General features: G+C 42.2%; 5 protein-coding genes and 1 long non-coding RNA gene across 9 annotated transcripts in view; 4 read left to right on the top strand and 2 right to left on the bottom strand.

Moving 5' to 3' along the window:
* LOC127292087 (probable LRR receptor-like serine/threonine-protein kinase At3g47570) overlaps positions 1-1,590 on the top strand; it is a 3,709-nt gene extending 2,119 nt beyond the window's left edge. For 2 of the 3 annotated variants that reach the window (XM_051321437.2, XM_051321436.2), the window contains 2 exons: positions 1-853; positions 991-1,590. The exon at positions 1-853 is cut by the window's left edge. In XM_051321437.2, coding sequence (XP_051177397.1) covers positions 1-853; positions 991-1,364 — 1,227 coding nt within the window. In that variant the 3' untranslated portion in view covers positions 1,365-1,590. The remainder of the gene's footprint in view (positions 854-990) is intronic. The other variant, XM_051321438.2, reaches the window with a different exon arrangement.
* A 24,982-nt stretch (positions 1,591-26,572) lies between these two features.
* On the top strand, positions 26,573-28,396 carry LOC127292086 (uncharacterized). The gene is made up of 4 exons (XM_051321435.1): positions 26,573-26,961; positions 27,097-27,265; positions 27,600-27,694; positions 27,854-28,396. Exons 1-4 carry the CDS (start codon positions 26,656-26,658, stop codon positions 28,067-28,069), a joined length of 786 nt encoding a protein of 261 aa, XP_051177395.1. The 5' UTR covers positions 26,573-26,655; the 3' UTR covers positions 28,070-28,396.
* Positions 28,397-29,149: 753 nt separating this feature from the next.
* On the top strand, positions 29,150-32,455 carry LOC127292085 (uncharacterized). Its single transcript, XM_051321433.2, has 5 exons — positions 29,150-29,287; positions 29,401-31,355; positions 31,565-31,769; positions 31,873-32,063; positions 32,134-32,455. The coding sequence occupies exons 2-5, from the start codon at positions 29,423-29,425 to the stop codon at positions 32,229-32,231; spliced, it is 2,427 nt and encodes an 808-aa protein (XP_051177393.1). The 5' UTR covers positions 29,150-29,287; positions 29,401-29,422; the 3' UTR covers positions 32,232-32,455.
* Positions 32,456-32,660: 205 nt separating this feature from the next.
* Positions 32,661-38,926, bottom strand: LOC127292084 (protein KTI12 homolog). The gene is made up of 10 exons (XM_051321432.2): positions 38,674-38,926; positions 37,189-37,357; positions 36,978-37,081; positions 36,233-36,289; positions 35,541-35,626; positions 35,110-35,195; positions 34,539-34,654; positions 33,757-33,807; positions 33,596-33,679; positions 32,661-33,132 (listed from the first exon to the last, which is right to left on the bottom strand). Exons 2-10 carry the CDS (start codon positions 37,340-37,342, stop codon positions 32,968-32,970), a joined length of 903 nt encoding a protein of 300 aa, XP_051177392.1. The 5' UTR covers positions 37,343-37,357; positions 38,674-38,926; the 3' UTR covers positions 32,661-32,967.
* Positions 38,927-39,175: 249 nt separating this feature from the next.
* On the top strand, positions 39,176-44,742 carry LOC127292083 (short integuments 2, mitochondrial). Of its 2 annotated transcripts, XM_051321430.2 has the most exons (8): positions 39,176-39,571; positions 39,905-40,009; positions 40,145-40,222; positions 40,810-40,951; positions 41,023-41,093; positions 42,414-42,510; positions 42,699-42,910; positions 44,266-44,742. In XM_051321430.2, exons 1-8 carry the CDS (start codon positions 39,410-39,412, stop codon positions 44,509-44,511), a joined length of 1,113 nt encoding a protein of 370 aa, XP_051177390.1. In that variant the 5' UTR covers positions 39,176-39,409; the 3' UTR covers positions 44,512-44,742. The 2 variants fall into 2 exon arrangements, with proteins under 2 accessions (XP_051177390.1, XP_051177391.1); XM_051321431.1 differs by lacking the exon at positions 39,176-39,571 and having other exon boundaries at positions 39,905-40,024.
* A 7,044-nt stretch (positions 44,743-51,786) lies between these two features.
* Positions 51,787-54,593, bottom strand: LOC127292081 (uncharacterized). The gene is made up of 9 exons (XR_007844939.2): positions 54,469-54,593; positions 53,793-53,984; positions 53,591-53,682; positions 53,264-53,463; positions 53,088-53,163; positions 52,723-52,885; positions 52,489-52,552; positions 52,309-52,372; positions 51,787-52,079 (listed from the first exon to the last, which is right to left on the bottom strand). It is a non-coding gene; the product is annotated as an uncharacterized lncRNA (long non-coding RNA).
* Between the last annotated feature and the right edge of the window lie 16,939 nt (positions 54,594-71,532).

The following is a 71,532-nucleotide window of genomic DNA, read 5'->3' as shown; positions in this document are numbered from 1 at the left end:
TTGAACCTCTCATTCAATAGGCTAGAAGGCCAAATACCCGAGGGAGGAGTTTTCTCAAATCTCACATTGCAATCTTTGGTTGGGAATGCTGGTCTATGTGGCTCTCCACGGCTAGGATTTCCACCATGCCTTGATAGATCTCACTCAACTAATCTACACTTGGTTCAGTTTCTACTCCCAACAGTCATATTAGCTTTTGGTGCCATTGCCATTTGCTTATATGTATGGTCTGGAAAGAAACTTGGGAACAGAGAGGACAAAGCTTCTGTTGAGCCAACCGATGGTACAGGCCATCAGATAGTGTCATATCATGAGCTTGCCCGTGCCACCAATAATTTTAGTGATCAAAACATCTTGGGATCTGGATGCTTTGGGAGAGTCTATAAGGGCCAGCTGACTAGTGGACTGGTGGTTGCGATAAAAGTTCTTGACATGCAGCTAGAGCAGGCCATCAGAAGTTTCGATGCAGAGTGTCGAGTGCTTCGTATGGCGCGACACCGCAACCTGATAAGGATTCTTAACACATGTTCCAACCTTGACTTCAGAGCACTAGTGCTTCATTACATGCCAAATGGAAGCTTAGAAATGCACCTACATGGTTCTGAGAGTACAACAACGCGCCTGGGTTTCCTTGAGAGACTTGGCACCATGTTAGATGTGTCGATGGCATTGAATTATCTACACCATGAGCACTACGAGGTGATCTTGCATTGTGACTTGAAGCCTAGCAATGTATTGTTTGACGAGGAGATGACGGCGCATGTGGCAGACTTTGGCATTGCAAGGTTGCTCCTGAATGACAACTCCATTATAAGTGCGAGTATGCCTGGGACGGTTGGGTACATGGCACCAGGTACTTAATTTGCTAGCTTTTGCCATTTTATTCAACATATTATTGCTTAAACTGTTGATAAATTACGGTAACAGTACCACTCAAAACATCATGGTTAAGCAACGGTGCTTTAATTCGTTTTATGTTTTCTTGACCAGAGTACGGGTTATTTGGAAAAGCATCACGAAAAAGTGACGTGTTCGGTTTCGGAATCATGCTCCTTGAAGTCTTCACCAGAAAAAGACCCACTGACGCTATGTTCAGTGAGCAATTAACACTTAGAAAGTGGGTCCATGAGGCATTTCCCGAAGGGCTTTTGAAGGTCGTTGATGGCCAGCTACTACAAGACAACTCTCTTTCTTGCATCTTAGACGATGGCTTTCTTGCTTCCGTATTTGAGCTGGGTTTGATTTGTTCCAGCGACTCACCTGACCAGAGGATGACGATGCATGATGTGGTCGTGACGCTGAAAAAGATCGCAGGCGAGTATACTAAACGGACATCAATGACATTGTGCAACTCAGAAAAGTGATCAGTCTACCCTGGTGCTTACATCTCACCTATGACTAGCTATGAATGGGTGTATGCGTTTTTTTACACTTATAGCAGCCACGTGCCTTCTGAAATAGGCACGGCTGGCATTAGGCTGCATGCGTGTGTCTTATTACTTGACCTCTATACCTAGTGGACGTGCAAAATTGAACATTATGGGTTGGTTTCTCGCTATGAATATATAAATTTTCCGAGAGGGGCCGCTACATCTGGCTTTCCCGAATTGATCAATAAAGCGGTACAAATTCCCTAAAAGAGTAAATATAGGGTGGAGAGCTAGCGGAAAAACATGTGTCTTCTATATGGGGCTGCTTGCAGATGTTTGTCCACGGCGGTGTTGACCTGGCAAGGAAAATGTTACTTGTACTTCACTGATGTTAGAACATCATGCGTATAGATGTAACCGTTACCTCTCCAAATAAATAAGAGGTTCTACGTCAGTTCCTTGAAAAAGATCGCCAATAGATGAGACAGCTAAACATCTATTTTAGCCCTGAATTTCCTTTGCTTTTCCTGAAGCTTGATTTAGCCAAAGCGTCTAATTCGATAACTGAGACTACTTGCTTGAGGCTTTATAAGCTTGGGGAGCAATGATGAAGAATTATTTTTCTGCGGCTCTCATCTGCTTCTTCAAGAGTGCTTCTGAATGGCTCTCATGGTCAGCCTCTCACCCATCGTCGTGGATCAAGGCAGGGCGATCCCTTAGCTCCCATTGGAGCCTTTGCACAGAATCCTTGTGAATGCTGCAAACGCTAGAATCATGTCCAGTATCTCCGAGCAAACCGACATAATGTTCACGAGCTTCTACGTCGATGATCGATACAGCCTTATTTTTTTTAACCCTGTCAAAGAGAAAGTTAAAAGTGTTTTTGACATCCTGGCTTTCTCTGGACAAGCCTCGGGGCTGCATATAAATATCAACAAATGCACCATATTTCCCATTCGTTGTGAGATACTGTACCAGAATGACCTGATCGCTGATTTTTGGCTGCACTATTGGCTCCCTCTTCTGCACTTATCTGGACCTCCCTCTCAGCTGCAGAAAGCCAATGAAGATATACTATCAGAAATACATTGACCAGATTGCAAGCAAGATTAAGCCATATAAAGGGAAATTAATGTCTAGAAAAGGAAGGCTGACCCTTGTGAACTCTGTAATCACCTCCTCCATGACCTATTTCCTGTCAAAACAATTTTTTTTTTGCATACCACGCTTATCACGTGGTATTTCCTGACAATGTTTGACCCTGCAGAATGGATGACAAAGAAGATAGGCAGAATAAGGAAGAAATTTCTATGGTGCGGAGAAGAAAATGCTTCAAGGAAAAAATGTATGATTAACAAGTGTGCTCTCCCAAATACCTTGGAGGATTGGGAATCAAAGACCTCAATTCTTTTAGCAGAGCCCTTCGACTGCGCTAGGTCTGGTTTGACTGGCACAATGACGACCGGCCATGGCATGGCCTTCCACTTCGTGTATTGCATTAATCTCAAGCAAAAAAAACTCTTCCGGAATGATCCTTGGCATCAGGGTATTGCATTGCAACACAGTTCCCTGGCCTCTTCAAGCTTGCTTGGAGGAAAAAATTTGACTGTCAAAGATGGGCTAACCAATGTCACATGGATGAAAGGATTGCAGCGTATAAACTCTCAAAAGTTGATTGATCTTTTTGTTTCTCTCTAGAACTCCTTACAAGTGATCACCATTTCCCCTGATGAAGATACGATTTCGTGCACATAAGCATCAGACAACACTTACACAACTGCTTATGCTTACTCTGCTTGCTTTTTTGTGCGGATACCACAACCTCTTCTCAGAGATGCTTGGTGAAAGAGGACGTCTCCCCGTAAGTGTTTTGTGTTTTTGTTGACAACACTAGAATATAACATAACGTTTGTGTAGTCCCTCATATGCTTGTAGGTACACGGTATACTCGGAAGACTAAGATCATAGCTAGTTTAGTGTGATAGGTTTCGCTGTTACTTGTGTGTGTGTTGGGTTGTAACAGCTGTAGGAGTTATCGTGGAGATGAGGAGAACACATGGAATCCGCTTGACCGGTTGTACCAGTGCTGGGAGCGGTAGTACTGCTACCGCCTCCAGCAATAGGTACACGTCAGCTGGAACTGCAGCTGTGGTACTACCGGCTCTCCCGCAGTGCTGGTACTACCGCTTGTAGTACCGCTTCCGATACCGCACGTAAGATAACCCCCCTGGAACCCTCACGGTATTTGTGTGGTACTTGCACCGAAAGTACCGCTCGAATTCACTTGTCGAGTGACTCGCGGTACTACCGGTTGAGGTACCGGTCAAGTACCGCTTATATTCTCAAGTTGCGGTAGTTCCGCCCCTAGTACCGCTTGGGTACCGCGAGGTATCCAGTAAGCATTTTCATGATGCCGGTACCTCAAGCGGTACTGGGACCGGAAGTACCAGTCGTGTGGGATTTACCCAGTTTGGTGGGGTAACGGTAATACAGACGCAATAGTACCACCCGTACCGGTCATGCGGGATGAGCTGATCTGCTGCTTTTTGAATGACCCTATATAAGAGGTGTCTTCTTCCTTAGCTCGCCCAAGCATCTTGACACTCTCTCTCCTCCATTGCAGCAGAGCTCAAACCTTGAGTATCTCCCTCCCCATCCAACCAATCAAATTCATACTTTGAGGAGTGGTGGAGGAGGCCCCGATCTTGTAGGGATTCGTAGCATAGAAAACAAAAAATTCCTACCGCAAGAACAAATAACAAGCCAAGATCTAATATAGTAGATGGTAGCAACGAGGTGAAGATCATCATACCCTTGAAGATATCTAAGCGTTAACGAGATAGATCTCGTGGTTGATGTAGTCGACCACTCTTCGCTTGCAAAAGCGCGTAGAAGATCTTGACGGTGCTACAGTCGGGCAGCACCTCCGCACTCAGTCACACGTACGGTGTTGATGACGACGTCCTTCTCCCCGTTCCAGCGGGCAGCGGATATAGTAGATCCTCCTCGGAATCCCGCCAGCACGACGGTGTGGTGACGGTGGTGGTGGAGATCTCCGGCAGCGCTTCGCCGTAAGCAACTCGAGAGAATTAGGAGGAGGGAGTAGCAAGGGTTTGGGAGAGGGATGGCTCTTGGGCGCCGGCCTTGGGAGCCCTTGGGTGGTGCGGTTATTGGTGTAGCCAGCCCCCTCCCCTCTCCCTCTCTTTATATAGGTGGAAACCCCTAGGGTTACCCCAAAACCAATCTGAAGTCCAACTCCAAAAACTGCCAGAATAGGGAAACCTAGGTGGAGTGGGATTGCTCCCTTTCCCGTCCCTTGGCCAGCCAAGGTGGTGCAGTCCACCATCGACTCCACCTCCCCTCTTGGTTGGCCGGCTAGGGTTGGTGGAGTCCATCCGGGACTCCACCTTCCATGGTGATTTATTCCGTATGCTTCTAGAACCTTCTAGTACCTTTCATAAATGCAACGGATCATTTCCAAACTTGGAAAGTGACTTCCTATATATGAATCTTATTCTCCAGACCATTCCGGAACTCCTCCTGATATCCTGGATCCCATCTGAGACTCCGAACAATATTCGAACTCCATTCCATATTCCATATCTACTTAAAATAATATCGAACCTTAAGTGTGTCACCCTACGGTTCGTGAACTATGCAGACATATAATCGAGACTCTTCTCCGATTAATAACTAACAGCGGGACCTGAAGATCCATGATAGCTCCCACATATTCAACGATGACTTCGTGATCGAAAGAACCATTTACATACGATATCGATTCCCTTTGTCTCGCGATATTTTACTTATCCGAAGTTTGATCGTCGGTATCTTCATACCTAGTTGAACCTCGTTACCGATAAGTACTCTTTACTCGTACCGTGATGTGATATCCGTTGTGAGCCAGTCACATGCTTGCCAGCTAGTTGGATGTCATTTCACCGAGAGGGTCTAGAGTATATTTATCCGTCATTAGGATGGACAAATCCCACTATTGATCCACGTGCTTCAACCCTATACTTTTCGAACACTTAATGCCACCTTTATAAGAACCGATTTTCGAAGTAGTGTTTGGTGTCATCAAAGCATCCATCCGGTGTAGGTGATTAACATGATCTCATGGTCAAAGGATTAGGTTACTATGTATCTTAAATCTTGAAGCACAACGAACTAAATAACTTGATCATATGCTACGCTTACTATGGGTGTATGTCCATCACATTATTTACCAAATGATATGACCTTATTATTAATAACATCCAATGTTCATGATCAGAAAACTATGATCATCTATCAATCAACAAGCTAGTTTAACAAGAGGCTTACTAGGGACTACTTTATGTTTACAAAACACACAAGTATTAATGTTTTCGGTTAATACAATTATAGCATGGGATGCAAACATTTATCATAAACACAAATATATTAATAATAACTATTTTATTATTGCCTCTTGGGTATATCTCCAACAGATCTATCATCCCACCAAGGAAGTTTACACCAATCACCACCTATCTTGTGTGGATCTTGTAGTTAGGATTCCTTTTGTGGAACCCCTTGGAGATGAGCTCCTATGGAGGCTTTTGGGTTGTGCTGGTCCCATAGGGTGTTGGGAGCCTCTGTTGTTGTGGAGCTCGCCCCAACCTTGTGTGAAGGAATAGCCGCCTCAATCGGCCTTGTTAGTGGAGGAAAGGCAACTCGTTTGTGGGGTTCCCTTGAGGAAGAAGGTGGGGCATTTAACCTGCAATAAGCTGAACATCGGCTTCACAAAAGTTAGTTACCCAATGATACAAAACTGCCGGTTGAATATCTTATTTATATGATTATGAGTGGTATTTTGAAAACATGTATCCATACGTCTGGCGGGTCTTCATCTTTGCATCATATAATTTTTTTAGTGCCCCAAGTATATATTGGGGAGGGGTGAGGGGGGGGGGGGCATTGGACCCTCCTCGTTTATTATACTACCATGTTCTTTACTCGTAAGAGAACTATCACACTTTTTTTGGAATAAAAATATTAAAGAGGCAACTTGGAATGCGTTTATGAATTCAAGTTAGACATTTGATATACCTTCTCGATGGACCTTCCACTGACAATGGAAGTCAATACCAACTATGCGGCCTTTTGATGGCCTCTCCCATCTGATGAATAAAATTTAAAATAAGCAAGTTTACGACATTTCAACTAACATGGTTATATTGGACGATCACTATATTTATCTAAAATGGTATGAACACCCTATCAGGATCTTTCAGTATGGGTCCATCATAGTCCAGAGAGGGTAAACTATTTTTGCCTTGTGTCACTGCTATGATGTCATCAAACTAAGTAATGGCAGAAGCACATTTTACCAACAATAAACTAAACATCAAATAAATGTTTCATAAAAGTCGGCTACTTGGTGATATAACCTGAGGATCAAATATATCCTTTATCTATTTAAAACAGTATTTCGAGTTCATATCTACCTATACATATATCATGAGTCTTCTTCTTTGCATAATTTATAAACTTTTGGACTTAATGTTTGAAAATATGCCGATCTTGCTTAAAATAGGAGGCATGCATATGAAATTTGGTGATATCTGATTTATGCCAGCACAATAAGGAATCATGTCAAACATTCATGTGTACAGAAACCCCAAAAATTACATAAACATATACTCTATTTCTAAGACAACTGGCAAATTTTTTCAAAAGCCAACATGGAGTGCATTTAGGCATTAATTCAACGGTTAAAAGTCCGTTGCCATCAGGATTTTCACCTAGTGACTACCAACATAGTGCATCCCATCTAGCTTTACAAAGTCCTTTAACTACACGTCTAGTCATCTATGAGATTGTTATTGAGGAAAAAAAATCCAAAATTCAAAGCTAGACACCTGTTATTCCTTCTCGATGGACCTTCCGCTCACAATGCAGAAGGGAACAACTCTGCATCCTTTGTAATGGACGATGTAATCATTATTGCTTATAATAATAAAGATTACACAGTTGTTCAAAAGAATACTATATTTACACATTGGACACTGACATATAGATGTGCAGTTTCACCCGGGAAGATATGCTCTTTGGGTGAGGGGGGGGGGGGGGGCATTGGCCCCTCCCTCGTTTATTATACTACCATGTTCTTTACTCGTAAGAGAACTATCACACTTTTTTGGAATAAAAATATTAAAGAGGCAACTTGGAATGCGTTTATGAATTCAAGTTAGACAATTGATATACCTTCTTGATGGACCTTCCACTGACAATGGAAGTCAATACCAACTATGCGGGACTTTTGATGGCCTCTCCCATCTGATGAATAAATTTTAAAATAAGCAATTTTACGACATTTCAACTAACATGGTTATATTGGACGATCACTATATTTAGCTAAAGTGGTATGAACACCCTATCAGGATCTTTCAGTATGGGTCCATCATAGTCCAGAGAGGGTAAACTATTTTTGCCTTGTGCCACTGCTATGATATCGTCAAACTAAGTAATGGCAGAAGCACATCTATACTTCTTATAAAACAAAATTCCACTAAGTGTAATTAATATTTGTCTATCTCAACATGCAAGCTATTCACATCACCTACTTCCTTAGCCAATTATTTGTCCACCTCATCCCACTAATAGTAGTCCTTATTTATTATCTATCTCTACATGCAAGATATTTGTTTAGATTATTTTTACGGTTTTGCTATGTCTCAGTCAACTGAGATTTTCTTAAGTCTAAGTCACTTACAAAAATGTGCTTTGAGTTGCACTTCTCTGTTAAAAAAATGCAATTACACTTTTCTGACAGAAATATGCAACTGAACCGAGTTGCACTTTTCTTTGAACTGTAGTTGCACTTTTCTGAGTTGACTGAGACTTAAGAAAATCTCAGTCAACTGAGACATAGGCTCACCCTTATTTTTAACCACTAAACTAGAAATGCCATTCTTTTTATTTTCCGCTTGATTGATAATATCGCGCCCTCATGCTATATCATTACATAGTTAAGTCATGTGCAACTTAAACACCAAATTATTTTGGCAACCAAATAAACTCTTTGCGAATTAAACTCAGTGTTAATTATGAGCTCTTATATATGTAACCATACATGATATTTTTAAAAACGTAATGCCGCGATGTGCATGCATTTTTCATGCAAGACATCCATATCATATGGTTCTATAGTCGGTTGATTTCACCTTATCTAAATCAATCACGTGCACTTCTGAAATATAACAATCTTGAAATTTTCAAATACTTATCTATTTTATGGCTATTAAATTTAGTATCTTAGCTACTATGGCCAACTAAATATTGCATATTCTATAAACCAAGTTTTATGTGTTTTATTAGATTTCTTAAAGAGATATCCGCTGCAACGCGCGTGGTATCGTTCTAGTTTTACCAACAATAAACTAAACATCAAATAAATGTTTCATAAAAGTCGTCTACTTGGTGATATAACCTGAGGATCAAATATATCATTTATCTATTTAAACAGTATTTCGAGTTCATATCTACCTATACCTATATCATGAGTCTTCTTCTTTGCATAATTTATAAATGGACTTAATGTTTTAAAATGGGCCGATCTTGCTTAAAATAGGAGGCATGTATATGAAATTTGGTGATATCTGATTTATGCCAGCACAATAAGGAATCATGACAAACATTCATGTGTACAGAATGAAGGAGATATGCCCTAGAGGCAATAATAAAGTGGTTATTATTTATATCTTTATGTTTATGATAAATGTTTATATATCATGCTAGAATTGTATTAACCGAAACATTAGTACATGTGTGATATGTAGACAAACAAGAAGTCCCTAGTATGCCTCTTAAACTAGCTTGTTGATTAATGGATGATTAGTTTCATAATCATGAACATTGGATGTTATTAATAACAAGGTTATGTCATTGTGTGAATGATATAATGGACACACCCAATTAAGCGTAGCATAAGATCTCGTCATTAAGTTATTTGCTATAAGCTTTCGATACATAGTTACCTAGTCCTTATGACCATGAGATCATGTAAATCACTTATACCGGAAAGGTACTTTGATTACACCAAACACCACTGCGTAAATGGGTGGCTATAAAGGTGGGATTAAGTATCCGGAAAGTATGAGTTGAGGCATATGGATCAACAGTGGGATTTGTCCATCCCGATGACGGATAGATATACTCTGGGCCCTCTCGGTGGAATGTCGTCTAATGTCTTGCAAGCATATGAATGAGTTCATAAGAGACCACATACCACGGTACGAGTAAAGAGTACTTGTCAGGAGACGAGGTTGAACAAGGTATAGAGTGATACCGAAGATCAAACCTCGGACAAGTAAAATATCGCGAGACAAAGGGAATTGGTAATATATGTGTATGGTTCATTCGATCACTAAAGTCATCGTTGAATATGTGGGAGCCATTATGGATCTCCAGATCCCGCTATTGGTTATTGGTCGGAGTGAGTACTCAACCATGTCCGCATAGTTCTCGAACCGTAGGGTGACACACTTAAAGTTGGATGTTGAAATGGTAGCACTTGAATTATGGAATGGAGTTCGAATATTTGTTCGGAGTCCCGGATGAGATCCCGGACATCACGAGGAGTTCCGGAATGGTCCGGAGAATAAGATTCATATATAGGATGTCATTTTATGTGAAATAAAATGTCGCGGAAGGTTCTATGGAAGGTTCTAGAAGGTTCTAGAAAAGTCCGGAAGAAACCACCAAGGAAGGTGGAGTCCACAAGGGACTCCACCTCCATGGCCGGCCAGCCCTAGTGGGGGTGGAGTCCCAAGTGGACTCCACCATAGGGGGCCGGCCACCCCCCACATGGGAGGTGGGAATCCCACCTTTGGGTGGGAGTCCTAGTTGGGCTAGGTTTGCCCCCTCCTATGGAAGGTTTTGGTTTCGGGTCTTATTCGAAGACTTGGACACCAACACTTGGGATCCACCTATATAATGAGGGGCCAAGGGAGGGGGCCGGCCACCCAAAGACCACAAGCTGGCCGCCCCCCTTGAAGTGGCCGGCCACCCCCTCCCAAACCCTAGCCGCCCCCCTCTCCTCCATATCTCCCGCGTAGCTTAGCGAAGCTCCGCCGGACTTCTCCACCGCCACCGACACCACGCCGTCGTGCTGTCAGATTCAAGAGGAGCTACTACTTCCGCTGCCCGCTGGAACGGGGAGGTGGACGTCGTCTTCATCAACAACCGAACGTGTGACCGAGTACGGAGGTGCTGCCTGCTCGTGGCGCCGGAACCGATCGTGATCAAGATCTTCTACGCGCTTGCAAGCGGCAAGTGATCGTCTACCGCAGCAACAAGAGCCTCATCTTGTAGGCTTTGGAATCTCTTCAAGGGTGAGACTCGATACCCCCTCGTTGCTACCGTCTTCTAGATTGCATCTTGGCTTGGATTGCGTGTTCGCCGTAGGAAAATTTTTGTTTTCTATGCAACGTTATCCTACAGTGGTATCAGAGCCGTGTCTATGCATAGATGGTTGCACGAGTAGAACACAATGGTTTGTGGGCGTTGATGCTCTTGTTATCTTTAGTTTGAGTACTTTGCATCTTTATGGCATAGTGGGATGAAGCGGCTCGGACTAACTTTACATGACCGCGTTCATGAGACTTGTTCCTCGTTCGACATGCAACTTGTATTGCATAAGAGGCTTTGCGGGTGTCTGTCTCTCCTACTATAGTAAAGATTCAATTTACTCTTCTATTGAAAACATTAGTATCAACGTTGTGGTTCATGTTCGTAGGTAGATTAGATCTCTCTCGAAAACCCTAAACCACGTAAAATATGCAAACCAAATTAGAGACGTCTAACTTGTTTTTGCAGGGTTTGGTGATGTGATATGGCCATAATGTGATGATGAATATGTATGAGATGATCATTATTGTATTGTGGCAACCGGCAGGAGCCTTATGGTTGTCTTTAAATTTCATGTTGAGTAGTATTTCAAAGTAGTTGTAATAGTTGCTACGTGGAGGACAATCATGAAGACGGCGCCATTGACCTTGACGCTACGCCGACGATGATGGAGATCATGCCCGAAGATGATGGAGATCATATCCGTGCTTTGGAGATGAAGATCAAAGGCGCAAGAACAAAAGGGCCATATCATATCACATATGAACTGCATGTGATGTTAATCCTTTTTATGCATCTTATTTTGCTTAGATCGCGACGGTAGCATTATAAGATGATCCTCACTAAAATCTCAAGATAATAAAGTGTTCATCCTTAGTAGCACCGTTGCCAAGTCTTGTCGTTTCAAGCACCTCGTGATGATCGGGTGTGATAGATTCAATAAGTACATATAACGGGTGCAAGACAGTTTTGCACATGCGGATACTAAGGTGGCCTTGACGAGCCTAGCATGTACAGACATGGTCTCGGAACACGTGATACCGAAAGGTAGAGCATGAATCATATGGTTGATATGATGAACACTTTGAGTGTTCGCCATTGAAATCACACCTTTTCTCGTGATGATCGGGTTTAGGTGCGGTGGATTTGGTTCGTGTGATCACTAAGACAATGCGAGGGATATTGTTTTGAGTGGGAGTTCACTTAGGTTTTTAATTATGTTGAATTAAAATTTGAACTCAATTTGTCATAAACTTAGTCTAAACTATTGCAAATATATGTTGTAGAGATGGCGTCCCCAATCAATTTTAATCAGTTCCTAGAGAAAGAGAAACTTAAGAGCAACGGTAGCAACTTCACCGACTGGTTCCGTCATGTGAGGATCTTCCTCTCTGGCGGAAATCTGCAATTTGTGCTTGATGCACCGCTAGGTGACCCTCCTGCAGAAGATGAATCCGATGAAGTAAAAGCTGTTTACGCGACTCGGAAAACTCGGTACTCTCAAGTTCAGTGTGCCATCCTGTGCAGTCTGGAATCCGATCTTCAAAAACGTTTTGAGCACCATGATCCTCATGAGTTGATGAATGAGCTGAAAGCTATATTCGAGACTCATGCGGCAGTGGAATGCTATGAAGCATCGAAACATTTCTTCAGCTGTATGATGGAAGAAGGCAGCTCCGTTAGTGAGCACATGCTCGCCATGACCGGGCATGCGAAGAAACTCGTTGACTTGGGAATAGTGATTCCTAACAGATCGGGATTAATCGTGTCCTTCAATCATCGCCACCAAGTTACAAGAACTTTGTGATGAACTACAATATGCAGAACATGAACAAGGAGTTACCTGAACTTTTTGGCATGCTAAAAGCTGCTGAGATTGAGATCAAGAAAGAGCACCAAGTGTTGATGGTCAACAAGACCACCAGTTTCAAGAAACAGGGCAAGTCTAAAGGAAAATTCAAGAAGGGTGGCAAGAAAGCTGCCACGCCTCCTATGAAACCTAAGAACGGCCCTAAGCCTGATGCTGAGTGCTATTATCGCAAGGAGAAGGGACACTGGAAGCGTAATTGCTCCAAGTATCCGGCTGATCCGAAGAGCGGCCTTGTCAAGAAGAAGAAAGAAGGTATATTTGATATACATGTTATAGATGTTCATTTCAATCGGTTCTCGTTCTAGTACACTGGTATTTGATAATCGGTTCGGTTGCTCATATTTGTAACTCGAAACAGAACTAAAGAATAAACGACAACCGCTGAAAGATGAAGTGACGATGCGGGTTGGAAAGGGTTCCAGGGTCAATGTGTTCGCGGTCGGCACACTTCCTCTACATCTACCTTCGGGATTAGTTTTAAGCCTAAATAATTGCTATTATGTACTGCGTTGAGCATGAACATTATATCTGGATCTTGTTTAATGCAAGACGGTTATTCATTCAAGTCTGAGAATAATGGTTGTTCTATTTTTATGAATAATATCTTTTATGGTCGAGCACCACAAAAGAATGGCTTATTTCTATTAGATCTCGATAGTAGTGATACGCATATACATAACATTGATGCTAAGCGAATTAAACTTAATGATAATTCTACTTATATGTGTCACTGCTGCGTCTTGGTCAAATTGGAGTGAAACGCATGAAGAAACTCCATACCGATGGATTACTTGAATCACTTGACTTTGAGTCACTTGATAGATGCGAAGCATGTCTAATGGGTAAAAAGACAAAGACTCCATTTTCTGGTATGATGGAGTGAGCTACGACTTATTGGAAATCATACATACAGATGTATGTGGACCAATGAGCGTAGCATCGCGCGGTGGTTATCGTTATGTTCTAACCTTCACAGATGATCTGAGTAGATATGGGTATATCTATTTCATGAAACATAAATCCGAAACTTTCGAGAAGTTTAAGGAATTTCAAAGTGAAGTAGAAAATCAACATAACAAGAAGATCAAATTTCTACGATCTGATCGTGGAGGTGAATATCTGAGTTATGAGTTTGGCATGCATTTAAAGAAATGCGGAATACTTTCACAATTGACACCGCCGGGAACACCTCAACGAAACGGTGTGTCCGAACGTCGTAATCGAACTCTCTTAGATATGGTTCGTAGTATGATGTCTCTTACTGATTTGCCGTTATCATTTTGGAGTTATGCATTAGAGACAGCCGCATTCACTTTAAATAGAGCACCATCAAAATCCGTAGAAACGACACCGTATGAATTATGGTTTAACAAGAAACCTAAGCTGTCGTTCCTGAAAGTTTGGGGTTGCGAAGCCTATGTAAAGAAGTTACAACCGGACAAGCTAGAACCCAAAGCGGAGAAATGCGTCTTCATAGGATACCCTAAGGAAACTATAGGGTACACTTTCTATCACAAATCCGAAGGCAAAATCTTTGTTGCTAAGAACGGAACCTTTCTTGAGAAAGAATTTCTCACTAAAGAAGTGGACTGGAAGAAAAGTAGAACTCGATGAGATTGATGAATCTATACTCGTTGATCAGAGTAGCGCAAGATCGAAGTTTTATCTGTACCGCCTACACCGGCAACAGAGGAAGCTAATGATAATGATCATGAAACTTCGAACGAGGAAACTACTGAACCTCGCAGATCGACAAGGGAACGTGCCACTCCTGATTGGTATGATCCTTGTCTAAATGTCATGATTGTAGATAACAATGATGAGGACCCTGCAACGTATGAAGAAGCGATGATGAGCCCAGATTCCAACAAATGGCAAGAAGCCATGAAATCCGAAATGGGATCCATGTATGATAACAAAGTATGGACTTTGGTAGACTTACCTGATAGCCGAAAGGCTGTCGAGAATAAATGGATCTTCAAGAGAAAAACAGATGCTGATGGTAATATTACTGTCTATAAAGCTCGACTTGTCGCAAAGGGTTTCCGACAAATTCAAGGAGTTGACTACGATGAGACTTTCTCACCTGTAGCGAAGCTAAAATCTGTGAGGATTTTGTTAGCAATAGCTGCATTTTTCGATTATGAGATTTGGCAGATGGATGTCAAAACGGCGTTCCTTAATGGAGATATTGAGGAAGAGTTGTATATGGTACAACCCAAAGGTTTTGTCGATCCTAAAAATGCTGACAAAGTATGCAAACTTCAGCGTTCAATCTATGGACTGAAGCAAGCATCAAGAAGTTGGAACCGACGCTTTGATAAGGTGATCAAAGACTTCGGGTTTATACAAAGTGTCATGGAGAGGCCTGTATTTACAAGAAAGTGAGTGGGAGCTACGTAGCATTCCTGATATTATATGTAGATGACATATTATTGATCGGGAATGATATAGAACTATTAAGCAGTGTTAAGGGTTATTTGAATAATAGTTTTTCAATGAAAGACCTTGGTGAAGCATCGTATATATTAGGCATCAAGATTTATAGAGATAGATCAAGACGCCTAATAGGGCTATCACAGAGTACATATCTCGGACAAGATTCTAAAGAAGTTTAGAATGGACGAAAGTAAGAAAGGGTTCTTACCTATGTTACTGTGCAAGGTATTGAGTAAAACTCAAGGACCGGCTACGGCAGAAGAAAGAGAAAGGATGTGTAACATCCCCTATGCCTCGGGCAGTAGGATCTATCATGTATGCCATGCTATGTACTAGACCGGATATAGCACATGCCGTTAGTTTGACTAGCAGATATCAAAGTGATCCAGAATGGAACATCGGACAGCGGTCAAGAATATCCTGAAGTACTTGAAAAGAACTAAGGATATGTTTCTTTGTTATGGAGGTGACCAAGAGCTCGTTGTAAACGGTTACACCGATGCAAGTTGGAACACCGATCCCGATGACTCTAAGTCACAATCTGGGTACGTGTTTATATTGAATGGTGCTGCAGTAAGTCGGGCAAGCTCGAAGCAAAGTGCACGGTGGCGAAGTCTTCAACGTAATCGAGTACATAGCGGCTTCAGAGGCTTCATCAGAAGCGGTATGGATGAAAAGGTTCATTGTAGAGCTCGGTGTGGTTCCTAGTGCATTGGACCCATTAATCATTTACTGTGATAACATGGGTGCCATCGCCAATGCACAAGAGCCAAGGTCACACAAGAGGCTGAAGCATATCAAGCTGCGTTACCACTCGATTCGCGAGTACATCGAAGATGGAGAAGTAAAGATTTGCAAAGTACACACCGATCCGAATGTAGCAGATCCGTTGACTAAAGCTCTCCCTAGGGCAAAGCATGACCAACACCAGAATGCCATGGGTGTTAGGTATATTACAATGTAATCTAGATTATTGACTCTAGTGCAAGTGGGAGACTGAAGGAGATATGCCCTAGAGGCAATAATAAAGTGGTTATTATTTATATCTTTATGTTTATGATAAATGTTTATATATCATGCTAGAATTGTATTAACCGAAACATTAGTACATGTGTGATATGTAGACAAACAAGAAGTCCCTAGTATGCCTCTTAAACTAGCTTGTTGATTAATGGATGATTAGTTTCATAATCATGAACATTGGATGTTATTAATAACAAGGTTATGTCATTGTGTGAATGATATAATGGACACACCCAATTAAGCGTAGCATAAGATCTCGTCATTAAGTTATTTGCTATAAGCTTTCGATACATAGTTACCTAGTCCTTATGACCATGAGATCATGTAAATCACTTATACCGGAAAGGTACTTTGATTACACCAAACACCACTGCGTAAATGGGTGGCTATAAAGGTGGGATTAAGTATCCGGAAAGTATGAGTTGAGGCATATGGATCAACAAAGTGGGATTTGTCCATCCCGATGACGGATAGATATACTGGGCCCTCTCGGTGGAATGTCGTCTAATGTCTTGCAAGCATATGAATGAGTTCATAAGAGACCACATACCACGGTACGAGTAAAGAGTACTTGTCAGGAGACGAGGTTGAACAAGGTATAGAGTGATACCGAAGATCAAACCTCGGACAAGTAAAATATCGCGAGACAAAGGGAATTGGTAATATATGTGTATGGTTCATTCGATCACTAAAGTCATCGTTGAATATGTGGGAGCCATTATGGATCTCCAGATCCCCCTATTGGTTATTGGTCGGAGTGAGTACTCAACCATGTCCGCATAGTTCTCGAACCGTAGGGTGACACACTTAAAGTTGGATGTTGAAATGGTAGCACTTGAATTATGGAATGGAGTTCGAATATTTGTTCGGAGTCCCGGATGAGATCCCGGACATCACGAGGAGTTCCGGAATGGTCCGGAGAATAAGATTCATATATAGGATGTCATTTTATGTGAAATAAAATGTCGCGGAAGGTTCTATGGAAGGTTCTAGAAGGTTCTAGAAAAGTCCGGAAGAAACCACCAAGGAAGGTGGAGTCCACAAGGGACTCCACCTCCATGGCCGGCCAGCCCTAGTGGGGGTGGAGTCCCAAGTGGACTCCAGCATAGGGGGCCGCCACCCCCACATGGGAGGTGGGAATCCCACCTTTGGGTGGGAGTCCTAGTTGGGCTAGGTTTGCCCCCTCCTATGGAAGGTTTTGGTTTCGGGTCTTATTCGAAGACTTGGACACCAACACTTGGGATCCACCTATATAATGAGGGGCCAAGGGAGGGGGCCGGCCACCCAAAGACCACAAGCTGGCCGCCCCCCTTGAAGTGGCCGGCCACCCCCTCCCAAACCCTAGCCGCCCCCCTCTCCTCCATATCTCCCGCGTAGCTTAGCGAAGCTCCGCCGGACTTCTCCACCGCCACCGACACCACGCCGTCGTGCTGTCGGATTCAAGAGGAGCTACTACTTCCGCTGCCCGCTGGAACGGGGAGGTGGACGTCGTCTTCATCAACAACCGAACGTGTGACCGAGTACGGAGGTGCTGCCCGTTCGTGGCGCCGGAACCGATCGTGATCAAGATCTTCTACGCGCTTTTGCAAGCGGCAAGTGATCGTCTACCGCAGCAACAAGAGCCTCATCTTGTAGGCTTTGGAATCTCTTCAAGGGTGAGACTCGATACCCCCTCGTTGCTACCGTCTTCTAGATTGCATCTTGGCTTGGATTGCGTGTTCGCCGTAGGAAAATTTTTGTTTTCTATGCAACGTTATCCTACACAGAACACCCCAAAAATTACAGAAACATATACTCTATTTCTAAGACAAGTGGCACATTTTTTCAAAAGCCAACATGGAGTGCATTTAGGCATTAATTCAACGGTTAAAAGCCCGTTGCCATCAGGATTTTCACCTAGTGACTACCAACATAGTGCATCCCATCTAGCTTTACAAAGCGTCGAAACTACATGTCTAGTCATCTATGAGATTGTTATTGAGGAAAAAATCCGAAATTCAAAGCTAGACACCTGTTATTCCTTCTCGATGGACCTTCCGCTCACAATGCTGAAGGGAACAACTCTGCATCCTTTGTAAAGGACGATGTAATCATTATTGCTTATAATAATAAAGATTACACACTTGTTCAAAAGAATATTACATTTACACATTGGTCACTGACATATAGATGTGCAGTTTCACCCGGGAAGATATGCTCTTTGGATGTGATTTGAGCATCCTATGCATTTCTTGCAATTCTTTTATCAATTAAGCTATCTACCTACGGATGCATTACTCCAACAATCCCTCTAGTTGTTAATCTTCTGTAATATCCCTGGTTTAGAGGCAATAAAATGAGAGAACACCAAAGTGTGCATTGCATTCATGCATAGAAAATCCGGGGAATTTTCGCGCTTTCAAATAGAACTTACAAAAGTAACTGAAGTTTCACTTGACTTGCTAGAATTGAAGTAGATCATCAAGTCAAGCGCTATAAACTTCACTGTGATCTTTGCTAAAACCTTATTTTGGGTAGAGACGATTTGATCTATGGATTAGATCAAATGGAATTAGATTTACAACAACACATTCTTTAAGAATGAAACCCTAACTTATTAGTACTTAAAAGTTAGCAACTACTTTTGTGTGTAAATTAATTCACTTATAAATCAGGCAAACCACAAGGTCTAAAGTGCATAAAAGCCACACATTTTTATTTAAATCATAACTTATTAAATACATGGAATATCATAAAACTAAATCTGTTTACATTACGAATTATAGTCCAAACTATTTGAATAAAACTAACTATGAGTATTTTGAAACTCATATGATCATGCCTTGGTGAAATCAAAACCAACTATCCAAATTTAAGAAATAACCTTCAACCTTGACCTTTGGACCAATATTATAATATAAATCCAATCAAATGTGATATAGTGACTCATCAACCATAATGAAACCATCCACAAGATATTTAGTACCAAATGCCACTTGGCTATCCAAAGATAAATCATATGAGAGGATAATCAGCATACCACATGGGATGAAAATATCTACATGACTTGCTTTCCAAGCTTTGCCACCTCATGCTCAAAGGATTGCTATGGATGAGGGCATGACAACCAAGCACCTTACTCATCTAAACAACACAAGAGTCACCACCTATGTGTCATGATACTAGAGCTTGCCCAAGCCTATAAATAGAGCCACACCCTTCATCCATTTGGACATCTTGTAGCATGATACAAGGAAACCAAACACTTGAGACCTTCCATGTGAATTAGCTAGGATCAAGATGAAGAAGCTAGGAGGTGGAGGCATACCACAAGATGCAGGTTTATCAGATTTCCTGAAGAACAAGCTACAGAAGATTGCAAGGTAGAATCCCTAGGCAAACCATATATTTAGAGGATCATATCATCATCTCCTGAGTAGAACCTTAGGTTATTAAAAGACATTGAAAGTGAGTGAGGTTATAGATGCTAACCATATCCATATCTGTCCTAGAGAATATTAGAGTAGTATTAAATTCTACTTGTTCAAACCAACCATTAGTCTTGGAGGTGAGAGCCATGTTCCATTAGTGAAACGTAACCCAAGCTTATGCCCCTATCCTAATTCTAGTTGTGTATCATATTGGTGATCACTACTTAAACACTACATGTGAATTCCAACCCATGGATTACTTTGGATTATAATTATAACCCTGCCATGCCTCATGCCTATTTTATACTTCAATTAGTAAAGTATCACCAAAGCTCTAAACCTTTCAAATAGAATCCATCCCACATAAAATATTATGTCCTAACTTGTGTATCATGGATCACAAGTATCAACCAAGCCATATATACCTAGGGCCTAAATGCCACTTGGTGAGTAGAATGAAACCAATACCCTATTTTACTTTGCTATCCAAATACCTTGTTTAGTGAACCAAATGAAATAGTATTCAGATAAGTAGTTGAGTTAACCATGATGAGCATAGGATCTATCTCAGATAATTTAAGCTAGAAGTGCTAAGCAAGATTAGTAATTATAGAGTTTGTTCAACCATTTTCTTAAACACTAGAAATAATCACCCACATAAAATCATGAACCAATCCCATTTCCTTTACCATTTGTTAAACCCTAGCCATAATTAAATAATATGTGAGTAATCACTATGGTTAAGCACTAGAAAAATAGAATATGTTCACCATGCACATGTTCTACATTCCAAATCATTTAAACAGATTTGATTCCTAAATTAATTAGAAAATTGAGATGAACCCTAGAATTATAACAATTGGAATTTTAACTTGTGCCTCATAAGAACCCCAAATTAATCATTTATAAAATGGTTGTTTATAAACAAGACAATACAGCAGGTAGCATTATCAAATTGTTTGGATATTAAAATATTTTAGAACCTGCAAAACAAAACAGAAATCAAATTTGAATTCAAACATCAAATACAAAACAGAATAATAAAAACAGAAAATTGAAAAGAAAACAGAAAAGAGAGAAAGAGGCCTTACCTGGCTTACCTGGACCGCAGCAGCCCACGTCGAAGCCCAGACTTGGCCCAGCCCACGAACGAACTCAGCCCAGACCACGAAACGGTATCGAACAGAAGAAAAGGGGCGTCGTCTTCTTCTCCGGCATCGACAGCGCAGAGGAGGAGCTCGACCACGTCCTCGTCGACGATAAGCTCGTCCCGGACGTCGTCAGTACTCTCAGAACCTCGCCCAATCTCTCTCGCGCCCGAGCCTATCCATTAGCGCTAAGATTCGCGCCCCAGAGACCTTCATTGTCGGCGAGGCATCCCGGCCATTGCCGCCGGTGAAATGCCGATACGGCCCTCGCCCAGAGCTATAAATAGGAGCTAAAGAACCGCCGTGATCTCCTTGTTCTTCGCCGCCCTTCCATTCTCTCTCTAGCCCTCTCTAACTCTCACTGGAACCACCACCGTGGCCGGCCAGTTCTCCGGCTAGCCGTCGATAGAAGCCACCCCGGAGTCCACCGCGTAGTCGAGGAGAAGCGCCGTGTCTCAGGGAGCATCCTCGTGGAAGGAATCGAGGAGAGGAGGTCTCAATCGTCGCCAATCGTCCGTTCCCTTTCGCCGGCATCCCGCAGAAATTTGAAGTGTGTCGTCGTCCTCGTCTCCGGCAGACTCCGTCGAGTATCTGGGAAGCATCAAGGTGAGCAGGCGCGTCGATTGAGCTATCCCTTGCTTCCTAAAGTGCATCCTAGCGTTAGTTCAATTGTTGGCCGGACTGCGCCGCCGCAGATGAGTTCGCCGGAGCAACTCCGGTGACCTCCAGGTGGTGGCGTTGACACTATCCTGCTCAGAATCGAGTCGCGGTTCGAACGCAACCATCCGCGCATCTCGGGGGGCCCTGTAGAGGCGGCGCCGTCGTCCACTGGTCGCCGGCGTCTTGCCGTCGTCGTTGCCAACGTGGCAGTGGGGTCCCACATACGTGTTGACTGGTCGTTGCCCGCGTGGCAACTGACCTAGTCAACGGTCCCACTCGTCAGTGTCTGTAGCTAGGTGTGAACCGGTACATTTAGTGTTTTTGCTTTATTTCAAATTCCAGAAAATCACTGAAACTTTGCAAAATCATAGAAATTTCATTTCAACTCAGAAAAATATGAATAATATATCAAAATGCTCACAAAAATAAACTCTATTCAAATAAAATATAAAACAAAAATGTGTGACAAAATAGAAATCCACTTATTTTTAACCTTATTAATTATGCCTTTTCAATTATTTAAAATGCAATTTGAATTCAATAGTTAGTAAAGTTTCAAAATTAAATTTTAACTATTCAGTAACTAATTAAAATGTTAAGATTAATTTTATTTATCATATTTGCATTAACTTAATTATAAGTGGTAATTCATAAACCCTAATTTGCAAATTACTACTTTCAATTTTCTTTAAATAGTAATAACTCAAGAAAATATTATAAGCCAATATTATTTGGTAAATCAAAACTTATTTACTTAAACATTCTTAAGTTAACAAATTAAATATTTTAAAACCTAATAACAATTATTAAACCCTGATTCTTAATTAAACCTAAATAGGAGTTACCCTAAATATTAATTCTTGTGAAAATTAATAATGTGTCAAACCATTATTAATGTTGTTTCAAAGTAATTAGTGACCACATTTCAATTGTCAATTATTAGTTCAAGAATTGTATCAATGTAGAAACCCTAGTTCTAATATTAAGGAGGACCTTGAACTTATTATTTCATGTGATCATTCCATTCTAGTAGTAACTCTAAAACCCTAGTTATGTGTCACATGGAATCATGTGATATTCATCTATACCTATAGAACCCTAATAAGAAACACATGAATGCATGATTATGATCCACTAGCATAAACCAAGTCACATGAGATTATCATTTCATGTTCCTATTCTTAATTAAAACCTATATGATCCACTAGTGCCACTTAATTGAAAACCCTAGCTTGCTAATATCACATTGACACCATTGATCACCATACCACACCATTGAAACCAACCTCAACCATCAAACCCTAGTAGAACCATAATGATGAACCCTAATACCAATCTTGTATAGTTATGCACATCACATCATACTCCTATTCAACTAAACCCTACTTAGGAAATGACAAACCACTTAGCTTGGCAACCATTAGAGATTACTTAGTTAAGTAGATGTGAAGCCATAGTAAACCTAATAGCAAACTTATGGAACCATCTTAATAACCATCTTTTGATATGATGCTTAGAAAAAACCATAGCAATAAACCTACCACTACTTGTTATATAGAAACCATTCCAAGTTAAGAACCAACTATTTCCTATTAGAGAACTAAATGAATCCAATAGTAAACCCTAGAAAGCTATAGCTCCTATGTATAGTAGTTCATATTCTATTTTAACCTGTTCTTCAAAAGTTATTCTTTTGAAGTATAATATAAGTAATCATCAACCATGATCTGTAGAACTTAAAATTGACAACTGTTCTTTACATATTATTCCATCACTATTCCTTATGTGTATGATTGTTATGATGTCTTATATCACTTTATTATGATGCTAATATAACCAAACCCTAATAAGAACCTTGTTTGAGAACCATTCTAAAAGTGCAACCAACCCTAAAGAAATCTTTACAACTCATCAAACTTAAATCATCGAGGTTAGGTTACGCTCGGGACGATTGCATCTCATACTATGCATTATAGCATCTTTGCCAGTTCTTTAAACATTGTCCTTACCGGACGATGATGGTATTTCAGAATTTGGAGTTCTCACGTATCGAAGCTTTTGCCTGCATAATCTTGCAGTCAAGAAAGGCAAGTTCATCGCTTGCTCATGTCATTTGATTATTTGTATCAAACTATATGCAAAGTACTATACTTATCACTCATGCATTGAAAAGCAAAGTCTTATTTTACAATTATGAATATGACTATGTGGTGGGCAATGGAACCATGGTATGTGTTGATATGGTGGAGGTTCCATTGCATGGGTTATATCACCCTAGGATTAATTACCAATGCCGTCCAGTGATTCTAGCGCCGTACAAACCGCGTTGACCATGAGATCTATAATGGCTCTGGGGAAGCCAGCCATATCTTTTCCCTTCTGCACGCCAACGGATTGGTAGAGCCGGTGGGGTGCTGGAGGCACTGCCGCAATAGGTTGGGATATCCTTTTAAATCCCCATCCATTAGTGATGTTAAGCTCTACGATCTATGATGGATTGTCCGGAGTACACCGTGAGTAAAGCCGTATTATCGGGAGAAGTCTACTGGGGGTGTACGGTTGGACAAAAGGGTGGGTTTGCAGTCGCGGAGAAGGCGGTGTGGGCTTGGATTTTCATACCTAGCCTCACACCAAAGGAAGTGTGAACGGGGGCAAGTCCCTGCGGATGGCAAAAGGGGTGGAATCTCTTGTGGGAAAAGTAACGCACCTCTGCAGAGTGTATCAAATTGTGGCTGTCACTCCTTGTTCCGGGAAGGGAACTGCGAACGCGGCAGGAAAGGAACTCCATGAAGTTCTAGTCAACCTGTGAAGACTGACGGGCATAGTTTTCAGAATAAAATAAACCTTTTGAAGAAATGCTTATGAAAACTTGCATTGGCCTATGACTTTCTGGTCTATGGCTGTAGCTAGTGCATGATACACCTATTTCCTAATATGAACTTGCTGAGTACGCTCGTACTCATTCTATCCCATTTGAACCCCCTTCTTAGATCAAGGCATCGAAGGAGAAACTACCGTGGAACTCGAAGACAAAGGAGTCAACTGCAACAAGATGAAGAATCCAATCAAAGAAGTCAATGGAGTCAACTTCTGCACCAACTATAATGGAAACCTAGACTAGTAATAGAAGGGAACCTTTCCCTAATCCTAGCACCTAAGTAGCTAGAATTCTATAGCAAGCCAAGTAGCTCTTAAACTTGAGTTAGCAATAAGATAGACTACGAGTCGTTCTTCTGGAGCTTTATTTGAAGTTTTACCTCAGTGTAAAGTAGGAGGCTGTGTGGATCTTCTGTAAACAGCTCATGTGTACTTCTATAGACATACCTTGGACTCGCATATGTTTTTGTTGTACCACTCTGAGAGATGTAATATGAGTGGAACGGTGTTTCACTTGTGTTATGTCAACGGCTTGTGTACTACACCATGCAGTGGTACGCTGGGTCACCACATCTTCCCTCCGCGGTTCCCCGTAAACTCCTGCGAACCTAGAAGGAGGGAGAGGATCTTTGTACTGAATCACAATCTATGGTCATTGAGGGCCTCTTAAAAGGATCTACTAAATTCATCGAGTTGTTCTAAAGAATCAAAACGGTCGGTTATTAACAGAATTTCTTGTCGTCTTTCTGTGAAATACTCGTTTGGCTGAGGGATTCCAAACACGTCATAAGCTAAACCCATACTGACAAATAACCAACCCGCATCGATATGGTGCATATTAAAGCTCTTCAGGTCTACTGTAATAGCTGAAGTTGAAGACCAAAACAGTCCAATACCACCATTTAACCCCTCGTTGTCCACTGCAAAAGCTCCAGAAAAAGCGAAGATGACAGCTAAAATTTCCACTCTTTTTTCGCCAATCTTCATCTCCATGACAAAGAGTAACATGGGATCCCATTGCTTTCACAAGGTTGCGAAGCTCTTGAACTGCCCCAAGGTTCCCAATCCCCCAACAGTTCGCGCAAAAACAACTCATTGCTCCTGACGTCGGCACACTGATAAATTATTAGATGTTGTAGCTACACGCTGCTTCTTAGCATCCAGAGTTACACTCTCACCGTGTTTCCTCCGATCAGACTCCTCACGCTTTCCATTCCGTCTAGGGTAAAAAATGACCATTCTTCTTTCATGGTTACCTGGCAACTTCACGTCAGTGTCCATCGGTGATGCCGATGTCATCTCTAGCTTTATGTAAACTCCTTTATGGTGAGGGTTGCAACCCCCACGAAAGCTCATCTTCTCTTCCACCCCTTCCACCTAGATTTGCATGGTTAGTGGGTGCCGGATTAGAGTCATTTTTCAGATCACCATTCAACGCCTCCTCCAACCATTCATTTTGATGATAGGAGGATTCATCATATCCGCCTTCTACATATGGAGGCCCCCATTTCTTTCCTCAGGACCACGAAGGAAAGGTCCTCAAGGCAGATTTCCCCTTTCATCTTGGTCGGACGGTGTTTGGAAAAAAGAATCTGAACGCAAGAACTCATATTGTAATGCATACCACAATGTCATGTTCTATTTCTTTGAGTATATACCAACCTAGCGCATCAAAGGTTCTTTAACCTTAATCGACCAGGAAAGCATTCGACCCCACCGAAGATCGAGTAGGAAGAAAGGAGATGATCGTTTTCTCTCAGAGCGACTGATTGATACCTTCCTCGCCTTACCTAAAAATAACTTGGGCGCGCAGATATGCAGCACTAAGAAGACCCCCTTGTCCAATCTTGGTGGCTATCTTCTTCCCTCATATATCATTGAGTTTATTAAACGGTAAATCAATTACCCGAATCCAAATCAGAAATTTGTCAAACCTTAGTTTTGATGGCCGGCTAGGCTATGATGATTAGAATTCTCCGGAACCACAACAAATTTCGAGACTGTCCATGGCTATCTCTCCCAAATTATATCCCGATCTCGCTCAAATTCTAGCTCAATGATGAACATATTTGTTTCACCATCACGAAAGAATAAATACTCCATGGAACTTTTTATTTTGGCTCCGGAGCCAAGATCTTCCCTGCAATCACTCACACGGGTTTGGCTTGAATTGATCGCACATGGTCGACCATTTGATATTTCCTTCAAAATTTAGCTTCACCTAGATACCGATGCAATGCAAGGCAGTCAACCAAAAAAAAAGTGGAGAATATGACTGCCCTGGAGCGCAAATTTTGGTGCGACCTATCAAACACACGCAAAATAAACCCTTTGAGACTTGAGAATATGCTAGTAGTAATCATCGAAAAGCACGGCCGTCCGATCCTCTCCCTGCCTCTGCGCCGGCTGATCTGAACGGCGGGGGACGCTGATCGTCGCGAACCACCGGAAGCGGCCGCGAGTCACCGGAACCCCCATCCGCAATGGCGCTGTCGGTGCAGGCCGCTGCCGCGGCCGCCACTCCGCGCCTCCTCCTCCCTCTCTCACCCAGCCGCGCTGCTCCGGCGCCTCCTCACCTCCTCCACATCCGCGCCGTCGCCTCCTTCCACTCCCCTCGCGCGCTTGCGCCTCGGCGGGCGAGCGTGCGGGTCCGCGCGGGCGCTGGCGGCGGGCGGCGGAGGGAGTCCCCGTACGAGGTGCTCGGCGTGCCGCCGTCGGCCGCGCCCGCCGAGATCAAGCGCGCGTACCGGCGCCTCGCGCTCAAGTACCACCCGGACGTCAACAAGGAGGTGCGCGCGTACCCGCCTCTCCCCATTCATTCAAGCAGCAGGATTCAGCGATTGTAGCTTCGATACTGTTACACTTGTGAGGATTTGTTAGCATTCGGGTATCTGACGACTTACAACTCCTGGTATAAAATGCAGCCGAATGCGCAAGAGAAGTTTCTGCGGATCAAGCACGCGTACAACACGCTGATGAATTCGGAGAGCCGGTCCAAGTACGCAAGCAGCAGCAGCAGCAGCAGCCCTGATTCTTCGTGGGCTACTGGGAGCAGCAAATCAGCAGACTCAGAAGAGCAATTCTATGGGTTTGGTACTAATATCTCCTCTCTTCACCATTCAGAAAAATATATGCCCTCTCTCATTCTCTAACAAGCTGTATTATGGGGTTGTGAATTCTGTGCTAGTCGGTGAAATTGATGTCTAGCGGTGGTACACTTTGATAGTGGCAGTGAGATCCCATTGCAGTTTCCTGTCAAGAAACTAACTCCAGATTTATGACTCAATTTTTTATGACACAAAAGAAATTTTAAGATTCCATTCTTCTTAAAATCTGCATGTACATAGGATTGTGATGCAAATATATGAAGTGTAATCGGTCGCAGTATGTCCATTTTGTTGACACCACTTTGGTTCTGGTTTTGCAGGTGATTTCCTTAAAGATCTGCAAACCGAGTTTCAGAACTGGGAAGCCGGCCTGAATTCAGACCAGAAACCCCAAAGCCTGTGGGAGGAACTATCAGTAAGTTATCAACCACTGTTACTTGTTGTATATATTTTTTCTTGTAGAAAAGGATGGCGAATAGCCATATGGTAGAACAACGCAGATAAAGTTGCAACCTCTGACTACGATCTATGGTAAACACTTATCTGAACTCTCTCTTGCATTCTGCTCAATCAGGCGATTGGCGAGGAATTCGTTGAGTTCCTGGAGAATGAACTGAATATCGATGACTCAAGTACCGAGGAAGATGACGGGAATGACCCATACACACAGTTTGGAGGAAGCGGCAGAAGTTCTCAGCGTGACAATGCAAAAACAAATAGCTCCGATGATGGCGTGTCTGACATAGAGGCAGTTCTTGAGCAGCTGAAGAAGGAGCTTGGGCTGAGCTAAACCGTTTCACTATTTGCCCACTGCCTATTGCAGTTTGCTACTAACTTGTTCATATGAAGGTATTTCCTGAACGGATGTTCTCGCCGATGGCGGTTATAGTTACTGGGTATTGTAACTTAGCTGACAGAGCTCGTCGGTTCACCATCGAGCGTTTTGCAGAATGTATTGTTCCTCGTTTTCTAGGGCAGCACTTTATTACTTTTAGAAAGAAGAGAGGAATTGCTAGTTTGTATTTAAAATTTTGGTGTTGCTCTATTTCTCTCTTGTATTCACGGTATTTGGTATTACTGTTTTTCCGGTAAGAAAACATGTTCAATTTTGATGGAATCGTGGAGCAATACTCAGAACCCATAAACTTTACAGAAAATAGTTTGGTTCGGGCAAGAATTCTTTTGCTGAAAATCAGGTACTCATTTGGATCGGAGGCAGTCGGAGGGAGTAGTACAATTCATCCACAAGAGTCCCTGATTCGCCAAACCAAATGGGACTATAAATACATTCTGAAACTTTTTCTGTGACAACCTACATTATCAAACGATAGTTGCACCGTTCATGAGAAAAAGCAAGATAAAACTAGAGGATCGTAAAACTAGGTGTTCTATCGACCCAACTACATAGGGTTTGTTTCAGAAAACTTGTGCAACATTAAGGGCCTGTTTGGTTCCTAGCCACACTTTGCCAAGCCAAAGTTTGGCAATTTGGCATGTGTTTGGTTCTTGCCACACTTTAGAGCTGCCACATTTCACTAATCATATGACCCACTTGTCATAGAGTGAATTTTTTGCCAACTTTTGCCACACTTTGTGGCTTCCAAAATCCTAGCCACACTTTTGTGGCTGCCACACTTGCCAAAGTTAGGCTTGGCAAACTGTGGCTGGGAACCAAACAGGCCCTAAAATTAGGGAACGGTGGACAGGTACACGCGCCTGAGAGAAAGAGATACAGCATATTAAAAAAAGAAGAGAGAAAGAGATACAGAAAACCGGGACGTTTTGTTCACGAACCGGCCCAACGTAGACAATGTCCGGCAAATCGGCCCACCTAGCCCGGGTAGATCGATGGGCGAACCACCACGAGAACCCTAGCTCCATCGAAACCGAACCGCTCCGACGTCGCCTCCTCCGCCCCTGGTTTTCTTCTCCCCCACATCTCGCCCCGCCCCGCCCACGATTTCTTCCGCCGATTCCGTGGCGGCCGATTCAAAGACAAAAAAAACCGGTGAGTTTTCTCGTCCTCTCCCATCTCCCGCCTGGTTTAATCCGGCTAATTGCGGAGTAATCTTCTCGGATTGAGCTGCCACTCACACCTGCTAGTGGCGATGGTTGATGCAGCGCGGGAGCTAGCGCTAGCGGGATGGCGGCGACCCCGGCGGAGGCCGAGCCGGAGGTGCCGTCCGCGGAGGAGGAGGACGAGGGCGAGGAGGCCGCCGCCGAGGGCCCGGAGGAGATCGTGCCGATCGGGGCGCAGAAGCACGACCCGGCGTGGAAGCACTGCCTCATGGTGCGGTCGGCGGGGCGGGTGCGCCTCAAGTGCGCCTACTGCGGCAAGCACTTCCTCGGCGGCGGCATCCACCGCTTCAAGGAGCACCTCGCGCGCCGCCCCGGGAACGCCTGCTGCTGCCCCACCGTCCCCGCCGACGTCCAGGCCGTCATGCACCGCAGCCTCGACGAGGTCGCCGCCAAGAAGATGCGCAAGAGGTCACTCGCCGCCGCCATGCCGCTGTCGTACACCACCGCGCCTTCCCCCTCCAACGGCGATGTGGCCAGCCCCATCCACATGGTCCCGCTCAACCAGGTGCTCGACCCGCGCGCCGCGCCGCAGCTCGGGGAGACCCCGCCGTCCGAGATGGGGTGGAGTGCTGATACTGCTACTGCTACCAAAAGGAGGAAGAAGGCGCTGGCCGTCAGGCGCGCCCCGGCTACTCCTCCTCTCGCTCCTCAGTTCCAGCAGCAGCCTGCTCCTCAGACGCACCAGACTGGCATGGTGGCGCTCGACGCAGATGCGGCTGGCTCGGACAAGGACAAGGCGTGCATGGCAGTCGGGAGGTTCTTGTACGACGCGGGCGTGCCACTGGAGACAGTGAATTCCGTGCACTTCCAGCCGATGATCGACGCCATCACGGCATCAGCAAAAGGGGGGCCTGAGGCGCTCTCGTACCATGACTTGCGCGGCTCCATTCTGAAGAAGTCGCTGGACGAAGTGACGGCTCAGCTCGAGTTCTACAAGGGGTCATGGACCCGGACGGGGTGCTCTGTGCTGGCCGATGAGTGGACGACTGACAAGGGCAGAACCCTGATGAACTTTTCGGTGTACTGCCCGGAAGGCACCATGTTTCTGAAATCCGTCGATGCAACAGAAACGGTCACGTCATCAGACACGCTGTATGAGCTGCTGAAGAGTGTTGTTGAGGAGGTCGGAGAGGTAAATGTTGTCCAAGTGATCACAAAGAACTCCGAGGTTTATGCAGCGGCAGGGAAAATGCTAGGCGAGACATTTCCTACATTGTTCTGGTCTCCATGCTCTTTCCTGTGCATCGATGGGATGCTCGAGGATTTCAGCAAGGTGAAGGCAGTTAGCGATATCATAGGCCATGCGAAGGCCATCACGGGGTTTATCTACAACAATGCAGTTGCGTTGAGTTTGATGAAGAAATATCTGCATGGGAAGGATCTGATAGTTCCTGCAGAGACCCGTGCTGCTATGAACTTTGCGACACTGAAAAACATGTACAGTCTGAAGGAGGATCTGCAAGCCATGGTCAATTCAGATGAGTGGATTTACAGCCTCTGCGTGCTGCCAAAGAATCCTGGAGGGGTAGAGACGAGCAATACTGTTAATAATTTGCAAGTTTGGTCTTCTTGGGCTGTAGTCGTTCGTGCCACTGAACCACTTGTGCATCTTCTTAAGCTAGTCGACAGCAACAAGAGGCCTGCTATGGGGTATGTTTATGCTGGATTATACCAAGCCAAAGCTGCAATCAAGAAAGAGCTGGTAAGGAAGAGCGACTACATGCCTTATTGGAATATTATTGACCAGAGATGGGACAAGCAAATGCCACGGCCACTTCATTCAGCGGGTTTCTTCCTAAATCCACTCTTTTTTGATGGGATTCGAGGTGATATCTCGAATCAGATTTTCTCAGGAATGCTAGACTGCATAGAAAGGCTGGTGTCCGATGTCAAAATCCAAGATAAAATTCAGAAGGAGCTCAATATGTATCGGAAAGACGCAGTAGGTGATTTTCGTAGGCAAATAGCTATCCGAGCCCGGCGTACTTTACCCCCTGGTTAGTACTACACAGATTTTCTTCAACTTACTTTACATTTCTCAGGTTTATATATCAGCCTTGCACAAGATTACAGCTCCATTACTCACTAATAGTGACAGACATTGTAGATATTGTGCTGCTCTGACCTAGGATGTTGAAACATCAACTTTGCTTGATGATACTTGTGCATATTTCATCTGAACATCTTGTTTTACATTATCTTGCAGCTGAATGGTGGTATACATATGGCGGAGCTTGTCCGAATTTAACACGTTTAGCAGTACGTATCCTCAGTCAAACCTGCAGTGCTAAAGGGTGTGATCGGACACATATTCCTTTTGAACAAATCCATGACCAAAGAATGAATAACTTTGAATGTCAACGAATGCGTCATCTTACCTTTGTTCAGTGCAACCTACGGCTACAACACAGGTAAGGAAAGTCTCGCTATATTGAATGTTATCACCGATGGTTAATTTGAAGAAAAAATACTAGAAAAGCATGGATACAACAAGTGATTTGGTTTATATCACAGGCAACAATATAAGGCGAAGGCATTTGATCCTATCTCAGTAGACAACATAGACATAGTTGATGACTGGTTAGTGGATAGATCTGCACTGTCTTCGGGACCGACTGAGCAGCGTAACTGGATGGACATTAATCAACCATTCAACTGGGTCGAGACAGCAGGACTGGGTGATGAATTTGAGTCCTTCATTGAAGGTACATCCTCCTTTCTTCCAGTTTATTTGTGGGTGATGTTGAATGTTAAATTTCAAATTTTGTTTTGAAGGAGTTGCTGATGAAATGGTCCAAGGTGCTTCTCAAGGAACCCAGGATGATGACGACGATGATGATGATGACAACTCCAAGGATGAACCATGCCTATAGGTGAACAAGTTGGTTCTTGGATAACCTGTAAATGGATGGCCCATGGACGAGACCTAGCTTTGCCTGGTACAACCTTCCAAGTAGGACTTATTCAAGAGGAAAAAGGTTTTTTCCAAGTAGCAAAATGGATATGTACATTTATGGTTGTGTAATTTAGAATGTAATGTATACTTCGATGTTGACATACTTAGAGTTTTGCAATCTTAAATATCTTCCCTGGCCCATCAATGCTCTAAAATCCATCTCTTGCCCCTTCTCCAGCCAGTTTGAAACAGATTTGGTTCTGTTTCACTGCAGTGACAGTATCAACATTTTAAGTTTTTATACGAAGGCTGAAACCTCCCAGTATGGGAGAAGAATACGTACAAATGGATGGAGATGTTTTAGAGAAAAAAAAAGAAAACAAACCAATGCAGTGGACACATAATCTGTAGCCAATTTTCAGATATGTTGTCGCATAAATTATTTGGTAGTATTACCCAACTATGTAGTTACATGTTGTCACACTGGCCAAAACTACTAAATGGTACAAGAGGTAGCACATCCTGGTACATCCTGGTAACGTTCCCACATGAGAATACTTGAGGCGAAGTTCATGCAACCCAAACTATATCGTTACCCGCCCCAAAAGAAGCTTGATGAAGATCATGCCACCAATCACCTATTTTTGCTCAAGTATTTTGTCCCTTTGGATGTACAACAAGGCAGGACTAACTCGCCAGCGATGAGAGAACCATCACACACCGATTTCTCGGTTCAAATAGTCGACAAACATTCTCTTTGCGCTATCAGCATCTGTTGGTGGGGGTGGTCCGCTCAAGCTGTACTGCCCTGCCAGCTTGATGAAAGTGCGCCGGAGGCTCCGTAGCTCAGGCAGGCCAACCGATCTTTGAAGATTAATGTAACAGTCAGTTAAGGATCTCGCAACACAAGAAAAACATCCGAAGATGGCACAAGTTTTCTTCTCTTGATCACATGCAGTTGGGGTTGAATGAAGGCATCCCTTAAGATTACATTATCTCATGGCAAAAAAAAAAAGTGATTGCAATTCTAGACAGAGACCATGTGGACAGAAAACTACTCTACCTGCATAGTTTTGGCCTGCTTGATTTTTTCAAGTCATTTGCAAGTTTGAAAAACAAGTCATATGCACATATATATATGACACCTATGTACACAAAGGTTTTGATTGGGGAAGTTGTTATGATTACAAGATCTCCATGCTACAGGTTTATATACAACAGAACCTACAGCAAAGACATATTTTAATTTATAATTTTTGCAACACACAAAGATCGATATTTCTACTTATAACTTTTGCAGTAATATATTTTTCTAATATTTCCTCAAACAGTAAAGGATATAGTTGGCAAGTTAGGCCCAAGAGAAATCTTATTCATGGTAAGCCCAAGACCAGACTGCGCCTCAACAATTGCACTGACCACCTCCTGCAAAATACAGTTTATATTACAGGTTTGCAGTTTCTTCTAAAAAAGATATCATGAACAAAGAAAACTGCCATTACCTGTGTTGCTTTGTCCATCTCATAGAGGGAATTGGCTTCAGTAGTCCGTACCTACAATATTATCAAAGTCAGGATTTGTTCAAATCTACAGGAACTACTATGAATAGAAAAGTATTTGGCTATTTGCAGTTGGACATACACAGTATTTTCACAATATTTTTGTTTAAATATGTTTTTCTACATTTGCACCATCGGGAATTCAGAATAGCGGATCTATTTTGACATATCACCGAGCCTAGCCCCACATGGTTCCGCATTTGGAGCAACCAAAAAAGTTTTTTTGCATTCACAATATCGGGGATTCAGAATAGCAGAATCTGTTTGACATATCAGCGAGCCTAGCCCCTGTGATGGCTAGAAAACTAGCTGCATGGGGAGCAACAAATCAACTAGATCTTGTGTGCAAGAATTGCATGCATGGACAACACTTTATTAACTACTACAGATTTTAGCAGGGGCTTCTCTAGGAAATGTAATTAACCTCCAAGAGTTTGGATTATTGAGATTGAAGCAAACAGCCCAAGGAACTTTTTCTTAGCTAAGAACCAAATGCACCCATAGTGTAACGTTGAAAAAAGCATAGGAACTAAACATACATCCATTTTCTTAATATGTTTTTGTATCGGCTGCAATATTATGGTGCAATGCCAAATTTATGCAGGTATTAACAGATTACCAAATAGTTCTGGAACATATTACGTATGAATTAGAAGAATATGCAGTTGCTGTCAACCAATGATATATTCAAGAATTTCTTCGTTAGAAAAATATTTTACACTTACTGACTGAGTGGCTATTGTAGGCTGGAGTACTTTCACGTCTCTTGTTTTTGAATCCACCTTCTTAGTCAAATATGACACAGCCTCACCAATAACAGGGGACGATTCCACAATTCCCTCTAATAAAAATAGTAGACAAAACAGATCAATCAAATGGGATGATGAAAATAGGGGGCGGCACTAGGCAAGTATAGTAACCATTTGCTGGGTGGTACTAATTCGTAATAAGTAATCTGTGTAACAGATACAAAACTGGACAGAAAGGATTGTGAAAAGAAGCTAGCAATTTTCTGCCTTACTATAATTAAATAATCTACTAAAAAAGTTACCCATCCAACCAATCACATGTGCGACCTTCTAAAACAATAAAACCCGATAAATTTTGAGGTTCAACCAAATAGCAAAATGACAGAACATTTACTATGGTGAGTAGTGCATAAGGCACTAGACATATCACATATGTGATACTAATTGGACAAAATTAGACATAACTTGAACAGTAGATTAGTTCTGATTCAGATCACGCATACCATGAAAATAAACTAATCATACAAAACAAGAACGATTTGATTACCTCTAGATGGAAACAATTCAAAGAGAGGAGAATCCCAGCGGCTACGCCTATCAGGCCTCTCAAATCTCCTCGCCAGATCTTCAAATCTGTCAAACCAAAATAAATCATGAGAGCAATGGCACCTGCCTGCTTGGTAAATGTAGAGACAAATAATCGATCATTTTCCCCATAAACCCAATATAGTAAAAAAGGCTTCCATAGCTTATCAATTACTTCAGTGATTTGAAACAATAATACAAAAGTTATATAACATATGTGCAATTTGAAATCAGAAAAAAAAAAAGTAACTGCAGCATCTACCTCATTCATAAGAGGTACTTCCTCTGTTCACTAATGTAAGACTAAAAGGTCTTGCATTAGTGAACGGAGAGAGTAATACATTTTCCAAACAACAGGTCGACAAGATCCAGAAGACAAAATATCTTGCTTACATATTACTATCATATGAGGGTTCTCCTTTCTCCTGACGCTTGACATTCCATTCTCTACAATGGTCCACTTCTGTATCACAAAAGAACTGAAACATAAAAGATGGAGTATGAACAAAATCACTTTTGATTGTACATTTACAATATTCAATGGTGCAAAAGCATAAACTCGCCAATGGTTTCTACATGCGCACTTTTCAAAAGGATCCTCTATGTAGAACATAATCATGGTTTGCAAATTATGTAACAAAAATACTTTAGAAGCATCCATTTGGTAATGCTATCTTACTTTTTTTTGAAAGGTAGTTTCTCATTTAGAGAAACTAATATACGCTGACACATGGTAATCACTGGAGAGAACTGAATCCAGGTCAGATGTCAGTTCCATGCGCTCCAATTTCTTATATTTATTTAATTTCTGAACTGTCATTTCAATGTTAGTGGGTCTTCACCAGTCATGAATCACATCAAGTTACTCATGTTAGCTCTCATTTTATGTGCCATTAGCCCATTAATGATTATCTTATTGTCTCCAGATTGCTATTGTGCATGACTTATGTTGCTAACCAAACACAATACTTTCAGAACACATAATGTCATCTACACATCATGAATGTTTTCATTATGTTATGCTAAAACTAGTGCAAAACTATTATTGCAAAATGAAAGTAATAGTAAATAAGACATCTGATTACCACACAATATCTTATTCCCGAGGCACGTGCAAGACACCACAACTCATATCGGTACCCCTGCATATTATAGGTAAAAATCACCATGCTTGTATTAGAAGAAACAACACAAATTGCAGAATCTACTTCATACATGTTACATTAGAATTCATACAGCACATAGGTGCACTGATGACAATAGAAGTCAGTTATATAGGCTGCACGCGTTTAGAAGCTACAGTATTGTATCACTGATCTATGTAGTGCCTATCTGAATGCATGCATACAGAATTCTCAATGACCATCATTTACTGAAGCATGAGTGTAAAACTGAAGCACTGGGCAGAAAAGAAAAGAAAAAAGGCTCATATAGCCTACATGGCTTGCTTTCATGTACTAGCTTTAAAAAGGTAACTATCATACGCAAGAAAAGAAAAACATTTTCTGCTTTGTTGAACCAAAAAAAAGTGATAGTGTTTGTGCACACCTTTTGGCCAGTATTAGACAGATAAGTTGGACATTGAAAGACAGTCAACTTGACTTGGAAACTGAATTTTTTTTGTGGGCTGGAAAAACGTAGCACAGGGAGGTTGCCACCATGATTTCGTTAAGTTTTTTCACTGATCACACTATAAAAATTGCAACAATGACATACATAAATATGATGACCATACAATTCTACTTCTATCTTATATTACTAATATAATTGAGAGCGAAGTAGTGATTGCAAGTTGCAACAATAGAATAAAAGACTTAGTACTGGCCTCACCTTAATATTGTTCAAAGAATCCACGATGATTATGCTGTCCCGAGACACAGACCTATCAACTTCTGATCTCAGAACTCCTCTTAAGTTTTTCTCCACAACCATATCTAAGGAATAAACATAGAAAATTGGTAGAAGGAAATGAGTGGATGGAAGAAGAAGAAAAATTTAATAGTAGCATAGAGAAAACATGTGGACTAAATATCAACAATACCTTTGTAGCTATCATTGCGCCCAAGATGAAGCGATGACTCGTCAATGACGCGGACAGTGATGTCAGCCATGGAGGAGCGAAGAGCGGCAGTGAGACAAGCTGCAGCCTCTGACTTGCCGCTGCATGGCTGGCCACACATCACCACAAGTGCCATCGAAAATGTAGAAACCTTAGGAGATGGAGAGAACAAAAGCACGAGAACATGGTTATCTCCCTTTAGCCACAAGATATGTCACTCTGTGCAAAGATTGCTCTCTACCTTATTTCTCGGTCCGAAAAAGTTATTCTTGAGTAATTCACTATAGTATTCTCTATATTGTTTATTACCTTAAATGCATGTAAGTCTTTCTGAAAAATATTATAGAGAAGAGATTCCCCACGACTCTCACACCTCGTTAGTGGGCACTACTAAAATTTCAGTTAGTTGGGTATGTACTCAATTCGTTGCATGTATGCACAAGTTTAGAGATCTTTTGGTCTTACTGATAATAAGTTACTTCAACTAGGATGATGAGATGGTTATATCACGTTTAGTTTCAGTGAATTGGAACAGGGGAGAGCCCTATTCTTTGAATCTAAAAAAAATTGGTAGACTGGGTGATTAATTGGTTATTAGAACCAGGGGCAGAACCGGATGGTGTGCTGAAAATTGGTGGATGTCAGTTTGCTTCTAAGGTGGCGTTTGGTTCAGAGGATTTTTTGCAGGATTTCCGTAGAATTGCATTCCCATGGTATCTTTTCCTCTGAGAGTGCTCAGGACAAGGGAAACATGAACAGTATTCCAGAGGAAAAGTCGCTGATTCGTACCGATTCCATAGGATTGCAAAAAATCTGCCCGGAGCTCACTTTTCGGGCTTGCGTCGCTCGATAGGGCTGATCCACGGGGGATTTGAATAAAAAAAATTCAATCCATGCTTGTACGTGAGGTGAAAAGCATGAGAAATGACTGCACAGCCTTTTGAGAAACCTGAGACCGGCTCTTTGCAAGCATAAAATAGTCTAGGAGCTGCAAGAGTATAGAAATTTTCCTGTACGGGGATACAAAAGATAGCACCAAATCAATGATTTGGTCGAACTGACCCTCCCATGACCACATCAACAGTAAAAGAAGAAGAACCAATCGCCACCTTCAAGATATCAAGAATGGTTGGCATGGAGCTAGATCAGCACACTCCCTTCTAGCAGCATCTCCAATGTCTGTATCCAAGTCCCCAATAGGTGCCCGGAAATAGGATCCGGAACAACAATATTCGGACCGAGTTGAAACACGAGGATTGGCAGACAATGTTGCTACTTGCTTGACTTGAAACTGAAGGTTCAATTTGGAGATGTTTTTTTTAGTTTGTCGACGAGTTGCTTTGGGTTGGGTATTGAGATCAATGGATAAATAATTTTCATCTTCTTATTCTAAAACAAATTTACTGAATGATTCAAATCATGTCTTGAAATACAGATTACGCATTACAATATTGGAGCAGAGATTACCTTAGCCCTTAGGGCTTAGTCAGCAAGAAGCAGAGGGGGGGATCAGAAGCTCGCGATCACAGCCAACAGAGTCTGCGTAGCCAGCTGCGAGCGTCTAGCAGAGGGCAGAGGCGGTCGCTGTCCACCGCGGCGAAGGCAGCACGGCGTCTACAGCAGCCGAGCAGATTAGGAGTAGGGCCGGGATGGGATGGGGGTGTGGGGGTGGGGGAGTAGGACGGCGGGGGACGGGGCGATGGGGAAGCTGCGGGGGGCGGCTCGCCGGCGATGAAGTTGCGGCGCGCGTGTCCGTCCACAGCGATACAGGGACAGCTAGAGGGAGCAGAGCAGGGAAGGGAAGGGTTCGTTCTGATCGATTCGTTCCTGCTCGCACGTGTTGGACCTTGGACAGTTGATGGGCCAGCCCAAATCTTAAATCTATAAAGATGGCTGGGTCAAGAAAGTTTTTATGGGCCAGGCCCATGGGCCTCGTTCCCGCTTCTTCCCCTCCACGCCCGCCTATTCTCCCGGCCGCTAGGGCCCCCGCCGCCGCTGCCACGCCTCACCTGCAAGCCTATTCCGGCCGCCCGCCTCGGCACCCTCCGCTCTCAGCCACCCCGCGGCGGCCACCGCTCGCCGACGCTGCTCGCTTGCGCGGCGTCAGCTACTCCAGCTGTTCTCTGTTCTCTCAACTTGTAAAGCTGTTCGCAACGACGGGCGTCGCGCCTTCGCCGATTAGTCCGGGGGCAGCGCAGCCAGGATGCGGGGTCTGACGCGGGCGGGGAAGCGCGCCGGCGAGATGGCCCTCAACGCTGGCGGCGGAGCCATCAACTGGTTCCCCGGCCACATGGCTGCCGCCTCGCGCGCCATCCGCGACCGCCTCAAGCTCGCCGACCTCGTCATCGAGGTCCGAGACTCCCGCGTAAGTCCTGCACGCTCCCGTCCACTTCCCCCCTCATTTACTTACTGCCCTGTATGGGAAGTGTCGCGTTCTTGACATTGTGACTGTTGGAGATGGGCCGGCGGCTACTGCTGCTCGGACGATGTTCGATGAAATGCCGTTCTTACATGCGACTTAAGAGACGGTCCTGGAACGTGATTTCCTGAAACACATTTTCAAAATAGAGCATAGGTTCTGGGTGTGTTATAAGTACGATTGAGGAGAAAGTAGCATCTATAAAATGGCGAAATATGCTTCTGTTTGCTTGTTGTGTTCTCTGATCACTTGCTTGCAACTAATGTAACTTATGACCAGATCCCATTGTCATCAGCGAACGAAGACCTTCAGCCGGTGCTTTCAGCCAAGAAGCGTATCCTTGCTCTAAACAAGAAAGATCTAGCGAATCCCAATATAATGAATGTAAGCAGTAGTTAGGTCAGGCTCTTCAACACTTAATTTGATGTGAATTTCCCAGAGTTCATCCTGTTTTTTTTTTTCGATACAATGAGATATAAATGTTGATACTCATTAGGCCGTGTTTACACAATTGTGCAGATGTGGCTTGATCATTTCGAATCACGCAAGCAGGATTGCATCTCAATAAATGCGCACAGCAGCAACTCTATAAATCAGGTTGGCTAACTTTTGATTTCATGAGTATTTATCCATTTTTCGTTTGTAAACCTCACAGGATATCTGTAGCTGTAGTGTACTGTAAGTATCAGTTAGGTCAGGTGTTAAGGTCTGAAACTTGTTGCAACTTTGAGAGTGGAGTTCATTTACCTGATTAGCAATTGTAAGCGTGAATGGCCGCCTAGATCACTTGCTGAAATTCTATACTCTGCACTGGCAAAGATCGTTTACAGCCAGAACCTTCCACTGCTAGGTAGTCTACTAGGATTCTAGACTTAACCTGTGATGACATGTACTGCGTTAACTTAATAGGACACACTGAACCTTCATAGTAGCTATCACCCCGTCAATGGGAATATAACTTTGAGTAGACTTCCGCTAGGATGCAGACTCATGGAACTGTGTCTTGTATGATATTGACTGGATTTTTTATATCTTTATCATTTTATTTGACTCAACCGCCTTTAAGCTTCGTAAGTATTATAACTGCACTGGTTTTTCAGTTTCATCTTGACCAGATGGTACTTTGCTTTCTTTAGTTTCAGTGTAGGTTTAACTCATCTAATGTTTGCTTCGGCAATTAACAGCTACTTGGGCTTGTAGAGTTGAAACTAAGGGAAGCAATCATGAAAGAGCCCACACTTCTTGTTATGGTAGTTGGTGTCCCCAATGTTGGAAAGTCTGCACTCATAAATGCCATTCATAGAATTGCCATTTCTCGATATCCAGGTATGTCCATTATAATAGAAACATTTTTTTGTTTCATTGATAATCCATGTTTGTTGTTTCGCTAATCCCAGAGAATGATAAGATAAAGCGGGCTAGGGTAGGACCACTTCCTGGAGTTACTCAAGACATTGCAGGATATAAGGTGGGGCTCTAAAGTCACTGTTTTCTCAGCACGACTGAACTTATGAATAGATCTTTTCAAGGTGTTGTTATAGCACTAGATACCAAGAAAAAACTCCAGATAACCCATGTTAACCTGACTGTTTCGTAGGTTGTATTATGCATGTGAATGCCTGCCCAGCTGCGTCATATCTGAGACATTTTTTCCTTTTTCTTTATAATATGGGAAGATACAAACTATTTCTTTTATATATATGGGCAGATCTTGCTTTGTAGCTCCATGTGGCAACTAAATTAGCTACCTACGGGCCTAGAAGTTCACAGAATAAGATCTTAGTCAGGACATTTAGGGCATGTACAATGAGGCGCTTAAAAGCAGACACTAGGATCCAAATCCTGGACTATCGGCAGTTACCAGGTTCAATCCCAGCCTTGGCTATAGCGTCGATGCAAAACTTTACGTCTGGCGCTTGACCTTTTTTAGGCTCATGGTATGAAAAGCAGGAGTGTCCGATGGCCAACGGAACGGAAGCGACCCAAATAAGCGCCCACTGTTGCAAGCTCGGGCGTTTAGGAGATAATCTAATTTGATGCTAATTTCCTTTTTGCACTTAAACACCTATATTAGCGTCTACCATTGTACATGCCCGTATGAGTCTTCTCCATGCTACAACTTTAACTATAATATGTGGAGAACATAAGAACAAAGATGCATAAGAAAAAACATGCCAGGAATTGCCTTGCTTCATTTTTTATCTCAATTTTCATCGACCTTTCGTTCTGTTTACGATTTAAACATATTTAATGCGACAGGCCACTTGGGCATTGAACCCAAGACCCAGTACGTTTCATTTAGAGCATGTTTGGTTGGCTTCCACACTCTACCTTACTTGTGCCTTGAGCATGACTAGCCACAGTTTTTGTGGCTGCCAGTTTGCCACACTTGTGACAGAAGTCGGCTAGGAAATGACTATGACAAATGGGGTAATTAGAACGCTGCAATTGTGGCTGCAACCAGACACCATCCTAACTTGGCTGCCTAACATTTGGCAAAGTGTGGTTACAAAGCGAATGTACCTAGCACATGCCAGCCCAGCATATGGCATATGTGGCCTTGTCACTGGTACTTATACCCCGACTTCACTCCCTTTCACGACATCATTCAGCTAAATAAATTTCAACTGTCCACACATGACACCACTGTGACAAACTGACAATGAGCCTTTTTTCAACTCAGTGCATTTGTAGCAGTGCAAGCCATTTCTAGGGACGGCACCTTGTTGTTTGTCTCTTGTGTTGTGATGAACTGAGTACATTTAACAGTAAGATGTGTTTTGGATAGATTTCAAGCCAGCCGAGCATTTACGTGCTTGATACACCAGGTGTTCTAGTGCCAAGCATTCCAGACATGGAAACGGGTCTGAAACTTGCTCTGACAGGTTAGATTCTTAGTTTATGCTGTTCTTTCTCTATAAGCCAACAACTTATCTGAAAAAGCAACATAATTGGTATGCCTTCTTCAATGATGATGACGCTGTATTTACTAGTTATACTCTCCACTGAAACTGGAATTTTCACATACTTGTACTGCCACATTATAATATTATCTTTTTTTGTTTATCTGCAGGAGCTGTCAAAGATTCGGTGGTTGGAGAGGAGCGTATAGCCAAATATTTATTATCTCTTCTCAATATTAGAAAAACCCCTCTACATTGGGAGCGGTTGCTTCACAGAAGAGGAGAATTTGATGAAGAGCCATGTGACAGTTCTGTGAAAGGATCTAGAGAGTCACTGCGGAGGAGGAATCGTATTAACAACTCGGATGCCGTGTATGTTCAGGTAGTGACTCTTACCAGAATATGCACTACATTAGTTGTCTTTATTAAGTGACATGTCTAGTGCAAACCCATATCCAGGTGCTATGAAGCACACTTTTCTTGAAGGCCATCAGCTGACATTTTGATGGATTAGATTTATATATGTTAGAGGATCACATGGATGGTCATTTTGAAATAAATGATAATCCCGTGGAGATTAGATGCTCTCCTTCAATTTTATTGTTCTACTCTACGCAGCTAGCTGCATGCAGTGTAAGTGTCAGTAACTGGCACATTAGTTCCAAAGTAATTTTTAAGTGCCTTTTTTTAGATATTACTTATCTTCTAGGTATACACTTTTATAATTTACTTTATTTTCATTATGTAATGAAGCCACAATGTTAAATTCACTACTAGCTGGGACTAGCAATAGGCAAAGTCAGGTCAATAACAAACATTACATGTCCATCTAGCTTTTGGTTAGTTATTCACTGCCATGCTGTAACAACTCTGTTTTAATCTCTGCAAATTAATTTATTAGCTTGAAGGTTTGCTCAGATTGTGTGTAGGGCAAAGTTTCAGTGGATTTTGTGTGGTTTTGCTAGCAATAACAGTAAGAAGTAGTAAATTTATTCGCAAAAATAAACTATTCATCGTAGAAGATCTTGTGCTGGCATGTCTTATGTTGGCATACATTGATTAATACTAGACGTTGATGTTTTATGTACCTTTCATAGCTTCAGACATTTTCTGCAGCAGTATTCTGTCTTGCAAAGTTGCAAGGAATAATGATAACTTTGTTCCTGTGTAAACTAGTTTAATACTGTGGCGGAAGTTGATAATTTTTGAAGCTGCAACCTTTAATTCACTGCAAATTAAACTATGAGCGTCGAGGATTTCTCAAAATATGCTTGTGTGCATGAGTGTGCGGGTGCAAAATTGGATTTCAGCATATTTTGTGGCTATGCTATTGCTAGCTAGAAATTTAATGGAGAATTTGTTCACGGATGAGAATTTATTCGCCATTGGATATCTGTTGTTTGCATTTTCTATGTTGGTAACTTGGTATACAGTATGCTAGATTTTTTTTTTATTTTCTTTGCGGGAGAGTGTGCTAGATTATCAAGTTTTTATCTGCCACTTTTCATAGCTTCAGATCTTTTGTCACTCCAGCATTCAGTATTCTGGCCTAGTGTGTTGCAAAGTTGTAGGGAATAATGCCAATAGATGATAATTTTGTGTTAACTGAACTTATTTAGGGTCATGGCAGCTGATAATTTATACTCATTATAAATCTCTTTTGTTTTTTCCTTCCAATAATTACAAGTCATGTATTTCCTGAAGTAGTTACCATCCTCGTCCTGCCTCTTGTTACAGGACATGGTGATGGAGGTTCAGAGAACGCTGTGCAGTACAACCATGGAATTCACAGGCAACCTCGATGAAGATAACGAGCTGGAGAGTCTGATCGACGTGCAGCTCGTCGCGCTTCGGAAGGTGTTCAGGATACCCCACAAACCGCTCGATGAATCACACGGGGCGGTCTCCAAGAAGCTATTGACTCTTTTCAGAGCAGGGAAACTCGGTCCGTTCATCCTCGACGACCTTCCAGGCCAGCAGTGAAGGAGCCAAGATTCCCTTGCCTATGAGAGTTCTTGGGCAGTAATGCGATGTATCGCAAAACTATTCAGTACTACTCATGGATAATGCAGGCAGTAGTCTCTGGTGTTGTAAAATGTTGGCTTCTGTCGCTGGGTAGAACTTGTAGGATTGGTTTCTTTCTGTTTTAGAATCAGAGATTCGTGTACTCAGTTATCCTTTATTTGTGTCAAATGAATCATTTGTTTACACACAGAGAGAGCCATGTCCGTTCAAGATGTGTTGGAAAAAAGAAGAAACTAGTCAAAATCGTTTCCTTTTCGTTCGATCTGGTTTCGAATTCTGGTATTGTGGAAGGAAGCAGAGAGTTTCCAACTGGGTTTTGTTCCCCTTTCCATTACTTTGCATAACGGAAATACAGATTTCAGAACAGAGTTCACGACTAGCAAAAGGAAAAAGAGGAACAGAAAAAGGAAGCAGAGAGTTGGGATTCGAAACTTTTTTTTTTTTTGAACAAGGGGATGGCCCGGAAGGGCCTAGCTGCATCAATTCTGTCGGTGGGAGTACAAGTTACAGAGGAACCCAGAAAAAGAAGAAAGTACAAAGCAGTCCTCAAATATAACAGAAAGGACCCTAGAAGGATTCGAAGAAAAGCAATCGGGTCCATCTTCTCCACCGTAGCAAGAACTCCACTGCCGGCCACACATGGCAGCTCCGGGGACGCAACCACTTGGAGCAGCAAGCGCGATGAACACCAGCAGGAATCCTTCGAAGGGCCTCCGCCATGGAGGTTGGATTGACGCCATCGGCGCCTGGAGTGGCTGCCGCATCAGCCAAAGATCACGGTGACAAACTAAGGCCACCATGTGTGGAACTCCAAAACGCAGCAAGAACTCCCCATGGATCACCAGATCAAGCCACCACCATCCATCTTCCGCCACCATGGCGGCGAGATCGAGAGAAGCAACCAAGATTCCGAAATCCACCCAGCAACGCTTATTGAAGGAGCCCGTACCGAAAACAACTTCTCCAACCTTCCTCCTCGGGAGCTTGTCGAAGAAGCTCGGCGACGGCTGCCTGGTGTCGCGCCAGTACACCAGAACAGAAGAACTCCGAGCACCAGCCTTATTGTCGGAGATCCTTGCGTCAGTCTCCATCGCCAGCAGCAGCTCGTGCCACCAGAGCTTCGTAGCGACGAAAACGAAGCACAAGCCGTACCAGATCCGGCCGGACAGATCTAGTAACCTACTCCCAAACGCCATAGAGGACAACTCCACATAGGGAAAACCTAGATCAAAACTAATCCTACTACTACTTCCGGCGCCTTTCCTTTGCCTACTCGAGCCAGCAACGCCGGCAAGAGCGGCTCCGGTCCAGCCCGGCAGCGCGGAGGAAAGAACCAGTCGAACGCGACTTCGGGAGAGAACGAGAGAGGTGGGACTCTCGCGTCAGTAGCTCCTACTCCTACTAAAAAACTTCTGTTGATGCTGTAGTTGAGTGGGATTCGAAACTTATTCCGTTCGTTCCAAATTAAAAGGATGTCTATAGATCGGTTCTTGAGAAAAGCCCTAGCCGTCCCGACTCAGCCTCCTCCATAGATCGGTTCCCCCTCCTCCGGCCGGCTTCGCCGGCATCGGGAGGAGTGGGGAACCCGATCTATGAGTGGAGTTTTCAATAAAAGTAGTCTTTTCAGTAGTCTATGTTAGGTTTTTGGTCGCCGTTTTCTTGTTGGTTTCCCCGCAATGGAGATGGCATCGTCTGCAATAAGTGATCTTCGGCCTTTCGTTCGACGACGAGATCTCCTTCCCGACATCAATGGTGGTGCTGAAAGATTACAATTATCTAGGTATGGGTGTTCAGATCTTACTTCGCCAGATCAATCTTGGATCTTTTCTCATGGCTGCCGCGAGGAGGATTATCCTCGCAGTTCTTGTCCCGGTTGCTACGTCCTCGGCAATGGTGATTCGTATTCTCGGCTCTCCATCAACGTCGACAAGGCGGATCGGTTTTTATTCCCTGACATACTGGTGTTGGTACTCTTGCCGATGTTGATTGACTACTTTAATGGTTGCGCGCGTGCACGCAGCCTTGGCATTGCGGCTCAAATTAAAATTATGGGAGAACCTTCGTTGGTATTTACAGGTCTATGGTTTGTTATCTATCTTTGGCTGCCTTCAGAAAAGTACAAGATTATATCTTGGAAGAAGAAAGAGTTTGAAGACCTCGAAGATTTGCTAGTATCTTTTAGACTTTATTTTGTAATCGTTGGAGACAGCTCGTGTATCTCTACCATGTACTATTTGTTATTATGAATATATGTGGTATTGATTGTCAAAAAAAAAAAAAAAAAAAAAAAGATGTCTATGTTACTGCCCGTCCGTTCGATCCGTTCAGAGTCGATGGCCGCCGCCGGGCAGCGCCAGCGCCTTCGGGCCTTGGTCATGGTCCATGACTCCACGGAGGGCTACCTCGTCTACAGGCTGAATCTCAAGCATCTATTCTCCGGCAAGGACGACGACGAAGAACTCGCCACACAGCTGCGCAGCTTCCCGAGCCCCGTCGCCCGCTTCCCGGCCCCCAGCCTGAACCTCCTTGCCTTGGCCCCCTCCGGCACCGACGTCATCGTCGCGGCTTCAGGCGACCGCCGGACCACGTTCCACAACACCGACTCAAACTCCGCCTCCTCCGGCCCGGACATGCACGGCGAAAAGTGCCGGCCCGTCCTGCTCCCCGTCGGAGACGACATGTTCTTCGCCATGTCCGAGCACACGTGGAGCTTCGACCACCCGGGCATCCACTACGAGGCTCTCGTCCGTACCACCGGCCCCCGGCGCTGGGCCTGGCGCGCCCTCCGGGAGCCGCCGGTGCGGACCGGCCCCCGACGCGCCCCCTGCTGTACGGCGACTGGCTACTTCGTCGCCGGCACGCGCGTCTGGGTGTCCTTGCACTCGGAGGGCACCTTCTCCTTGGACACGGCGCGCCGCCTGTGGCGCAAGGAGGGCGCCTGGAAGCTGCCCGTGAAGGGCCGGGCGATCTTGGTCCCGGACCTCCTCGGCGGCGGCGGCCGGCAACTGCTCTTCGGCTTCTGCTCCAATGAGTTTCGCTTCTGCGCCGTCGACGTGGAGGCCAGGCCGCCGGTGATCCTGCGGGAGTGGGAGCAGGACCACCGCAAGGACATGCGCACCGGATACATGTTGTACCATGACCCCGCCGAGCTGGCCTACTTCGGAGGCGGCCGGTTCTGCATCTCCAGGCTCACCCTCGTGGAGAACACCAACCCGCCACGCTTCGCTCTCACTCTCATGGCGGTCGAGGTGACCCCGGAACTGCAGCTGCTCAAGCGCAACGTCCGCTCCTACTTGATGTCGCCATCTGGGGTGCTTGGTTGCTTGCTCCCCGCCCCGGCCGGTGCAGCCGAGCCTCCGGATGAGATGGAAGTGGTATGAATAGACACACCGTGGATCGTCGTCTGATCAAATTGACTCTTCCCTCTTTGATGCTTGCACTAAAATCACCATGCGGAGTGGCAATATTGCTAAGCTCTGGACTTCAAGATGGGGCTGCATGCTCCGGCTGAGATGGCGCCAAACTTGTTCAACCTGAAGAGATTAAAAGAGGCGTTTTGTGGTTAAAAAACTTTGGGTTGAACAGGGCATGGTGAATGATAAATGCATGAGAGGGCAGAGGTTCAGCTCAGGTGTGGATCAAATTGCAGGACGTAAACCTTTCCAATGAGGATGATCAAATACGCTGGACTCTCACTGTCTCGGCTCAGTACAGCTTAGTACAGCTTAGAAAGCCCAGTTCTTTCTATATACTAGATGACCCGTTGCGCTATCGCGCAAGTGCAAATGAAAGCGTATTAATATGTCAATGGATGCTGACATATAGGACGATAATTTAATAAATAATTTATTTTGGTGCTTAAATCTACTACCTCCGTTTCAAGGAATAAGGCGCACTCGTTTTACGTGTTTTTTGTTTAACCAAGAATTACTTTAAATAGATAAAAATTATTTGTATGAAATTAGTATCATTCAAAAGTTCTTTTCAATACGAATCCAACAATACTAATTACATACTAGCATAAATACCCGTGCGTTGCTACGGGTTGACTACACCCACAAGAAGAAAACAACGTTGACTAATGCCCTTCATCCTCCCACCACCGTGATTATTTATATTTTTCTGCTCGATGTCACCATCCGATACTGAAGCATCGCCTAGGTCTAGACCCATCGCAGCGGCGGACCCATGAATTTGTCGAAGCCTAGGCGCACCGCAAGACAATACTGAAAAATTTATCGGACAACTATAAGCATCACATGGACCTCACCGAAGATGGGGTCGAGGAGGCATAGACTTAGGGTGCGGTCGGGTACGTGTGATCGGTGAGCTTCTTCTTGGTCTCCGATGGCCGACAGGATTAGGGTTGAGGTTGCTGTTGTGGGTGGATCGCGAAGATGTAGAAGGTTTATAGGGAGGGGCGGGCGTGGCTGACTGGCGGACGTGGGTGAGGTGGGGCAGCGAGGCGACGACACATAGCCATGGTAACGCCAGTGTGGCCCCGGGCCCAGCCCGCGCCATCGTCCATGGTAGAACCCGCAAGACCACCAGAAGCTTGAATTACTATGCGGTGTGCTCTCAAAGTTGGGGGGAGGGTGCGGCGGCGGACGACTATTCATAGGGAATAACAGCATCTAGGAAGACCAGAGTTAGCCACTGGTGGCGGTGGTGGTGAGGGCAGGAGGCTGGGCAAATGTGGAGAATCTCTTTTGACTTTTCCGCTCGGGCAACAGGGACGCTGTGTGTGCCTATGACCCATCGTACTGCACTATCCGGTACATAGAGGGGTCATCAGAAATTTATGTGCATAAATAATGTAACCATGCATAATTAAACTTTAGAGTAGTCTCATAACAAATCCATCAAATTTATAATTACCACGTCGTACTGTCATAGTGATCTGGTGTATACATAACAGAGTAAAAAATTTGCACAACTATTTATTAGAAGAAAAAGCAACAACATTTAAAACAGTAGCTTGCAAAGTTTAGCCTGATGCATACATAAGCCGATGATAGATTAGCAAATTCATCGCATTTGCTTTTCCCTAGCAAATCAAAGTTTGCCTAGCTATCTATTGCAATCAAAATTAGCTCATAAATTCCCAAAGGCCAGCGCCTTTAGCACCTGTCATCTCGTGAGCGTGCACACGCACGCGCGTCACGGACGCATCGGCAGCGAAGGCCTCAATACATCTCGTCCACCTCTCTTCTATTTTTTTTCCCCAGTTGCTCTTATCACGAGCTGACCAAGGCAGCAGAGTCCGGGTATAGAGGCTCCGCTCCCGCGGCCCCGAGTGGTGCGCTGCCGGGCGGCCGTGCTCCGCTCCGGCCAAAGGAAAGGGCCTAGGCCTCTGGCCACTGACGCCCACTCTTATCCCCTGTGGTCAACGCAACCGGCCTGCCGCCCGTGAATCCTACTCTGGCTCCTCCACCCGAGCCCTCCCTCTAGGACAGTCCCAGCCGGCCAGCCGATCTCTCGCTTTCGCTGGGTGAGTCTCCCAGAGCAGTTTCCCATCTTCTTCTCCTATCACGATCCTTCTTCTCTCGCATCAGTTTGGCACCTTGTTCTCCTTTCACGATCTGGAAGATACCCAGGCAACGCCATCCTTCAATTGATCCCCAATAACGTCTTGGCCAGAACTTCGCTGAAGATCCCCAATAACGGCCCGGGCTGGACCAGACTGGTTGGCTTGTAGATGCGACGACGCCGACTGGATCGGGGCGATGCAGCTCCGCCTCCTCCGTCGCGTGAAGGACTTCCGTCGGATGCGCGTGGCCACCACTCGGCTGTGTCGACAGGGGGCAGACAATAAGAGGAAAAGATTGATGCGAGGCCGGCCGATGCGGTCGACCTCCGTCGCGTGAGCTGTCCCAGATCTCATGCGCGCGGGGAAGATTGATGCGAGGCCGGCGCGGTCAACCTCCTTCGCGTGAGCTGTCCCACATCTCGTCCGCGCGGGCGTGGTGGCGAGCTCAGAGCGAAGGCCGGAGTCGGATGGGCCGACGTTTGTTCTGTACTGCGGACTGATTTCTAACAAATGTAAGGGCCATAATGAAAACGACCCGACGTACCACGGTCGCTTTTCAATTTAATAGTAAAGAAGATAATATAATCAAAATTTTGTTGCTCAATTTTTATAGTCAAAGTTCGTCTTGAAATACGTGTGCGTCTTATTTCTTGAAACGGAGGTAGTATATTTTTGGTGATTGTTCATGTCTTGAGTTGCTATATACGCATCAAATATGGCGTTTATTTCTTATCCCTATAAATTTTATAGAATTACACAGGATGTTCCATACCAAAATAGTTGTAAGACGATCTTTCATGTATTGGTCATTCAAAGTTAATGCGGAGAGTATTCACGGTTCTATTATATTTGCCTTCCATTTTTGCCATGAGATTTTATTTTCCCATTTTCTACTATTGTTCATTCATATTAAATATTTCACAATTTCTATAACACGTCAGGCTTTACCGCAACCACATTGGTAAGCAACATATGCTATAAAACTAAATCATCAATCTATCACGTGGATGTCTGCACGTTATAAAGTTTTGTCAGAAATAAACTGAAATAAGCAATGACTAAACCGAAATTAACAATAAATTTCCGCAGTCACAAAACCGTGCATCTTCCTCAAATCACACAGGGAAATATTCATTTGCAAGAGCACAAAACTTAGCAATGATTCAAGATGGAAAACCGTGCATCTTCCTCAAATCACGCCTGTGATAAACAACCATGTGAAGATGTACCTGCCATTTTGATTCAAGATGTACATGCCAAGCTAGGTACATCCCACTGCCAAAACCAAAATCTCAGCCACAAATGGACCCGGAATCGTTAATTACAACTTCCACACAGGATAAACTGTGACAAATAACTATTCTGCAAACAACATTTTTTACTACTGTGGTAAACCATAGAAGATAATGCATGAAACATCAAGATAGTTAAGTTTGTGCTAAATAAGAGAGAACTACAGTTTAGAGAATACCACATGCACAAACATGGAATCCCTTTTCTTTATAGAGCATGGCAAGGACATATACCATCTTGTTTATAGAAGGTATGCCAGCAAAAATACTATCTGAAGATCAACAAGTAAAATCAAAAGGGGCAGTACATATGATAACCTACCAAGCAAGATCATCTATCTTGTCTAACTGAACACCATTCCATCTAGCCTGGGTAGTGCACAAAAATCTGAAACTCGTATATTAGCAGCCTTAGGATAAAATTACAGAGCATATGGCCATATAATTCTGAAACTCATACCAGTTTACATCTTCTCTGAAATTTAACAACCTCACAAGATCTGATTCCTGAACACTACAACTCGACTGACTACAAAATCCGGTCGAATCCGGTCGATCTCGAGTGGAATCTCAAGCGCACGCCGCCCTGCGCTGGTGACAGTATCAGCTTGCCCAAGGCTGCAGGCAGCGCTGAAGCGGCCCGGCCGCGCGTCTGTCTCGTGTCCAAGGAGTACGTCCTGAGTCGCATCTTCTCATCTATGGAACTAAAAAATGGAAACATCTAACAACTTAGATGCATGCCACATATCAGCCATTTTATTTTGTACTCAGGTTCCTTATATGTCAAATACACTGTAATAAATACCGTCAGGTAACTTTTGCTGAAGAAATATCACTTCATGCACAACTTAGGTATGAAGTGTAATATATATAATTAAATTGCAGTACAACAGATGCTGAAATATCAAATCAAAGTTTAGGGAGGACGATTACAAGAGACTGGCCATACAATTCACGCTCCTTTCCAACCTCCCCAGCTATTGCAGCAATAAGTGACCTAAAGAACTGAGGATGAAATGACCTGTATATACCTCTAAGAATGCGGAATAAAAAGTAGAGCATATGACAATACCAAGGAGAGAGGGAAAACAAATGTGAGTAGGATAAGTATACCTGCGCCACGGTCATAACCGTCACTGAGGCAGCCTGATCAAACATGTGATGGACATGTTGTATGCTGCAAACCCACAATACAAAATGTCATAACTCCAGAAAATAAATCCTCCACAAGACCATAATTAACCAAAAGCATTCACAAATGGCCTGATATTCTATCAAATTAATCAAATATAACCAAGAAGAAGCATCACTGGTGCAACCAGTACAATGACTGTGATGCTGGCATACACACACAATTGTCGACAGTCGCAACCACCGGCACCTGTGCGGAGAAGCATCACTGCGGCAACCAGTACAATGACTGTGATGCTGAAATCTGGTGTACTGACCCTATCTCCTGCAGCTACAATCCTCACAGAAGACCTGCCTCCGCTAGAACAAACGGGACAACCTGAAAGGCAAATATAGGGAGATGAACACGATGGACACAATCCCAACAGAAGAAATGTTTCGTTTGCCCCGGTTGCAGTGTTTCGGCATTAGTACAAAAAAAGGTGAGAAGAGATTGCAATTAAGCACACAGAAATAGTGACCCAATAATTATTCTAGGACATTAAGAACAACACAGATATCCACATCAAAGACACGTTTACCTCAAGTCATGTAGATGGGCAGCAGCACGTGGATACACAAATCTCATCCAAAAAGGGCATGCAATACTCCAGTGCCCTACAAGAAAATAGAGTGTAAACAACAAACGATATACGACTTCGTATACAAGGCGCTCACGAGAAGGAAAAAAGAAGCCGCACCAGCACAAGGTGCTCACCGGAAGGAAAAAAGAAGAAGCCGCACCGGCACTCGCCGAGACGACGCTTGCCAAGCCACAACCAACAAGCTGCACCTGTTGGTGCCTCGACAGACGCCATCCTCCACCACCCGAGGCCGCTGCCGCCGCCATCACCCGCCTTGATAAATAGTACCAGCAAGCAATCTTACAGTGGTGCATTCATTAAGTTATATGACAATCTGCGTGGACAACTGAAGCAAGTGAGTTGCTAAGAATGTTTGATTACGCAGCATATGTTTTGTCTGTTAGAACATGTAGCTCATATGAGGGGTGGATCCGGAGATGTGACAGGGGACCAAAACTCACATAGCTTGGTGATGCCACCAGAGACCGTGGAGATGGAGAAGCAGGAGCTGTCCAGAGACGAGCACCCTTCCACCAGCTCCTTGCAGAGATCTCTGGAGAAAGAATCCATCGTGTTAGAAAACAAAATGGTAAACCGCAAAATTTATCAGGCCAGACTTTTCACCAAACACTACCAGCTCATAAGAGAGCGAAGCAGGCGCACCTGGACAGACCACGGCTCGCGATTACTCGAAGACCACCAACGCATTTGACCAATGGAAGCAATAAACATTTCAGTCGGACCTGAAGCATTTTAATTGGACCTGAAGCAATAAACGCCATATCTTGCCGACCAATTAACCAACGTGATGTTTGATACCCTAGAAAATGGGAATCAAGGTGGAAATAACAGACCCTACGAAAAGAAAAATCAAATAGCAAATTACAAATTACAAACCTTAGGAGAAGGCACCAAGGATCCAAATCAATCCTCAAAAATTGTATATAAAAAGTGAAAGTAAGAAAATGGGTTGTGGAATCCCGTAGTGTTCCTCACCCAGGCGAGACTATTTATATTTTACCAAATTTGCTGCTTGATTGGCCTCCTCATACAGAATTTCGTAACTTATAAAAAGAGATAAAAACTAACAGAGTGTGCAGGCAAAAGAAAACACGCGGATGAATTTAGAATATTCAAATGAACCCAAGCAAAATGCTACATGACTTCCTATGAAATTTAGACCATATACCCAAGTCCAAAAGGAAAACCATATGCATCAGGTCTAGGCATCAACAAACATGTTCATCTGTGAGAAGAATTTTTCACAAATACGTCTCATCCGCTTTGTTCTAATAATCAAAGCAACCAGTGAGGGGAGAGAGCCAGGGGGAGGCCGCACCTGCAAGCTGAAGCAGATCAGGGAAGGAGGTCCCATGTCACCTCTCTCCGTGGGGCTTCGATTGGTGCTGGCCGTCGGCGATGCTCCTCTTGATGCTCTCACTGGCCGCTGGTAAAAAGAGAAAAGTCTACAAGAGAAAGAATTATAATCGAAGTAAATAACACATAAAGAAACAATTTTGACTACATTTTAGCACTATATTGTCAAATATGAAAATTACTTTCATGACATGGAAGCATGGATGAAAAACAGAGCAAGTTGGAAGTTAATTACTTAGTATACTTCGTAGTTTACTTACTCATAACTTGCAATCTCAGCTAGCTCTATCATTGGAGTGAAATAGAGCAAAGAACAAATCCCAAACAGAATGTTCAGGTAGACATTCCAGCTAAATTATATGTCTAGGTAAATGTGGGCTCAACTAACTGCCAAGGTAGGCATATGACCGCATATATTCGATATGAAGAAGGAAACAAACAGATGGATAGATAATTAACTCAATTAATAATATTTGTCTTAACTCTGAACATACATGATTATTTAGATAAAGCAACCACAAGAACTATTGCTGAATGTAAGGCTACCGATGGACCTGAATATACATGGTAGAAACAATATAAATAGAAAGTGTTTCTCTTAAAAAGTTCATGAGTAATAACATTATCAAGCAAATCCTGAAACTGAAATAATTCACTATATAAAATCAAGACATCTACACTTAAGCTATACTGGAAATTCTATGGATAGTCACATAACAGCTATGCAATTTTACAGGCACTATCTACTCTGCAGCCCGCATCTATATTGTTACACAAAATTAAAATAATGTCATATATCATAATCTTAAAAAGGTAAAGCAAACACTTTTTTTTTACACTAATCTAACCAAAATATGAATAAGTGCCTTCTTCGATATCTGTATATCAAATCTACATCCCTAAATCCAGAGGGCAGAATCCCCGGATAAAAAAAGGAGAGATCCATACTTTCATATTTTGTTTCTTACATTCAGAACACACGACCATATTAAGAAAATGCTACAGTAGGGGACCTGCTCCTAGACGTGGAACGCACCGGCTACCGGCTTGCCTAATGCAAGCATAACAACTCAATCTATCAGAGGTGACCAAACTATCTCACTCGTATGTCGTTTACCAGGAACTAAACAGGAACCAATAATGCTATACTAATCTAACGTTAACAGCAAATGGAAGGATTCGCTAGTTCATTTTGATTCTACCGAGTGATGAATGATCAAAATGGGAGGAAATTTATAGTTTCAGTAACTCCATCTCAGCCTATTTGTCCCCCTTTATCCCTACTTGAGGTAGTATTATCATTCTCATGCCCCATAACATGAAAATGTTCCAAAATGCTTCTTAACTACATTCTATTTATACAAAAAAAAATACAAAGATAAACAGAGACTGGGATGGGGTAGAGGTTGCCTTGAAAACAAGAACACAAATGATCACTATACAAATGGACTGTCCCGAGACTGCGAACCATTTATCATGTCAGCAACGGAGAAAGACTGGCTTCTCCAGAAACAACAGGCATAGCACAAAAACGGATTCTAACTTAGGCTGGAAAGCTAAACACCATTGTTTTGGGGCAAAATCATGGCGATATAAGACTTTCACTGGGGACTAAGCTGACAATTTGTGAGATCATATTGACAGAAATTTTAACCTGATTTACACACAACTTAACATTCTCCAAAGCTATTGATTGGAAACCATTTTTGTTTCAATGATATATGAACAAAGAATACTGGGGTGCTTGATTTTGCATTGTGATGATAAAGATAAATAAAAGGCGAAGAAAGATTCAATGCAGATGGAAGAGCTGATACTTAATGTAGCTAAAAACAGCAAATAAATAAATGCATGCTCCCAAACAACCTTTTCTTAAAATTTACGGCACAACAGGGACCATGCGTATATCTAATGCATACCTCAACCTAAACCCTTTTGACTACGAATGCCATTTAGATATAAACAACTGGATTATGCTCTATTATTTCCTCCATGCACATGCCAACACGAACATAAATAAGAGGAAGGGTCAAACGTAAGTACCCGTTAGGAAAAATTCAAAAATGTGCTTTTCTAGGGAAAGAGCAAAGGAAACTTCTACTATTAGTAATAAATATACATAAGAAATGAAAGTAACATGTACTATTTTTGAATTGTACCTTGCACATGCATCAGTAGGGCCGGATGAAATTGAATCTAGAACTCCATATATTCCAATATTCCATATAGAATTGAGAGGACATTTGTTGTATCGGTTTGACATCAGAAAAAAGTCAATGACAATCATCTTACCAATCGTAATAGAATGAAGTAGTGCCTGCAAGAAAAATAAAGCATACATTATCTTCATCTAAAGGATAGGCAACCGCTATACATGCCGAAGGTAACATGTGCATACAGATGTCCATATTATTATTAACAATATTTTTCTACTTTGCTTTCATTTGTGGCAACTGGCAAGCCGAACAACTTTCTTCTATATCCCAAAGGTTAAAAAACCGCAACCAGCAAGCAGCAATGTAATCTTCTAGCATATAAGGAAATCATCTTGTCCAACATGTAGTACTGAACCAAGTATTCTCTAGAAGCTTATAGATCAAATAAATATATCATGAGACAATGAAGTACCTTCAGTAGCGCTGCATCCTTCCGACACAATAAGTAAAAGGCAGCCTCATCTTTCTTTCTGGAACACAATGAAGACCTTGATTACTTCCTAGATGGTCACTCCACCAATGAAGGTAGCAACAGGGTGAATCAATGTACCTGCAAACTGACACGATTTTGTAATCAGGTCTTTACACAAACATAAGCATACTCTTTTCTGCTGAAAGTTACAACTAAGGTCTGAATTAACCTTTACTTTAGAATTAACTCATTTGCAGTGCTCAAGGAACACATCGAGATTACAACTGAAAACGGCCAAACAAATCCAAAATAGGCACAAGAACGCATTAGCTTACAGCCACTGGTATATCCTCAAACAAGTCCTGCACAGGCCAAACACGGATCAAAACAAGCCAAAAGCGTGTATGCCCACACCAATAGGGTATTATGAATGGAACTCCAAATACTTCAGGACAATACAATACAAAAATAAGTAGGTCATGTAATATAGTAAAGTGAATTATAACAATAATACCTTGATTTCACTCATGCCTAGGACTGTCTCGGTGTTATTTAGCAGATCACATACTCATATGGGTTAACTGCATATACACAAATATATAAAAGTTTTCTTAAAGCAAAACAATACTGCTCACACCGCATCTCTCTTATCATCTTTGAGACAATAAATCTGAGTTAGAGGCATTGTGGTGGAATGGATATAACATATTTAAAAAAATATAGCAGTGGAATGTATCAGATACAAAGCAAGAACAATCATTCAATCACCATAGAGAAAACAGGCACTGAATGGAAGATGTATTCCTAGTAAGGAGAAGGAAGCGACAAACCTCAACACAGAAGAAGAGCACATAACCAGAGCCTAGTACAGGATGAGACAAGAAGCGAGCCTACTAAATCCTAGAACCTGCAAAGTGAAAAGGGCCAGGTAAAAAAGGAACTATCAGCCAAAAACCGCACTGGGAAGTTCATCTAGCATAACATCATTATTCTTTGTTATTGCTACTTCTAGGAAGTTCATCTCCTAGCCATAAAGGAAAAATAATTTATTGCCAGGTACCACATGTAAGATATGTATGAATTAAGGTGTATAAACCATCCATAATATATCAATGACACTCCTTACCTCCTTCGTGTTATCTGGGCACCATCCGAGTAATCTTTTGATGTATCACTCCAGGGATGAATCCGTCAGGTAATCGCTCATATCGGACGGATGTCAGGTGCCGACGTCTGCATGAGATGATGCCCCAGAAATACATGCATTGTTGCGCGTCAGCCTCAGTGTGACTATGTAACAGCTCGCCCAGCAGCAGCAACAACTACAACACAGATCCTATAAACGCAGCCATAAGCATAAGTTTCAACACATATGCAGAGCCCATAATATTGTTTAGAAAATCAGAAGCACCTCAAGATATATCTGAAAAAACTAATAAAGAAAAATGAAAAGAAATTGCACTAATGGACATTAGAAAGAAACATTGGCTACTGCCATCAATGGTAGTAAAATCTAGTGGCAGCCCAAACTCTGCCTATGAAACGTGAATGAAATTAGGGCTAATAGAAAAATAAAGAGGAGCTCACTACCGGAAAACTGCCATCGCCATGGCCAAGTTGAACCGTCTTCGCCGCTTGTGGAGGCTGGCGAGAGTCGACATGCTGGCGCGATGACTCCACTGATGCGCCACCCATCCTGCTCGACGTGGTTATTATGTGCTACATATATATCTATATTAAGGAAAGCTTCAGATGTACAAGGATATTCCAGTAAATCTTAAATTAAGCAAACAAAATACAGTGTGACTGTCAGCACATAATATCACAAAAAAAATTCACCAACTATTATACATGTAGAAGCACATCTCACCTGGAAGCACTGTAATATCCCAAGTAATGGGGTTACAAAAATAGAGGAAACAGATGTGTGCATTGCATTCATGCATAGAAAATCTGGGGAATTTTCGCGCTTTAAAGTAAAACAGTCACTGTAACTGAAGTTTCACTTGACCTTGGTGGAATTGAAGTAGCTCATCAAGTCAAGCGCTATAAACCTCAATGTGACTTTGTTAAAACCTTGTTTTGGGTAAAGATGATTTGATCTAAGGGGTTAGATCAAATGGAACTAATAATCAACACCACAACACCTTACCCAATGATCAATTGCTTGATCTTATAAAAGATCAAGATATGGAATTCCTTGCCATAACATATGAACATCCATTTAATTGGAAATCAAGTAACAATAATTGGAGAAACTATTCTTCACTTATCTTTTCCATGTCTTAAACAAATCCAAGATCCTACCATGAACCTCATGGTATTCATATTATTTCATTCTTGGAAACATAACAAGGAGATCCACTCTAGAAATATATATCCTTCTCTATTCCATATTATTGTACATCAAACCTAGAGAGGTGAGAGTTCTATATATAACAAATATTAGAGGAGCAATAACAACCCTTGAGCTAAACCTTGGATATATATCCAAGTACTCAAATCATCATCTTTAAGAGGAACCTTAGGATATTATCCAAGACAATTCCTAGAGAGATAAACCATTTATATTTAGCATAGAGATTGATGATCACATCAACCTCTATGGAGCCTAATCTTAGGTTAGTATTAAAGACCTTCCCCAAATAAGAGAGACCAATCATACTAATTCTAGCTTCACCTATTAAGAATATAGGACAATCTTTGAACTAAAGTATCAGGTGGTAAACCATTTCCCTTAGAGTGGTGAGATAACCTAATATCACCTGAAATAATACCCTATCCATGAATTGATAAAGTAAGGAAGAAAACTATCCATATAACCAGATGATCATATCATCATTGATTAAGAAGAACTCTAAGTGTATATCTCAGACAATTCTTCTGGGGTATAAATTATTGAGACAACCATAATATGCCTGTCCTAGAAAGTAAAATAGAAGTGCTATACCTTAGTTCATCAAGACAATACTTAATCTGGGGAGTGAGAAACCTAAACTTTTGAGAAATAACTTAGAAGCCAAACCTTGATCATTATAAATTAAGTAATGATCATCAACCCTAAGAACTTAAGATAAGGATATTAAGAACAAGTGGATCAAGCCTAATCCATGACCATAGTTTGGAGAAATAGGAGAGCAATCCAAATGCTAACACTTAGATGATCAGTAGATATTATTCAAACACATGAAATCATGGGAGATCACTAATAAGCAACCCTAGGCTTATATCCCAATCTTACTTATGAACCACTTGGTGATCACAAATAGAATCCTACCCTATCTATATTTCATAAATTAATGAACCTAAGAAAACCTTAGAGTTAAACACTATGCTTCATATGGTAAGAAACCATATATCCATATGACCAAAGTTAACTATAAAAAAAAACTATAACCAATGTAGTTAACTTAATGATAAAGTAAGGATAATAATTGTAGTTAATTGGTAGAAGATAAAACCAATTCTCAAATCCTTAGTAATTAAATGAGCACAGAAGCAATTAAGAAAGTAACCATATTATCTTGGTTAGGGGAGATTAACCCTAGCACATGCAATATGGTGTCATCCCATCTCACAACCAATAATTAAACCTCAACCCTAGTTTATGTATCACTATGGTGATCATAATAAAAACCAGACCATAATCGAGATTCAAACCAAGTACTATAAGGTGAATATCATTAGAACCCTAGAATTGCCCATTAGCTAAATCCCATGCTTCATTTATCAAACATAAGAACACCTAGTGCTAACTCTTATAATTAAAACCATGTATGGTTATCAACCATTTATTCTCAGAAACCAAAATCAAACTTTGATGGGGACAATACCTACCTTAGATACTTTCAAAGATCAAGTTAGTAACAACCTTAATTAAAAAAAAAGGGGGTTATAATGAAAATTATAGAACCCTAACAAATAGGAACTCACATAAATTCATATGCATGGGACTAAATTCTCAATTATGAGATCAAGTCCTAATGATACTTTGTAAAACTCTAGGAGTATAAATCATCAATTCTAACCATTCCAAAAGGGAGTGGCAATCCAAATAAAAAGGGACATTAAAATAAATACCTAAATACTTGTCTAATTAAAAAATTGTGACAGTGCTCACATATACTTAATATTTATTAAACCAAAACAATGCAGTAATACAATGCTCCCTGTAATAGACCTTATGGAAGCCAAATTGATAAACATCTGCAAAACAGACAATAATTCAAACTTGAATTCAAAACAGTACTTAAATTAACAAAATGGAAAATAGGAAATAAAAACAGAAAAGAAAAGGAATAGAAGAGACTTACCTGGCCGTGCAGCCATGGAGCGGCCTAACACTGGCCCAAGCCGGAGCCCACAACCAGCCCAGCAAGCACAGCCCAGCCAGGCCCGAAGTACCCCTTCGCCAGATATTTCGCGTGGGAGGGGATCGTCTTCCACCTCTCGATCGAGCAAGCTGCTCGGTGGCAGCACCACGGCCACCGGCCGCGCCAAGATGTGCGCCGCCGCCCCCGAACGCCTATAAATACCGGCGAACCGCCGTCGGACGAACCCTAACCCTATTTTCCCCCTCTCTGCTCCAAAAGTTCTTCCCAGATGAAACCCTAGCCGCCCGGCCGATTACCGTCGCCGTCGTCTGGAGCAACCCTGAGCCTCGCCGTGGACACCATCGACATCGCCGTGCTCTACTTGCCCCTCCTGCGCGAGGAATCGAGCTGGGGCATTCCAGAGCGTCGCCGACGAGTCCGTCTTCCCCGACGCCGGGAGCGACGACGTCCGGTGATGCCGAGCACCTCCGACCTCGCCTTCAAGCCCGGTGTAACCCTGGTGAGCTCCTGAGTCTCCTCGCGTGCTCGCCCGACTCGATTGCGTCCCGTAGTACCGCCACACCGTGTCTCTGCCTCCGCCACCGCGGCACCTCGCCGCCGGTCACTCTCCGGTGACCTATTCGGGGTGGCGCCGCCACCGAACTGCTCACCGTGTCGCCCCCAAAGTCGAACTCCGCTCGGTTCCCCGTCCGCGCGAGTCCGGGATCGACGGCGATCGCCGACTCCCGCCGGCCACCGTGAGCTCCTGGACATGGTCTCGATTTTGACCAGTCCACGCTCACGTGGCAGTCCACGTGGACCACTGGCCCACTGGCCAGTGGCGGTAGGTAGCTCTGTCTGGGTAGCTTTAGCATTTCTTTTTGTTTAATTTCAAATTCATCAATTGCTGCAACTTCAAATAAATCTAGGAAATTCAATTTAAGTCAGAAAATTGTAAATAAGATATTAAAATTCTTAGAAAAGAAAACTCTATCCAATAAAAATATAAAATGGAATTTTTATTTTTAATAAAAATTCAATGATTTAATACTTGTTATTTAAGCCTTTAATTTTAATTCTAAAATCAATTAAAATTCAATAATTAGTAAAATTTCCAAAAGTAAATAAAAACCAGTAAATAAATAAAGAAAACATTAAAAATAATTTTCTTTATTTGTTATTTTGTTAAAGCATTATCAGAGAGATTTAAACCCTGATTAATAACTACCCTAATTATTAATTATTTAAAAAATGATAAATGCCAAATTCAATATTATTTTTATTTAGAAATTATTAATAACTTCAAATTCAAAATGAAGTTATTAATCATAGAACTACATGGTAAATAGTAAACCCTAGTTCCATATGGTAGAAAAACAGGAATTCATCATTTCATGTGAAACCCAAAACCCTAATTCAATTAGGAACCCCAAATCCATTACTTCATATGAACCCTAAAATTGTTTCCAAACCTAAAACCCTAAGTAACATGTGATCATGTTACTTCATTAGTATTCATATCTAGCAACTAAATACTATTTCAAATCCACATAACATATGGGAACCCTATCACTACTAATTAGCATCCCAAGTGTTCATCTTAATCAAACCTAGTTCCTATCACAAGGATCTCATCTTTAATTAACCTTAACTAGCATCACACCATTGTGATGAACTCCAATAGCAACCATGCTAATATTGACATCATATCCCATACACACTAAACCCTATTAGTGTGAGATAATTATTAACATCCTATTTAGGAAATCACCATCCCTTACTTAGTGAATCCAATGGCTAATACAAGATAACCTCAACCTTAATTGCAATACTTCTTATTATTTAAGAAGTATGTTCTTCAAAAGTTATTCTTTTGAAGAAAATAAGGAATCATCACCAACCCTGCTTATAAGGACCTATAAACCCTAGCCAGCTATCACTAGCAAGATAAACCAACCTTGACAACAACCTGTATAATGAATTGCTTAGGATGCCTAGGCTTAACTCAAACTTACAAGCCCTAGGTGTTGATGAATCCAACATTGTTTGGATCCATCTAATACTTACTCCAACAACTACATGAAACCATAGTCAACCATAGAACCCCCAACCTAATTATCATACTTGTTCTTTATTATAGAACATGTTCTTCAAAAGTTATTCTTTTGAATTATATAATAAGTAATCATCAACCATGCACTATAGGACTTAAAACTTGACAACTGTTCTTTACTTATTATACCACTACTATTCCTTAGTGTGTATGATTGTTACTATGCATTTTACCACTTGCTTATGATTCTGAAACAACACAAACCTGAATAAGAACTTTGTTTGTGAATCACTCTAAAAGTGCAACACACCCTGAATCAATCATTACAACTCACTGATCCTAAATCATCGGGGTTAGGTCACGCTTAGAGCGATTGCATCTCATTCTTATGCATTATTGCATCCTTGCCAATCTTTTAAACATCGTCCTTACCGGACGATGATGCTATTTCAGAATTTGGAGTTATTGCGTATCGAAGACCTTGCCTGCATAATCTTGCAGTCAAGAAAGGCAAGTTCATCACTTGCTCATGTCATTTGAGTATTTTTATCAAATTACTTGCAAAGTATTATGGTTATCACTATTGCACAAAAATCAAAACCACTACTTTCATAACTATGAATATGACTATGTGGTGGGCAATGGAACCATGGATTGTGTTGATATGGTGGAGGTTCCATTGCACGGGCTTATATCCATCTAGGATTAAACAACAAATGTCGCCAGTGATTCTTGTGCCGTAATATCCGTGTTAACCATAAGATCCGGAGTGGGACGGAGTAGTCAAAAGTGTTTCCACCTCTCGTTCATCAACGGATGCGCTTTACCGTAGACACTTGTATCTGTCAGGGCAAGCGGTGGGCTGGGGAAGCCTTAAGTCCCCACGGCATAGTCCGTAGACACTTGTCGCTCGAAGTGCAAGCGGTGGGCTGGGGAAGCCTAAAGTCCCCACGGTATTGCGGTCTATGATGGGTTGCAGCTACCGGCGAAGGAGTTTGGTTCGATCCCAAACTGTCGTCGTGGTCGGGGTCCACCCGTGAGTGGGAATAATGGGACCGGCGAGGACCCAGGGTCGGGGCATGCAACAAAGGGTGGGTGTTCGAGGTAGCGGAGGAACATGATTGGCTAGACCTTATACCGGGCCTCACACCAAAGGAAGTGTGGACGGGGAGTACGCCCGGTTGGCACCAAGGTTAAGATCTCTTATGGGTAAAGCAACACACCTCTGCAGAGTGTAAAGAACCGTGACATGTCACTCCCTGTTCCGGGATATGGAACTGCGAACGCGGCCGGAAAGGAGCTCCATGAAGTTCTAGTAAACCGGTGAAGGCTGACGGACATAGTTCTTCTGAATAAAAGCAACCTTTTGAAGAAATGGTTATGAAAACTTGCATTGGTATTAGACTTTCTGGTCTAATGCTGTAGCTAGTGCATTAAACACCTCTTTCCTATAATGAACTTGTTGAGTACGCTCGTACTCATCCCACTCTTAAATCCCCTGCTTAGATATGGAGGCATCGAAGGAGGATCTACAGTGCAACTCGAAGGCCGAGGAATCAACAACTACTTCAAGAGACAGGACCCTGTCAGAGGAGTCAGATACCACATCCAACAAGGAGAAAACCTAGTTTAGCCATAGAAGGGAACTAGCTTCCTAAACTTAGCTCCTATTTAGCTAGAATCTATTCATAGCCTCTCTAGATAGTTAAATACTCTACAAATAGAGTTCGTGATAGGATTAGACTACGAGTCGTTCTTCTGGAGTTTATTTGCAGATTTACCTCATTGTAAAGTAGGAGGTTGTGATGATCTTATGTAACAGAGTCAATATTGTAATTCTATAGACATGCCTTGGACCCGCATATGTTTCTGTTGTACCACTCTGAGCGATATATTACTAGTGGAACGGTGTTTCATTGGTGTTATATCAGACTTGCATACTACACCATGCAGTGGTATGCCGGGTCACCACAGTTGGTATCAGAGCAAATGCTTTGACCTTAGGATTAAAACCCTTTAAAGGAGACCTATAGGATTGGTAGTGTCTATAGGAAGTTGTCCTAGGTAATCCAAATACTTCTTATGACTTGAGATGGATATTCACTTGAGAATAATCCTGACACACTTGAGTCAACATTTCCTACCTAACTTATCACGATAAAATAAAATTAGTCAGCTAATCCCAAGTAGATAGTATATCAATAAGTCCTTAAAACAATAGATGAGTAGATCACAGTTGGTATACAATACATGGTAGTCCAAAGAGAGGATACAACCATAAGGAAGATATCCTATTGGAAGAGGTGTACCAACACATGTTTTTGATAAGTAGGAGTTATCCAGAACTGTAATAGGAGTAATATTAAGTGACAAAGATAATTAAAAGATTCTAATAGAAATGTAGACCAAGTTAAGTAATAGGGTAAGAAAAATTTATCTAAACTGTGAAACAGTTGATAGTAAGTGATAACTATGAGTTATATGATGTAGTATAGACCATGATGAGTCAATCATGGGAAGTAAGGAAGAGTGATAGGAAAAATTATATGTCTACCTACATGGTAGATTTGCAAATCATATATGATTCACCTGAGAATCATTATGTGATGGAATAGATCATCATAATTACTTAGAAGGAGAACAATAAGAAGTCAGGTCTTCAACAACGAAGCAAGATTTGTGTTCCAAAACCATGGGAACTGTGTCAAGTACATCAGAACCCTAGTTACATGGTAAGAACACATGGAAGTATAGGAACTACATTCCAATAGTATGTGTTTAGAGTAACCATATTAGAACTAGTGGTATCATACAAAATGGTCCTCAATAGCACTTATATATGGTATAATACTAAGTCAAGTAGTACTTCCAAAGAAAATTAGGTTAACCTTAACCATCCCAAACCACTTTGTTTCAAGTTTATCTCATTGTAAATGTGCAATTAAGGTAAAAGTTGAGACAAATAGTAGAATCCCATCTATTCGTGCTAAGTATCACGATATAAACCTATCTTATGTGCTGCTATATACTACACATCAGAGCCTGATGTTTAGAGATGTCTTACTCAACTATTTTATTCAGGCTTATGATGGTGTGTATTATAAACACAAAGCTGAATCTTCTTGGATTTTATTGGATTTTCATTGATTGACTAGATCCATACATAAAGTTTGACTTTGATATGCAAATGCATGTTGCAATATCAAGTCCTTACTTGATGCTATAGATCTAGAGGGTAATGGAAAACGTGTGAGGAAGTGACGACTTCTGAAGATTATGAAGACAAGAAGAAGGTTCATCAGATAAAGGAAACAAAGTTGTGGGAAGCAACCACAATACTCTGAAGGAAGTACCAACCTAAACTCATGCTTTACCTCAACAGAGGAGTACTTTAGTACATAAGAAGCATGAAGGTGAGAAAGCTGGTGATTATGGTGAAGCTCAAGCAGATCCATAGTCAACATAGAAGAGGGAATGCATGGGAAATCACTTCGAATACTATAATCATAGTGTCAGCTAGTGGTTTTCTTGCAAAATAAACCCTGAATGAAGGAAGGTGATATATGAAATCATAGCAGACATAAGAAGACCATAGCCGATATCAGAAGACCACAATTGGTATAATATCAATACTGCGAGATAAAGTAGAAGATGTCTCGTCCAGTTGATCAGAACCTATAATAGAATCCATTTTTTTGATATCAAATAGCCACAGTTGGTATAATAACCACAGCTGGTATCAGTTGGTATTACAAATAGTCCACGATTTAATTATTTGTAACAAAAGTTTGTGAACAAATGAAAATCCTGTCAGCCAAATAGCTAGATCTATAATCATTTAGTCGAAGGATTCACATTGGATGTCCACAATTGAGTGGATACACCACAAACATTCTTCGCGAGACCTTAGAAGAAGTAAAAAACCATAAGTTAGAACTAAACCAATATTCTAACCATCAATCCAATGGTTGGAAGAAAAGGAGTTGAAGACCATAAGAAAACTCTAAGGGGTAGAGTAAACATTGAGTTAGATATACAATAACTCAATACTTTAAGCTTGATAGAAGCAAAAGGTCTGAACTGAGAGGAAGTTCGATCTTGTTTTCATAAGATTATTGAACACTACTTTCAGAAGGAAGTCAGACCAGAAGCCGAGGTTCATACCTCGAGGAAGTAAGAAGTGGACTATAACTTGAGCAAGTGAGTAATATCTACTCAGAAGTACTTAAGCTCAAGTAAGTCAAAGGCTAAGGAAGTTGGATAAAGGAAATATCGGAGACCAAATACAGCTTGAGAAGGCCAAAGACCGAAGGATATTGATTATACCAAACCTAAAGACTAATAGAATGATTCCTTTCATGGAACCTAAATAACCCAAAATAGTTACAGGTATCAATTATAAACTCTGATTGGATGGACTAAATGAGTCAAATCCATTCCTAGGGAAATAAACCATCACAACCATTTCCATGGTAAGTGCCTTACCAAGTACCATTACTGCACTTTTGGTAGTAAGGGAAAACAAAGACCTATTTTTTTTTCAAATAGGAGATTGTTATCCAATTAGTCCTCAATTAAGACTGTCAGGACCAGAAGAAGTCCTAATCATTGAATATTCAATGAGAAAGGGAAACAAGAATTATAATAGTTGAAGAAATCAATGAATCAAAGTAAGAGCCATGGTTCAGAGACAGGTATTATTAGATTCCCGGAAAAAAATCATAGAACTGGAGTTAGAAACTAATGTTCGGAGACAAACCCTAATGGATTCCAGGAAGAATCTGGACAAGGGATACATTCAATTATATCCAGCGAGATCACCACGGAGTTCGAGAAAATTCGTAGTCTGCACAAGTCAGATCCACATTCCGAAACGTGAGAGAGTTCAAACTTCGAGGACGAAGTTTAGTTTAAGGGGTAGAGACTGTAATATCCCAAGTAATGGGGTTACAAAAATAGAGGAAACAGATGTGTGCATTGCATTCATGCATAGAAAATCTGGGGAATTTTCGCGCTTTAAAGTAAAACAACATCAGAATTGAAGTTTCACTTGACCTTGGTGGAATTGAAGTAGCTCATCAAGTCAAGCGCTATAAACCTCAATGTGACTTTGTTAAAACCTTGTTTTGGGTAAAGATGATTTGATCTAAGGGGTTAGATCAAATGGAACTAATAATCAACACCACAACACCTTACCCAATGATCAATTGCTTGATCTTATAAAAGATCAAGATATGGAATTCCTTGCCATAACATATGAACATCCATTTAATTGGAAATCAAGTAACAATAATTGGAGAAACTATTCTTCACTTATCTTTTCCATGTCTTAAACAAATCCAAGATCCTACCATGAACCTCATGGTATTCATATTATTTCATTCTTGGAAACATAACAAGGAGATCCACTCTAGAAATATATATCCTTCTCTATTCCATATTATTGTACATCAAACCTAGAGAGGTGAGAGTTCTATATATAACAAATATTAGAGGAGCAATAACAACCCTTGAGCTAAACCTTGGATATATATCCAAGTACTCAAATCATCATCTTTAAGAGGAACCTTAGGATATTATCCAAGACAATTCCTAGAGAGATAAACCATTTATATTTAGCATAGAGATTGATGATCACATCAACCTCTATGGAGCCTAATCTTAGGTTAGTATTAAAGACCTTCCCCAAATAAGAGAGACCAATCATACTAATTCTAGCTTCACCTATTAAGAATATAGGACAATCTTTGAACTAAAGTATCAGGTGGTAAACCATTTCCCTTAGAGTGGTGAGATAACCTAATATCACCTGAAATAATACCCTATCCATGAATTGATAAAGTAAGGAAGAAAACTATCCATATAACCAGATGATCATATCATCATTGATTAAGAAGAACTCTAAGTGTATATCTCAGACAATTCTTCTGGGGTATAAATTATTGAGACAACCATAATATGCCTGTCCTAGAAAGTAAAATAGAAGTGCTATACCTTAGTTCATCAAGACAATACTTAATCTGGGGAGTGAGAAACCTAAACTTTTGAGAAATAACTTAGAAGCCAAACCTTGATCATTATAAATTAAGTAATGATCATCAACCCTAAGAACTTAAGATAAGGATATTAAGAACAAGTGGATCAAGCCTAATCCATGACCATAGTTTGGAGAAATAGGAGAGCAATCCAAATGCTAACACTTAGATGATCAGTAGATATTATTCAAACACATGAAATCATGGGAGATCACTAATAAGCAACCCTAGGCTTATATCCCAATCTTACTTATGAACCACTTGGTGATCACAAATAGAATCCTACCCTATCTATATTTCATAAATTAATGAACCTAAGAAAACCTTAGAGTTAAACACTATGCTTCATATGGTAAGAAACCATATATCCATATGACCAAAGTTAACTATAAAAAAAAACTATAACCAATGTAGTTAACTTAATGATAAAGTAAGGATAATAATTGTAGTTAATTGGTAGAAGATAAAACCAATTCTCAAATCCTTAGTAATTAAATGAGCACGAAGCAATTAAGAAAGTAACCATATTATCTTGGTTAGGGGAGATTAACCCTAGCACATGCAATATGGTGTCATCCCATCTCACAACCAATAATTAAACCTCAACCCTAGTTTATGTATCACTATGGTGATCATAATAAAAACCAGACCATAATCGAGATTCAAACCAAGTACTATAAGGTGAATATCATTAGAACCCTAGAATTGCCCATTAGCTAAATCCCATGCTTCATTTATCAAACATAAGAACACCTAGTGCTAACTCTTATAATTAAAACCATGTATGGTTATCAACCATTTATTCTCAGAAACCAAAATCAAACTTTGATGGGGACAATACCTACCTTAGATACTTTCAAAGATCAAGTTAGTAACAACCTTAATTAAAAAAAAAGGGGGTTATAATGAAAATTATAGAACCCTAACAAATAGGAACTCACATAAATTCATATGCATGGGACTAAATTCTCAATTATGAGATCAAGTCCTAATGATACTTTGTAAAACTCTAGGAGTATAAATCATCAATTCTAACCATTCCAAAAGGGAGTGGCAATCCAAATAAAAAGGGACATTAAAATAAATACCTAAATACTTGTCTAATTAAAAAATTGTGACAGTGCTCACATATACTTAATATTTATTAAACCAAAACAATGCAGTAATACAATGCTCCCTGTAATAGACCTTATGGAAGCCAAATTGATAAACATCTGCAAAACAGACAATAATTCAAACTTGAATTCAAAACAGTACTTAAATTAACAAAATGGAAAATAGGAAATAAAAACAGAAAAGAAAAGGAATAGAAGAGACTTACCTGGCCGTGCAGCCATGGAGCGGCCTAACACTGGCCCAAGCCGGAGCCCACAACCAGCCCAGCAAGCACAGCCCAGCCAGGCCCGAAGTACCCCTTCGCCAGATATTTCGCGTGGGAGGGGATCGTCTTCCACCTCTCGATCGAGCAAGCTGCTCGGTGGCAGCACCACGGCCACCGGCCGCGCCAAGATGTGCGCCGCCGCCCCCGAACGCCTATAAATACCGGCGAGCCGCCGTCGGACGAACCCTAACCCTATTTTCCCCCTCTCTGCTCCAAAAGTTCTTCCCAGATGAAACCCTAGCCGCCCGGCCGATTACCGTCGCCGTCGTCTGGAGCAACCCTGAGCCTCGCCGTGGACACCATCGACATCGCCGTGCTCTACTTGCCCCTCCTGCGCGAGGAATCGAGCTGGGGCATTCCAGAGCGTCGCCGACGAGTCCGTCTTCCCCGACGCCGGGAGCGACGAATTCCGGTGATGCCGAGCACCTCCGACCTCGCCTTCAAGCCCGGTGTAACCCTGGTGAGCTCCTGAGTCTCCTCGCGTGCTCGCCCGACTCGATTGCGTCCCGTAGTACCGCCACACCGTGTCTCTGCCTCCGCCACCGCGGCACCTCGCCGCCGGTCACTCTCCGGTGACCTATTCGGGGTGGCGCCGCCACCGAACTGCTCACCGTGT

This window comes from Lolium perenne, chromosome 4, assembly GCF_019359855.2.
Source record: "Lolium perenne isolate Kyuss_39 chromosome 4, Kyuss_2.0, whole genome shotgun sequence".
Lineage (NCBI taxonomy): Eukaryota > Viridiplantae > Streptophyta > Magnoliopsida > Poales > Poaceae > Lolium > Lolium perenne.
Note: the sequence above shows the minus strand (reverse complement) of the source record. Positions and strands in the feature narration are given on the sequence as shown.

What these genes read in the sequence shown, in the direction of transcription:
- LOC127292086 (XM_051321435.1), top strand. Translation starts at nt 26,656, where the DNA reads ATGGCGCTGTCGGTGCAGGCCGCTGCCGCGGCCGCCACTCCGCGCCTC. An exon ending in ACCCGGACGTCAACAAGGAG is followed by an intron (nt 26,962 to 27,096) that starts GTGCGCGCGTAC and finishes TATAAAATGCAG; the next exon opens with CCGAATGCGCAAGAGAAGTT. An exon ending in GCCTGTGGGAGGAACTATCA is followed by an intron (nt 27,695 to 27,853) that starts GTAAGTTATCAA and finishes CTGCTCAATCAG; the next exon opens with GCGATTGGCGAGGAATTCGT.
- LOC127292085 (XM_051321433.2), top strand. Translation starts at nt 29,423, where the DNA reads ATGGCGGCGACCCCGGCGGAGGCCGAGCCGGAGGTGCCGTCCGCGGAG. An exon ending in CCGGCGTACTTTACCCCCTG is followed by an intron (nt 31,356 to 31,564) that starts GTTAGTACTACA and finishes ATTATCTTGCAG; the next exon opens with CTGAATGGTGGTATACATAT. An exon ending in ATTTGAGTCCTTCATTGAAG is followed by an intron (nt 32,064 to 32,133) that starts GTACATCCTCCT and finishes TTTGTTTTGAAG; the next exon opens with GAGTTGCTGATGAAATGGTC.
- LOC127292084 (XM_051321432.2), bottom strand. Translation starts at nt 37,342, where the DNA reads ATGGCACTTGTGGTGATGTGTGGCCAGCCATGCAGCGGCAAGTCAGAG. An exon ending in CGGGAATAAGATATTGTGTG is followed by an intron (nt 35,627 to 36,232) that starts GTAATCAGATGT and finishes TTTATGTTTCAG; the next exon opens with TTCTTTTGTGATACAGAAGT. An exon ending in TTGGGCCTAACTTGCCAACT is followed by an intron (nt 33,133 to 33,595) that starts ATATCCTTTACT and finishes ACTGACTGTTAC; the next exon opens with ATTAATCTTCAAAGATCGGT.
- LOC127292083 (XM_051321430.2), top strand. Translation starts at nt 39,410, where the DNA reads ATGCGGGGTCTGACGCGGGCGGGGAAGCGCGCCGGCGAGATGGCCCTC. An exon ending in CGAATCCCAATATAATGAAT is followed by an intron (nt 40,010 to 40,144) that starts GTAAGCAGTAGT and finishes ACAATTGTGCAG; the next exon opens with ATGTGGCTTGATCATTTCGA. An exon ending in TGCCATTTCTCGATATCCAG is followed by an intron (nt 40,952 to 41,022) that starts GTATGTCCATTA and finishes CGCTAATCCCAG; the next exon opens with AGAATGATAAGATAAAGCGG.